This window comes from Zingiber officinale, chromosome 3B (genome assembly GCF_018446385.1).
Source record: "Zingiber officinale cultivar Zhangliang chromosome 3B, Zo_v1.1, whole genome shotgun sequence".
NCBI lineage: Eukaryota > Viridiplantae > Streptophyta > Magnoliopsida > Zingiberales > Zingiberaceae > Zingiber > Zingiber officinale.
The window spans coordinates 90,109,800-90,181,888 of NC_055991.1; the positions used below are offsets into that span (position 1 = coordinate 90,109,800).

At 40.6% G+C, this 72,089-nt stretch overlaps 1 protein-coding gene, 1 long non-coding RNA gene and 1 pseudogene across 2 annotated transcripts; 2 read left to right on the plus strand and 1 right to left on the minus strand.

Moving 5' to 3' along the window:
- Positions 1-21,936: 21,936 nt before the first annotated feature.
- On the minus strand, positions 21,937-22,889 carry LOC121968438. Its single transcript, XR_006108142.1, has 3 exons — positions 22,404-22,889; positions 22,238-22,321; positions 21,937-21,984 (listed from the first exon to the last, which is right to left on the minus strand). It is a non-coding gene; the product is annotated as an uncharacterized LOC121968438 (long non-coding RNA).
- Positions 22,890-29,773: 6,884 nt separating this feature from the next.
- On the plus strand, positions 29,774-32,883 carry LOC122056753 (annotated as a pseudogene).
- A 20-nt stretch (positions 32,884-32,903) lies between these two features.
- LOC122056754 (cytochrome P450 86A22-like) lies at positions 32,904-36,971 on the plus strand. Its single transcript, XM_042618850.1, has one exon. It carries the CDS (start codon positions 35,240-35,242, stop codon positions 36,836-36,838), a length of 1,599 nt encoding a protein of 532 aa, XP_042474784.1. The 5' UTR covers positions 32,904-35,239; the 3' UTR covers positions 36,839-36,971.
- The last annotated feature ends 35,118 nt before the right edge of the window (positions 36,972-72,089 follow it).

The window sequence follows — 72,089 nt, forward strand, 5'->3', positions numbered from 1 at the left end:
TTCTTGTAACATTGGGTAGTAATGATGTGTTGCTAGATACCGCTCATTACTTATGCTCCTAAATGGGTTTAGGGGCATTGCCAACGTTACAAGAACCTATAGAGTCACACACTAAGGACACTTAGATGGAGATTAGGTTCATATGATGAACCAAGAGGATTAGATTCATTTGATGAATCAAATTGGATTAAGAGTAATCCTAATTGGGCTAATTGAGTTACACTCAAGTTGATTCATGTGTTTAATGAGTCTAATTTAGATTATGACTCATTGAATCAATTTAATTAAATGAATTAGATTCATTATATTAAATTAGCTTGAATTAAATGGTTGGATTAGATCAACCATGAGAGAGATTAAGTCAAGTTTGACTTGACTTGAGAGGAAGATGAAGAGTCAAGTTTGACTTGACTTTATGCCACCTCATTGGTGAGTTGGCATTGATTGGGCCAATGATGATGCTCCACATCATCATGGTTGCTTAAGTAGGATGCCACCTCATGAGAGTTACCAAGAGTTGTGACTCTTGGCATTCCATGGAGGTTACACATCTCTTAATGTGGCCGGCCACATCAAGAGGAGGAAATGTTTTCATTTTGTAAGTTAATCTCATTGATTCCTCCTTCTTCTTCCTTGAGTTCTTCTTGCTCTCTCCCTCTCCTCTTCTTGTCGTGACCTATCAAGGTGCTAGCACACCTTTGTTTAGGTCTTCTCCACCTAAGTTGTCCGTGTGGATACTTCTAGAGGACCGTACGCTTGACGGTCTAGAGATCCAGCATTTTGGACGAGAGGGATACGCGAAAGGCACGCTTCAAAGGTATAAAAATGTTCCTTTGTAGATCTACTGTAGATTGAAGCTTTAAACTCGTACTCGTATTTTTGAAAGTTTTCTTCGCACGAGAGCCAGTGGCATGGGTGATTCGTGGTTTGCGCGACGCGAAAATGCGATTTTCGCGGCCCGAAAAACCCAACACCTTGATGTAACCCTATCTTTATTAGAAAGTTTCAGTTACTCCACTTAAAGTCTTTACTCTGGTCATCACATCCTCATATATATTCTTAATTAATTCAATATATGTTACGCTAATACTTCTTGTTTTTAGAATTCTCTAGATAATTTTCCTTGGGAATCTATCATAACCTTTTTCTAAGTCAATGAATATTATGTGTAGATCTTGTTTTTGCTCTCGATATTTTTTAATTAATTTTCTAAGAAGATGCATAGCTTCTATTATTGACCTTCCCGACATGAATCCAAATTAATTTTCTATCACCGAGGTCTCCTTTCTTAAACTTTTTTGTATTATTTTTTTTTCAAAATTTCATGGTATGAGTCTTTAGTTTAATATCCCTATAGTTTACACAATTTTTGTACGTCTCCCTTGTTCTTATATAAGAGAACTAGAGTATTTATCCTCTATTGATCAGATATTTTTTTTTATTTTCAATATCATGTTAAATAATTTTATAAGTCATTCAATTCCTTTTTTCCTAGGCACTTCCATATTTCTATCGGAATATCATCTAGTCCAATAACTTTTCCATTGTACATCCTATTTAAAACTTATTCTACTTTTGAAGATTGAATTCTATAATAAAAATTTAAATTTTTATGCTCATTTGACTTACTTAAATTACCTAAGTTAAGTTGGTCAGCTAAACTTTCATTAAAAAGTTAATGAAAATACCTCTTCCACCGCTCTTTTATTTCTCCATCATTTACTAGTACCCTATTACATTTATCTTTAATATATTTTATTTGGATAAGATCTCTTTTCTTCCTTTCTCTCACTTTAACTATTCTATAAATATCTCTTTCCCCTTCTTTTGTATCTAATTTTTGATATAATCATTCAAAAGTTTCATTCTTTGCTTCATTCATTACTTTCTAGCTTCTTTCTTGGTATTTTTAAAATTTTTCTCGTTCTTACAAATATATAATTCCATATAAGATATTCATTTTTTGTTCACTTTCTCTTGTACTTTCTTATTCTACCACCAAGATTCTTTACTTAGTCGTGCATGTCCCATTCACCCACTGAGTATACTCTCTGCTACTATTTTCAACTTTGATATCATCTTATCGCATGTCGTATTAGAGTCATCGTATATTTCACCAAATACTAATACTCCTACCTTCTCCTTGAATATATTTTGATTCTCATCCTTTAACTTCTACCACTTAATTTAGGAGTCGTATATATTTTCATTCTATTGATACTCTGTTTGAGACGTATATCCAACACTACTAACCTATGTTAGACAGTTAAGCTTTCTCCATAGATGACCTTGCAATCTTTATAAATCTTTCTATCATTATTCTTAACCATAAGAAAGTTAATTTATGATTTATTATTCTCACTTTTGAATGTGACTAAGTGTTCGTCTCTTTTCTTAAAAAGCGTATTAGCTAATATAAGGTTATATGTTATAATAAAATCTAATAGAGTTTTCCCTTCCTCATTTCTCATTCTAAACTCATAACCCCCATGTACACTCTCATATTCCTCATTTTTCACTTTGACATGCCACTTAGATCACCTCCTTTAAAATTATTTTACTTAGCAGAATATTTTATAATATTTCATCTAAGTCATCTTAAACTTTAATTTGATAGTTTTATCTAATCCTACTTGAGGTGTATATATGCTAATTATGTTCATAGTTTCTTTCGCCACTATTATCTTAAGGGTTATAATTCTATCCCCTTTTTTAGCTACTCCTATAACTTCATCTTTTAATGAACTATCTATAACAATACTCACTCCATTTCTTACTTTACTCTTTTCAGTATACCATACCTTAAAATTTGAGTTCTCTATCAGTTTTGCCTTCTCGCCTACGCATTTTATCTTTTGTACACACAAAATATAAAGTCTACTCCTAATCATTGTATCTATTACCTTCATTGATTTATTAGTGAGGGTTCCTATGTTCCATGTTTCAAATATTAGATTATTTATTTTCCTATTATATTTGTTTTTATTTAACTTATGGTATGAGAACTCTTGCCTATTTAATACTATACCCAATTTCTCATAGAGATGTAGCAGTCATTGCTGATATATTACAGTAAGACCCTACAACTCGAACTCTTGCATATTTATCACTGCAGGGTTCTAAAGATGTAACGGTCCTTATCGAAACGTTACAGTCGAACTCTGCAACGTGTTTCTTCCAGGGAACAACCTAGCATTAGCACAACAGTTTAATGAATCTATTCATTGAATATTTATCATTGTTTTAAAGTTGGTTGCCAACCTAATACAACCCTCCTCTATTATCTGGGCTTGGGACCGGCTATAACCAGTTCATCACGGGTGGAGTTAAATAGTGTGGTGATGGAGAAATCTAAAACAAATTGTGCTAATTATCAAAGAATAAAAAAAAAAATTGTGTTAGAACTTTCGAGCAGCAAAAACCGCTTTTTACGTTGCGGAAAGCTCGAAGCTAGCCACGGATCTGTGCGAAGATAAATAAAAACATTCATGTACATGTTTGTCTACACTAGATCTACCTTAGATCTACATGAAAAGGAAGATTACCCTTGTAGCGAAGCCCTTCGCTTATCCCGCTCGTCCAAATGATTGTTGGATCTCGTAGAGTGTCAAGTGTACACTCCTCTATACGTATCCATACGGACAAAAGGTGGAGAGAACCACTTAGAGTGTACTAGCACCCTAGAGAGGTCTCGGCAATGGAGGAGAAGGAGAGAAGAGATGAGAGGAAGAAGAAGAAGAAGCCTTGAATGAGAACACAATTGCTTCACTCATCACACTAATGTGGCCAACCACTTATTAGAGGTTTTATACCTCCATGTAATACCAAGAGTCATGGCTCTTGGTCTTCCTCATGAGGTGACACACAATGATGTAGCCTTGATGATGTGGAACATCATCATTGGTCGGCCCATGCCAAGTCACAATGAAGTGGCATTTGGTCAAGTCAAACTTGACCCTTCATCTTCCCTCTCAAGTCAAGTCAAACTTGACCTCTTATCTCCCATGGTTGATCAAATCTACCCTTTGATTCAAATCAATTTAATTTAATGAATCTCTATTCATTAGTTTAAATTGACTCAATGAATCATAATCTAAATTAGACTCATTCGACACATGAATCAAATTGAGTCCAACTCAATTAGTCTAATTTGGATTACTCTTAATCCAATTTAGTTCATCACATGAACCTAATCCTCTTGGTCCATCATATGAATATAATCTTCATCTAACTGTCCTTTGTGTGTGACCCTATAGATTCTTGTAATATTGGCAATGCTCCTAAACTTATTTAGAAACATAAGCAATGAGCGGTATCTAGCAACACATCATTACTACCCAAGTTACAAGAATGTTGAGATCCAACATCACCACTGTGACTACTAATTGTGACTCTCACAATATGTGACAATGTCCTTCTATCCTTGACATCTAAATTGATCAATTGAGGCATAGACCGTGTCATCCTCTAATCAATCTATGTCTTGAATTCCAAGTAGACTCACTCTAATCAAATGAGCTCAATATCTCATATTGACTCATTTGGGCATGGTCATGCACTTAGTGGTCTCACTCTATCAAGAATCATGATATCACTCCCGTCATATAGGAGGGATAGATCCCATCTACATCACTCACATCCCTCCGCATAATTTGTTACATACCCAGTAGTCGCCTTTATAGTCCACCCATTTACGGGTGACGTTTGATGAAGCCAAAGTATGCAACTCCTTATGTAGGGAACCATGGTGACTTCAGGTCCAAGGACTGATAGTCATACTAATAGTCACATGAGAAAGTATATGACACTCATATAACGATCCATGATATTTTCTCATGCCAGGTCATTCAGTATACATTCTCCAATGCATACCCATGTGTCAACTTGATATCTAATATCCATGACTTGTGAGATCAAGTCATCGAGTTGACCTACATGCTAGTCTCATCGCATTACCATTGTCCCTGAATGTTAATACTTGACTAGGAATGATTAAGAGTAGTGTTCTCTATATCATCTAATTATCAATTCAACTAATCGATTGATATAGATAAAAACCTTCTACTCAAGGACGCTATTATACTCAGTTATTTAGCACCAATACACGTAAGTATAATAACCATAAAGAAATACCTTTATAAATATAAGAATATGATACATCGTGTAACGACCACCCTTCTTACTACTACTACACTCTAAGGATGACCGTTACTTGACTACTAACTCTACTTAACCGGTATGATAAAAAAAATCACATGGAAACCCTACCGAAAAATTTCGGCAGAGTCTCCCCTGTACCGGTGACCATATCCGTAAATACATATAGAGTATACTCAGCCACAGGCGGCTGGAACATATATTTTCACAACCACGCAGTTTAATAAATCAAAACATGCAGGTAATGAAAAGCGGAAACATAACTTCTTACTACAAAATTTTCTTATCAACTTAATAAGAAATTAAACTAAACAAATTCTTAAACTAAGTGAGTTCTTTAGCTAAGTCCAAAGGATCTCCATAGTCCACACATCACACACCGTCACAACATCTCCTTGTCGCCTTCTTCCTTATACTTTAGCTTTTCCTTTATCTGCAGTAGGAGGAAAATAGTATCTATAAGCTAAAAGCTTAGTGAGCGCTATCCTACTCACAAAAACTCGATATGCATGTATATAAATAAAAACATGCTAAAACTGAATGCTAACATGTAAAGCTACTCATGCTCATAAATAGCAAAGAAATCAACTAACTGAAAAGCTAACATGTATAGCTACTCATGCTCATAAATAGCAAAGGAATCATGCTAACTGAAATACTAAACATGTATAGCTAATCATACTCATAAATAGCAAAGAAATCAACTAACTGAAAAGCTAACATGTATAGCTAATCATGCTCATAAATAGCAAAGAAATCAACTAACTGAAAAGCTAACATGTATAGCTAATCATAGAACTATCATGTGTATCAATAGGAAACTGAACTGATACATAAGCTGAACTAATTAATGCTAAACTGAGTCTAACTTGTATTCACATAACTAATTTGTGAAGTTTTGAAAACTATTTACATAATAGATTAAAATAATAACCATGCTGCTGATGGGCCCGGCAACTGTACTTGTTGTGTGCGCATCCCTAACTAAACTCGGGATTGCAAGTTCCGAGTCTAGTAGGGTTTACTAGGTTATCTAAACCTAGGGACGACTGTGGGAGTCCAACCCAATGGATATCTAATCTAGTACAGTGCCACTGCTGAAAATAAAATACTGATTTCATAGCTAATTTTCTTACCTTGCTTTAACTAGGTTATCTGAACCTAGAACTAGGTTATCTGAACCTAGAGGCAACTGTGGGAGCCCACCCATTGGACCGTAGTCCCATATAAGCTGAAGCAAGTCTAAATAAGTTATTTTAAATGCTTCTACTGCATTAACTGCGCTATTAAAATGCCTACTGTAGCATTATATTGAGCTAAGCATTTTATCAAGCACTTGGTGTGCACTAGAACACACCCTACGTACTAAAAATCTGTATACAAAGCTTAACATAAATCTGCATGCAAAGCTTAACAAAAATCTGCATATTAAGCCTATCAAAATCTGCATACTTTACTTATCTAAAATCTACATGCTATAAAAATAGGACTGCTCATGTTAAACTGATAGCAAAGGAAACTGTACGTCTAATAGCAATAGAAAAGAAGTCTGCTCATGCTTACAAATAGCTAAGGAAAATCTAGAAAAAGAAAACTGCTCTTCTATTAGCAATGTAAAAGAAATCTACTCATTCTAATTAATTCCAACAAAGTGGAACATAAGGAAAGGATGATTTCTGCTACAGTCAAAAGTTACCACATGATATACTAAAGCATATGTTGTTCATGTCCAGTTAATGGTATACAAACCTATTCTGCAAAGCTAACATAGAATGATATACTTAAACACATGCTATTCTCAAATCTCCAATTATCTGAATGTTGTACAGTATACTAAACTAAACCCCTAATCAACTTCAATAGCTACTAGAGAAACTGAAAGTGAGGTAGATGATTATATCAATACCAACATTCTAATTGGTACAAAGAAAGATAAATAAAAAAGAACAAACCATTTACCCCCACCATTAAAAGAACAACATTCTTTAAGCTAGCATTCAACGGAACCTACAGATTTCACCATTTAACTTCTAGAATTCAAAATTTATCTACAAGCAAACTCTAAGGTTTCATGCAAGGCTTCGGAACAAGGAAAAGAAACAAGGAATGAACTTCGGTGCTATCCCAATGCTGTATACCATGATCCAGAAGCAAAGAACATAAATTAAACCTCCTACTTTATAGAATTAGATCCCCACTGCAAGGTCAAAGTTTTCCAAAACCTAACAATTCCCCTTTTATTTCCCTAATGAAACTCACGGCATTTGTACCCTTTTGAACCTCACGGCAGAACTTCAAAAACAAAACAAGAGAAAAACTCTAAATCAATGCCACAAGGAGGATTGTTCATGCTCGGCAAAGAAATGAAGAAGGCAAAATCGCGGAACTACTCCTACTGCAGGTGAGAAGCAACTCATCGTGATTTGCTTGAACTTACAACCGACGGGAAGAACTCTAGGGTTCTGGTTTGCTCGAAGCTTCAACCTCCCTTGTGCCCACAGACCCTCCTCCACGAGGGAAACTCGGATCCGCGAGGGTTCGCCGGAGAGAAAACTTCACCGGCCGTCGGAGGGAGGAAACCCTAGGAGAGGCTGCGGTTTTCGCCCGAGCAGGAGTCGGCGTCGCCGCGTGAGAAGAGGAGAAATTTCGAGAGAAAATTTTTAGGTTTTCCTCTCCTAACTTAACCTCTTTTATAACCTAGGGTTAATCCGATTCCAACTATGCTTTAATTTATTTCTCCCCATACTTAGTTAACAAAGCCCATATAGCTCAGCTGGTTGAGCCGTGTCCGGTTGGGTCAGTCCGACCCGAGGTCGTGGGTTCGAGCTTCGGTTTTGACAAATTTTTTGTCAACTTCTTTCGTTCAGTAAAAATACCAAACGAACTCCAAAAGTTACGTAAAAATACTCTAAAAATTTCTAAAAATCTCTAGAATTTTTATAAAGCATTTCTAGATTTTTATAAGGACTTTTAGAACTCGAAATAGGGAAAATTGGGGCGTTACACATCGAGTCCATACAACAACCATCACATGATCGGCTATAGGGCTCTCACTAACAATTTGAACGCAAGATCTTGTCACTAAGGAGAACAACATTTAGTGATCAAAATCTTGATCGCTAATCAGTCGCTAAATGCACTTATAGTAATTTGTGAAAATAATATAGAACGGAAGCAATAAATTGTAAATCCCAACTTGAATCTAGAGACATTGTCATCTTGATTGTCACTAGAGCAATTTGAAAATCAAGAACAAAAGATTCAACGACTTAATCTTCTGGAGAAGTTAGGGTGACGGCTATCATTTATCACATTTTCAGATGGAATGAAAAAAAGAGTCAATCTCATAACTCTACGAGGATCACAACTCTTTATATAGTTTTAGATCCGTTTACGTTAGCAGCCCATCAATAATAACAGAAAAATGGTTAACTAGTTTTTATGCATATAATCCACATCTATTAAATCAAACCCATAATTAAAATCCACATCTATTAGATCATTTTATTGGGCTTAATCCTTAATGATAAAGATTATGTGTTTAATCCTTAATGGTTGGCTAGTTCAACAAATGGAGAAATAAAATCCAACACATAGCTCACTCTCTTTTGCGAACAAATGGTTAGTCAAAGTTCAAAATAAAGTAGAGCGGAGAAAATGACTTTCGCTCATTTTAAATGAAAATTGTGTTAGATATATGTGAATGGAGAAGAGATGGAAAGGAAAGAAGCTCCATTGTGAATGAGACTTTAGTCTCACATTAGGAGTTTTAAGACATATTGCTTGATTTATATTAGTTCATATGCATATATGCTATGAACAAATGCATGGGGAGAGACTCTCTCTCACGCGTGGGTGTGCAAGGAGGGTACAAATCCAGGGCATAGATTGCACTATACCAAGTTAACTCATGTGCGAGCAGAACTTGCGCACATTGAATGCCAGATCGGTCGAGGCGATTTACCATTTAAATATCTTTTTTCTCAAGAATATAATTGAAGCATTAGTTTGAAATTAATGGTGATTGCGTAACATCTTAACATTAATGGAGACATTAATCTCATTAATGGTGATTTTATAATGTCTCATCATTAATTATGATATTAAACCTATTAATGATGATTTAGTAACGTCTTGATATTAATGATGATATTAAACCCACTAATGATGACAATAAGCCCAACATTAAATGACCATAATTTAGTCATTCATTATAGGCAAGGTGAGAGCTCCTATATAAAGGGCTAGATCTTGAGAAAAGGAAAGAGAAGAGGAAGATAAGCAAAAGCGAAAGTGAGAGCAATAGCAAAAGAATTCATCCACCTTCGTTCCCTAATTCTTTTCTCTCAGTCGTGCATCTGCTTGACTGAATTACTCATGATAACACTCTGGTGCATTCTCAATGCATCACGAACAACTATTGCTTGATTGTGAGCATGGTTCTATCGTTGTATTATGAGAAATAGATAACCCAAGAGAAACTCAAAGCATAGCCGGAGGTGGGACAAATCTATTTCAAAGAAACTACGTTGAGCACAGACCTCTACATCTTCCTCGGCAAATTCCTTTCTCGATTCGGCTGCGTACCACATCAACTCTACGACTCTAATCACCAGAAGCTTGGCAAAACTAGCACTGCTGGCAGTCTGAGATTATCCGCTTAGGTCATCACAATAGATAAGTTAGAATTGATTTTGTGTAATTTCAATTTAGTAATTTTTCCCAAAATCTTAAGCAAATTGTTCAATAATCTTGAAACAGATTTGCTTATGTTGAGATAACCATAGAAAGTGTTGAGGTGCAACAGACTCATCATGTGAAGGCCCCCTCCACCCTAATTGGGAATGTTCTAATCAATCACAGGGAAAGGCCGGAGAAGTTCACTGGGTTAAACTTCAAGAGGTGGCAGTAGAAGCTACTCTTCTACTTAACCATGCTCAATCTTGCCCAATTTTTGACCAAGGACCCTCCCAAGAATGTTGAGGATGTTGATGTTCATATGATTAATGTAGTAGAGGCATGAGCTCATTCTGAGTTCTTTTGCCGAAATTACATCCTCAACTGATTTGCCGGCTCACTGTATGTTGTGTATAACATGAAGAGAACAACTAAAGAGTTGTGAGAGTCCTTGGACAAGAAGTACAAGATGGAGGATATAGGGGCCAAGAAATTTATTGTGTGTCGATTACTGGACTGCAAGATGGTTGACTCTAAGACTGTGATCCGCCAAGTCCGGGAGCTTCAGATGATCTTGAACGAGATCCACTCAAAAGGTATGATTTTGAGTGAAACCTTTGGGTTGCTGCTGTCATTGAGAAGTTGCCTCTTAGTTGGAAGGACTTCAAGAACTACATGAAGCATAAATGGAAGAAGATAAACATGGAATAACTCGTGGTTAGATTTCGAATTAAAGAAGACAATAAGAGTTCCAAGAGGAAATTATTCTCTCAAGCTACTGTTAAAGCCAACGTGGTCACGAAACAAAAAAACCCCCAAGACTTCCAAGATGGGACCCAGAGGAGGCATAAGCAAGAAATTCTCTAGGAAGTGCTTCAACTATGGACAAGTAGGTCACAAGTCTTCAGAGTGCAAAAAGCCAAAGAAAAAGCAAGAGGCCAACTTGAACGAGGAACCAGAAATGGATGACCTCTATGTCTTGGTCTCTGAACTGAACCTGGTGGGTTCAAATCTACGATAATATTGGATTAATACAAGTACCACCAGACACGTGTGCTACAACAAAGAGTCTCTCCACAACTTCGAAGAAGTCAATGGAGACAAATTGTTCATGGGGAACTCAGCAACCTCAGACATATGAGCCAAGGAAAAGTGATGCTAAAGCTGACCTCGGGCAAGCAGTTAACTCTCAATAATATGTTGTCTGTTCTGGAGATTCATAAAAATCTAGTGGCTGGATCATTGTTAAGTAAGGATAGCTTCCGCATTATATTTGAGTGGGATAGAGCTATTTTGTCTAAAAATGGAATGTTTTTAGGAACGGGTTTGTAACCGATGGGTTGTTTAAGCTCAGTGTAATGATGATTACACCTAAGGTTAATAAAACAACAAACTCTTATATTTATATGTTTGAGTCTTCGTGTTTGTGGCATGGTAGACTAGGACATGTTAACTATGATGTATTGGATAGATTAATTAATATGAAAAGCATACCAACATTCCACCTTGACCCGAAACATAAATGTGAAATTTGTGTTGAGAAAAAATGACAAGGTCACCCCTTTAACATGTTGAAAGAAGCAATGAACTACTCGACCTAATTCACACCGACATGTGTGACCCAAAGGTACACCAAACACATGGTGGAAATAAGTGCTTTATCACTTTTATATATGATAACACAAAATACTGTTATGTGTATCTTCTCAAAAGTAAGGATAAAGTTATAGAAAAATTCATTTTCTATAAGAATGGGGATGAAAATCAACTTAATAAGAAGATTAAGGTGATTCGAAGTGACTGAGACAGTGAATATGTATCACCATTCACTGAGTTATGTGTTGAATATGAGATCAGACACGAACCAATGGCTCCTTATTATAAGTACTCTAAGGTAGTTTTGATATGATCAACCGAGTTAAGTTAGGTCCTGTGTATATTTGATCCTTGTGTTTAAGTGTGCAGGAACTTAGGAACACAAGAAGTCGAGTGGAAGATGCAGCTAGCGAGAAGGATGACACGGGAAGGGAGTTGACGGGCTCGATACATCCGAAGGATGATATGTTACGGAAGAGTACACCGATGGTCGAGAAGGAGGTGCGCGGCAGTCCGAGAGATGAGAAGCCGAGGAGGAAGGCTACTCGAGGAGAATGTCAGAGTTGGGTTCGGGTGAGCTCAATTCCGGATGGTTGGAGCATCACCCAAGCCAGCAGAGCAAAAAAATAGTTAACAAGGGAAGTTAATCATTTTGAATGACCAGTGTCAAAGGCGCCTTTCATGAACAATACCGAAGGCGCCTTCAGAAGCTTGGAAGGCGCCTTCCATGAACAGTGCCGAGGCACTTTCAATGGCTTGGAAGGTGCCTTCAGTGAATAGTATAAGCCTCAAATGACCATTTGTTGCCATTGAGTTATGGATAAAATTTTATCCACTTGAAGGTGACTTGAACCATTTTAAAGGCACCTTCCACCCATGGATAAGATCTCCCAGGGGTTATAAAAAGACTCCTGGAGCTAGGAAATATTCAACAACTCTTGTATTCATTTTCAAGCATATTTTTGAGCGTTCAACGAATATAAGAGGCTTCTCCGCCTTCAATGAAGGAGACTTTTTAGTGCGTTCATTTGCCTTGGATTAACAACCACCTAGGTTGCAAACAAGTAATTTTCTTCCTTTTTATTTTATTAGTTCTTCATTTAATTTATTATAATTGTACTACTAATCTGAATTGAAATATCATGAAAGGATTAATTTTGTTTATATAGACAATTCACCCCCCCCCCCCCTCTTATCGGTCGCACCGGGACCAACACTTATACTTCTCGGCAAAATGATGTTGTTGAGCTGAAGAACTGCACTCTAAAGGAAATGATGAATATGTTGGACTCGTGTGGCTGGCAAGAGGGGGGGGGATTGCCTTGTTAAGAAATTTAAAACTTTCTTTTGTTTTCCCATTTTAGCAAAGACAACACAGGTTAGTTGAACAAAAATTAATTAGCATAAAAGAAAAGAAGGAGCAGGATTTACTTGGTTTATAATTAGAGGATTGCTAGTCCAAGGAAAAGAAATCTCCACTCAACAAATCTTCTTTAGACGAATACGGAGTAGCCTCTTACAACGTTGACAGTGCATAATTGTAAAGATAGTAATACAAATGAAAGCACAGAGTGTGTATTCGAGTGTTGTTCAAATGAAGAGGATCAGGACTCTATTTATAGCCTACTAGTCAAACTAGCCATTTTGTTGATGTGGCATCTCCGGACGCTTGGACCCAGACCTGGCACCCCAGCAGCACATGATCTACTCGCAATAGCTATGCAACGGTTTGAGGATAAAACTTTATCCTCACCCTGGCGCCTGGACCGGTCTGGGCACCTGGAGTGTTGCTAATGTCACGCCCCGGAGGAGTCTCTGTCCGAAGAAATTTCGGCAGCATCTCCCCTGTACGGCGGACAATCTGAAACTTTTCTACAAGCACTATACACCTCAGCCACATGCGGCTGGAATAATAACACAAATTAAAACAAACACCACGCAGTTTATAAAGATATTCAGCCTCTGGCTGTCACAACCACGCAGTTAATAATAGTAATAAATAACAATAGGACTCTGACTCGAAATCCACCCTATTCCACTACACTCGTAAAGCTCAAATCCAACGAACTCACCTCTTCTGCCGTCCAGGCAGGCACGTAGTAGAATGAAATCCAATATCATATTAAAAATCCATCAAAAGGTATCACTCCATACAATATCCATAGGAAAAATCCAAAGACAATACTAAAACAAAGTCGATATGAAAAGGCGAATAAAATCGAATAACGAACTAGTAGAGGCGGCTCTACGTGCGGATGGGGGCGGTATTTGGGCCTCGGACGACCTCGACAGAAAATATCAACAATGGAGGTGGGGTGAGTCCAACACTCGGCAGGTACAGTATATGCATAATAAAACAAATAACAGACAACCCTAATCGTGCGTACAGTCTCACGAATACGAGAAGGAATAAATCTCGAAATGAAATCGAGATAAGCTGTCTTAGGAATCAAGTCTGAAAGGTAGCGGATCGTCGATCAAGAAATCGTAATCTTGTATGCGTATCGATCAATCGTCCATACAATCGCGTATAAGTGCGTGATCACAAGCATAAAATCGATAAATCGTATGGTGACCGTGCGCTCGGACATCACTCCCGGCGGTGAGTGGGCGGAATCTTGTCGATACTCATCCTCCGTCCCCAATCATAAATGGAGGAGCTCGATGCTCTCGTCTCCGTCTGTGATGACGGGAGGATATCTCTCGTCTACCACTGAGTCTCGACCAACGGAGCCAAACAGTCCACCGTCTGCTACACTAAATACCAATGGAGCGAAGCAGGGCCAGTCACGACCAGCTGCAACACACCTGCCTGATATACCACTAATCCGTGGGTGGTGGTGGTGTGTGCGATACGTATGGCGGCGATGGGCTCAACCAGTGGAGCCGATAATCGCCAAAGATGCAGCATGATCGTGATACTAAGCGTAATCTCATGAATAGCGTAAAGATCCATACGTAAATAAAGGTGTACCACAGTCGATGTATCGGATGAAAGGTACACAAACAGATAGGGTATCATATAAACCCTAGGTCACGATGATGTATCGTATGGTTGGGTCACTAAAAGCGTGTATGGTCGGATAAATAATAACGTCGGTCGTAATAAATAAGCAAACAACGTATAGGATCGTATGGTGACCAACCGAATCAAATGGAAAACACAATTCTTGCTATATGTTAGACACTTTATCATGCATATCAAAAGACATAAGTCAAAGTACCCGCCTCCGAAAATAGGAAGGTCCAATCTGACTCCGAGATACTCGTCTCGCGTCAAGGTCCTGTATATTAAACATAAGGTCTAGTTTAGCTAATTCTATCATACAACAATTAGCCAAACTAAATTCTACTCCAATTTAAGAAGTTCTAAATTCATCCAACTAATCGATCTATACATATATATCCGGCCTAACATAATAAATTCGAATCCAATTTCATTTCCTAACCTTTAAATCTGTATACGCTACAACAAGATCAAATTCCTAAATTCCTAAAATCAATACCTCACCTGCTGGAAATTCACCTCGCTGCTCGGATCAAGAAAAGACCAACAATTCACCACTACCAGATTGAGATTCAACACTGGTTACCCCTGGTGAGCAAGAGACAAAAATGCTCAGTCACTCAACATCCATATAGAACACGAAATTAATCTAATACCTACCAAACCTTACCAAAACCAAATTCGTAAGCTCCTTTCCAACGCTACTGTGGTGATGAACCAAAGCAACGAGCAACGGCGAGAGAAGACCAACTGGTGCTGTGATCAAGTGGACCCAAAAATCCGGGCACGTGAGTTCGGCGGCTGCTGGGAGGGACTCGGGCTGCCGGCGGTGGTGCTCGTGTCAAGATTCAGCGGTAGTCTGAGGGCTCTCGGTGGCTGGCGGTTAGGGCACAGGGAGTTAGCTGGCGCTAGATCGGGCGTCGACGCTAGGGCACAGCGCACAGAAGAGGGGCTGGCGGCGCCACTGGGACCTCCACGGCGAGGGCACGGGGTGGCCGGCGGTGGCGTCGGGCTGAGGAGAGGGAGGCAGTGGGGTTTGCGGCGTCGGTTAGGGCAAGGATCGGGCGCAAGGGGGGGAAGGAAAGCGCGGGCGTGGGTTTCGGCAGGGGAGAAAAACAAACGAAGAAATAATAAAAAGAAAAAGAAACGGAAAAAGGAATTGTAAATATAAACATTTCCTCGCTTAAATGGGAAATCTAAACAGGCTTTCCCAGACCCCGTTTTTATCCCCGTTAACTCGTCCGTACGAGCTCCGAAAAATTCCTGAAAAATTTCCAAAAATTTCAGAAAATTCCCTTTATTAATATTCGCCTATTTTTTCGATATTTTACATTCTCCCCCACTAATAAAAATTTGGTCCCCAAATTTCGTTATCTACCATCAGCAAGTACTAACAATAGACAGAAGTATAATTGCTGAACAGTAAATTAAATCACATACCTCAAGTGAAAAGATGGGGATATCGAGTTCGGATCGTATCCTCGAGCTCCCAAGTATCCTCCTCATCCGAATGATGTCGTCCGACTTAACCAAATGGATAGTCTTGTTCCATGACGCTCTTTCGGTCGAGAATCAATGTGGAATCTCCTCATAAGTGACGTCGGTGAATAGGGCCGAGACATCAGCACGTGTCGGTCCCAGACGTATCTTCTCGGCGTAGAATCGTGGAATCTGGCGTGAGCGCCGCCAGGGCGATAGTGCCAACCGATAAGCTCTTGCTTGATCCTTTCGAGATGCGGAAGGTCGATGTATCGCTAGCTTACCTCAGGTCGATCTCTTCACCCTTTCGTGGGTGAAACTCATAGAAATACAGTCACGAATGGAGAACTCTAAGGGTCTCCGACTCCGGTCAAGCATAACACTTGGCGGTCTTATGCCTCGACATCCTCTGTCCGATAATATGGACCACTTTGCCTCACGTTGAGCTCATGAGGTCTCAACAATGGGTCTCTGGTTCTCGTCACGATCGGCGGTGACGACTATGGTAGCAAGAATACCGCTGCATGCGTCCGCTCCTCGATGTCTAACTCGGAGAAATCAATTAAATGCATGACCTGACTCGGTGGCGAGCTAAAGTCCCTCTGGACCTCTAGCTAAGTCATCGGCCACATTAGCTTTTCGGTGATAGCTAATGGTACAATCATAATACTTGAACTCCATCTATCTCCTCGATCGAAGATTAAGTGAACAGATATTTAAGACTCAGATGGTGGTGAAAATCTCGATGTAATATCATGCAGTCGCCGAATCTTGAGGCAAAATAATGACGACTCGGATCGTGAGCGAGTATTTTCTTCTCGGGCTCCCTCACTATCGAGAAGCGTATAAGAATACTCTCTGCACGAGCACCCATACCACGTAGAGGCAGCGTCGGTGTAGAGAACAATTAGTCCTCTTAGAAGGTAAAACCAATCAAAGCCGACACTAGTCTCCGCTTCACTGGTCTTGCGATCCTCGGTCCAAGTAAACTTCATGCCTTTCGTGGTCACGCGTGAAAGTAGCATAGCTATCTGGAAGAAACCCTCGACGAAAGGTTTGTAATATCCTGCGAGTTACAAAAGACTGCGGATCTCCTACATTGATTTCGGCTGCTAACCTCTATCTCCTGTGGAACCACGGTACACTCTACGGTGACGTGTGTTCCAGTCATAACAAAAGACAATCGAGCCGATAATCACGTATAGATGTTCTCGTGAATCATCTCTAGATCTATCGAAAGGTAGTGTCGTGACTCACCTCGGATCCGTAATAGATCACAACATCGTCCTGAAGATAATGGACACTATCCAACATCATGACGTACGGGATCATCGAGTCCCGAAAACATCTAAGGCCTGTAAGCTTTATGGCGAAAACCAATACGTAATGTCGGTATACATTCCTATCCATAAGATCTCGATAATAAATCAAAATCGATCATGATAACATAAATCACGAAGAATAAATCCTCGGGGTGAGAGCAACGCTCCGTCGAAACACCACGTATGTGGGAGCGCCTACCACAAGAAATCCTCGATATGTGGGAGCAACACTCCACCATAATAAATATGTATCTGCAAATAATATAGGAGCAATGCTCCACTACCAACAATCCGTGATATGTGGGTGCAACGCTCCACGAAACAATACCTAAGTACCCCAAGGCACCTAACTATCCGATTGTACAAGATCTCTCTACCACAATTCGCTGTGGTTAGCCTAGGATATAACAACCTAGTAACTAATCAAATCCATCATCAACTCTATCAGCATCCTAGTGGGTCATCCTCTGATAGGAAAATTAGTTGATGGGTTAATTCAACAAATGACATAATGCAGTCACTCCACATTCTACATTCAGTATAAGTAGAATCATCACATTGCTACCAATGTATACACCTAGCATACATGCTCACACAACATATGTATGATCCACAAAATCCTCCAATTATTTACACCAAACATACTCATAACTCAGGTATATTCACTATGATACCTCCAACAATACATACCGAACACGTGTGCAAAATCAATGCAGGTAAAATCAACAATACACCACAAACAACACTCACATGACATATCTTCACCTATGCCAAGAGTATAACCAACATATACTTCCAATAAAGCATACTAAACTCAGGTGCACTCACAAATCAAACATAATCAAAAAGTTACCTCAGATACTACACCAAACACATATGTACATATCACAACTCAGATTAAATCGACAAAATGCCTCCATCAAAACACCACCGATGTACTTATACTACATCTCGGATTTAATCAACAAGCTATCTTCAATAATACCTCCAGATACATACACCGAACTACATATCTATGATCCACAAGGAACCTTCAAATCATATCAGAACATGGATACATATACTACTTGCAAATGGACAGTCTACCACAGGACTCCTACAACCCAAAACAATCATGATATATATGCAAAATCAGCATATCAGCTCAATCAAAGAGACCAACCTTATGCTACCAACACTCATGGGTTATCGGTATATCTAAACAAAATTCATGCATATGTATCAAGCATGAATACATCAATCAAAAACAACCCAAAATAAAGCAGCCTAATCATCCAGTAACAACCCTGCTCTAAGTTCAAAGGAACGGGTATCAGACAAGAAAAATATACACACCGTGGTATAACATTGCCAGTCAATGTCATACACTACCAAGACTATATCCAATGGGAAAAATTTTATCATCATAAATCCAAATGTACTCTCCCAGTTTACACTAGTAACGATTGTATCCCATAAGTGTTAAGCAATTAGCTCTACACTTCCTTACATCAGCGGGGTCGCATATTCCAATGCACCCTCTAAGTTATCCCACCAGGTATATACAGTTCACGGTCAAAGTTTTCATGGAATAGGATACATCGATCCTTTATAAACTATCCAAGCTGAAAATGATTTCTGACTAAATCAATCCTTCCCACGTCAGTACAAAACATGTACTCAAAGGTGCTCTAGATACATAACTAAGCACAAATAAGCTAAAGGTTCGAACCTCTAAAAATAGATCATGGCAACCCTCTACTGATCAACCAACAAAACTAAATCATTCATCTACTAACTAATCAAGAATACCTTAATCTTCCACAAGCAACTAAGGTATATCCAACCACATAATATCATATGTATAAATGTGTACGACCCAAAAAAAAATCAGAATTTAAGAACATCAAGACACTCTCATCTTCATCCTCAAAACATCAGCCCACACTATATCAGATGAATAAATCTCTACTCCCCATGAGGGCAAGTTAGCATTCAAAACATCAATCATTATTTATCCACATAGTCCCATATCAGAGGAAGCATATATCAATTTTTTTTTTCCATCCTGTTAACTATCCATAACCAACCAGATTTATTAAAATCTCATAGGCACATTCAACCGTAAACTCTCCAGCACCCAATTTATAATCTGATCACCAACCATAATCATCAAACCTGTGAATATCATAAATGACACTCACTATGTCACCATCAATGACAACCCAAATATAAATCATCAAAATAGTTATCCACTAATAGATCATCAAAACAAATATCTAGTAATTGATCATCAGACAACCACATAACATTTACTCTCATAAATCATTAGAAATCAACATATCATAATATCTGATCTCACAATATCCCTCAACCTCAAACCATTCTCAACAATGATCAAACATGGTAACCCCCAATGATCAATTTCCATCGTACCTGGTACCCTAATATCCAAAAGATATGAGTATAAAACTCTCCTGGCTAAGTCAACAGGAATATGTAGGTATCATCCACTACCCAGCTAACAATAGCAGAGGCTAGTATGTACCTCCATCTCCTACGAGTAGTAACAGAAGCTAACACTACTGATGGTATGATAAGAAAAATCACTAGAGATTATAATCCTTTATCTCTATTAAGGTCAACCATCCTCAATGGCTAACCCATCACAAGTAATATGTGCTACAGCAACCAGACAGGTACTAAATAAAGAATGCTAATACCTGTCATAAACTATAAAATTAAACATCATACCTATATGCCGTCTGGAGATGTTCCATCGCTGTCCAGTCCCCAACTTCTGACCTCAAAATTCCGAACGAGAAAATCGCCGGAAATCCATATAAATCCAAAACGGAAATCCAAACACAATCGTAATGGAAAAATCCATGTCACTCAAACAACTACCCAGTTTGACTCGCAAACTTGGGCTAATCCAAAAATCCAGAATACCTAAAGCAGGTGTCATAACCCATTCTGATACCAATAAATTAGTATCAGTCAAATCTCAAAAATCCGTAACACGAAAATAAATCAAACAAGTATCGCCAACCTCGACGCTCTGATACCAAATAAATTGATATCAGGTTATCCCAAACATCCAACATACGAAAACAAAAAAATATCGCCAAACTTTGGCGCGCTGATACCCAATAAACTGATATCAGATTATTCAAAGTATCCATAATACGAAAACAAAGATCGTATAAATCCAGAACACACAGCAAGTATCGTATACCTGCTCTGATACCACTAAATTGTCACGCCCCGGAGGAGTCTCTGTCCGAAGAAATTTCGGCAACATCTCCCCTGTACGGCGGACAATCTGAAACTTTTCTACAAGCACTATACACCTCAGCCACATGCGGCTGGAATAATAACACAAATTAAAACAAACACCACGCAGTTTATAAAGATATTCAGCCTCTGGCTGTCACAACCACGCAATAGGACTCTGACTCGAAATCCACCCTATTCCACTACACTCGTAAAGCTCAAATCCAACGAACTCACCTCTTCTGCCGTCCAGGAAGGCACGTAGTAGAATGAAATCCAATATCATATCAAAAATCCATCAAAAGGTATCACTCCATACAATATCCATAGGAAAAATCCAAAGACAATACTAAAACAAAGTCTGATATAGAAAAAGGCCAAATAAAAACAAATAACTAGTAGAGAACTGGCTCTACGTGCAGATGGGGGCTAGCGCTCCGGACGCTTCAACTGAAAATATCAACAATGGAGGCGAGGGAGTCCAAGCGGGTAAGTACTGATATGCATAATAAAACAAATAATAGACAACACTAATCATGCGTTCTCCCGAATACGAGAAGGAATAAATGCAATCAAACGAAATCGGGAGATAAGCGTACTAACCGAATCAGTCTGAAAGGTAGCGGTCGTCGGGAAGAAATCATAATCACAGTATGCATGTCGATCAAATGCATCCATAAATGCGTATAAGTGCGAATCACAATAAAATGCATGATAAATCGTATGGTGACTCGGACATCATTGCTCTGACGCGATGGTGAGTGGACGGAATCTTGTCGAGTACTCGTCCTCGGCCCCAAATCATAAATGGAGGAGCTCGATGCTCTCGTCTCCTGTGATGGCGGGAGGAAAAATCTCTGGCCACTACCGAGTCTCGACCAACGGAGCAAACAGAGTCCACCATCCGACTACCACGCTACATTAAATGCCAACGAGCCAAACAGAAGGAATCGGGCCACTACCGAGTCACCGACCAGCGGAGCTAAATGAACCGACACACACGATATACCACTAATCCATGGGTGGTGGTGGTGTGTGCGATATGTATAGCGGCGATGGGCTCGAACCAGTGGAGCCGATAATCGACAAAGATGCAAATGACGTGATGATACTAAGCATGACAATCTCATGAATAGCATAGCAAGATCCATACATAAATAAAAGGTGTACCACAAGTCAATGTATCGGATGGAAGGTACACAAACAGATAGGGTATCATATAAACCCTAGGTCCTGAACATGATGTATCACATGGTTGGGTCACTACCGAAAGCATGTATGGTCAGATAAATAATAACATGCAGTGCATAATAAATAAACAAACAACATGTAACAGATCGTGTAGTGACCAACCGAATCAAATGGAAAACACAATTCTTGCTATATGTTAGACACTTTATCATGCATATCAAAAGACATAAATCAAAGTACCCGCCTCCGAAAATAGGAAGGTCCAATCTGACTCCGAGATACTCGTCTCGCGTCAAAGTCCTGTATATTAAACATAATGTCTAGTTTAGCTAATTCTATCATACAACAATTAGCCAAACTAAATTCTAATCCAATTAATCAATTAGGGTTAACTTCGTTACCCTTAACCCTTCTACCATTCAATTGATCAAGGTCTATACATATATATCCGGCCTAACATAATAAATTCAAATCCAAATTCATTTCCTAACCTTTAAATCTGTATACGCTACAACAAGATCAAATTCCTAAATTCCTAAAATCAATACCTCACCTGCTGGAAATTCACCTCGCTGCTCGGATCAAGAAAAGACCAACAATTCACCACTACCAGATTGAGATTCAACACTGGTTACCCCTGGTGAGCAAGAGACAAAAATGCTCAGTCACTCAACATCCATATAGAACACGAAATTAATCTAATACCTACCAAACCTTACCAAAACCAAATTCGTAAGCTCCTTTCCAACGCTACTGTGGTGATGAACCAAAGCAATGAGCAACGGCGAGAGAAGACCAACTGGTGCTGTGATCAAGTGGACCCAAAAATCTAGGGCACGTGAGTTCGGCGGCTGCTGGGAGGGACTCGGGCTGCCGCCGGTGGTGCTCGGGTCAAGAGTCGGCGGTAGTCTGAGGGCTCTCGGTGGCTGGCGGTTAGGGCACAGGGAGTTAGCCGGCGACTAGAGCTCGGGTGGCTAGCGACCGGCCGCGACGCTGTGGCGTCGGAAATGGGGCGTCGACGCTAGGGCACAGCGCACAGAAGAGGGGCTGGCGGCGCCACTGGGACCTCCACGGCGAGGGCACGGGGTGCCCGGCGGTGGCGTCGGGCTGAGGAGAGGGAGGCAGTGGGGTTTGCGGCGCCGGTTAGGGCAAGGATCGGGCGCAAGGGGGGAAGGAAAGCGCGAGCGTGGGTTTCGGCAGGGGAGAAAAACAAACGAAGAAATAATAAAAAGAAAAAGAAACGGAAAAAGGAATTGTAAATATAAACATTTCCTCGTTTAAATGGGAAATCTAAACAGGCTTTCCCAGACCCCGTTTTTATCCCCGTTAACTCGTCCGTACGAGCTCCGAAAAATTCCTGAAAAATTTTCAAAAATTCCGGAAAATTCCCTTATTAATATTCGCCTATTTTTTCGGTATTTTACAGCTAATGTGGGCATATGATGTCATCCACAACAACGGTATGTCGATGCACCCTTGCGGTGCTAGGGGACAGGCGCTTGGAGTCTGGGTACTTGGACATGGTCCAAGCACCTGGACAAGTCAACATAGTCTTGACTTGTCTAGTCTTCCACTCCGGTCGCTTAGGTGATGCTTCGACCATCTAGAGTTGAGCTCACTTGAATTAAATCCAACCTTCTCTCCTCGAGCAGTCTTCGGCTTCTCATCCTTCAGAAGCATCGCACGCGCCCATCTTGTCCGCCGATGTACTCTTCTGCATCATCTCATCCCTTGGATGCACAGAGTCCTTCGACTCACTTCTCATGACATCCTTCTCGCTAGTTACGTCTTCCGTTTGACTTCTTGTATTTTTAAGTTCCTACACACTTATACATAATGATCAAATACAACACAACCTAACTTAACCCAGTTGATCAAATCAAAACCTACTCGGATAAATACAATCTCTACATTTTGATGTGCATCAACCTCAAGTTCAGTTAGGGTAATAAAAGTAAACTAACATAAATAAATTTTGATTTTATAATTTACTACAAAAATTTTGCAATTTATAATAAGTAAGGTAAAGAAAATTTGAAAACCTCCCTCTAAACATAATCTTCTCGCCTTTTGATCACATCAAAATAATAGGGGCATATATTTAAAAAAATCTATAAATTTTTCTAAAGGATTTCTGAAATAGTGACCAGTTTGAGAAAATTTTCAAGAATAATTTTTTGAATATCGAAATTTTTAAAAATTAGAAATCAGATTTGTCTAAAACTAATTTAACAATTATTTTAATGTGTTACAAAATCTTGAAAATTTTTGTCATTTTTAAGCACAATAATTTAAAAACATGATAAAAATTTCAAGTCTAGAACATATTTATTTTGATCATAGTAAATTTTTTAAATAGATAAAATTATTCTCAAAAATAAATTTTTTAAAAATATTTTTATTCTCCTAAAAATCTGGCTAATTTTTCTAGATATGAAAAATATAACTGTAAACTCTCAAAAAAATCAGAATTTTAAAATTAATCTCTGATGGAATTTTAAATTTTAAATTATATTTTTTGATTAAAAATTCATGATAAATCAGATAATTATCAAAAAAAAATAAAAAAATTTTATACTAACTAATAATGCATTTGTGAGTTGCAGAAAAAAATTCAACAGAAAATATGAAAAGTAGGTATACAAACTAATTTATTTTGTAAGCAATATAAAAGTAATTAAAATTCAAGCATGTGTAAAGATTAATTTTAATCAAGTTAAACATGATTTAGAAATTCAAAATACATTCCTATTTATTGGATTAATAAGATATTTTTCTTGGAATATGCTTTCTTGTCACTTTTTTTATTGGGCCCTTATGAAAATTAAAATATCAATTTAGTTCTTGATAATTTCTTAAATTTAAGCTAGTAAAATTTGAACATACAAAGTTTTTAAAATTTTCTATTTTTTCTTTCAATTTTGTATTTTCATTTTTACTTTACCAAATTCTTCTAATGGACATGTTGTTGCTAAAATAATTTTTAATTCTACTTTGTCCTTTTTTAATTTGTTATTCTTAGATTTGAGTTTGCATAAAGACTCATACATTAATTTTATTTCTTCATACAGTTGATTAGGTGGAAGAAGACATACCTCACTTATCATGTTGGTTTCAAAGTTTGTCTCTCCCCCTTCATTGTTGCTTTCCTCTAAAGTGGCTTCCCCTTCATCGATGCTCTCTGTTTAGTGACTCACCGTTAATTCTAGTCGGGCGTAGGCTTCAATCTTTGATTCGAATAACGACAATTCATCTCACGTCACCTTAAGGTTCTTGTGTTTCGTTCGTGTTGATATTTTGTTCTTATCCTTCTCCTTTAGTTTTGGGCAATTGCCCTTCATGTGCCCTTCTTCATTACAGTTGTAGCATTTAATCTTTCTTTTACCTCTTGGATTTTTCTTAGCCTGCAACTCATTAGACTTACTAGATCTTTTTTTTTTTAATTTCCTTACCATATATGCTTCTTGATCTGAATCGAGTGAGAAGTCTAATTCTTATTCAATCTTCTTAGCTTTGAAAGCTAGGTTCTAAGTTGGCTCCTTTTTACTTCTTAGACCTGCACATCGAGTTTTGTGTAATTCTAAAGTTGAAAAGAAACTTTCTGAGGTACTTACCTTAAGATCCTTAAAAATGTAGAATGAATCAACTATGGATGTCCAGTCCGAAGTTCTTGGGAAGATATTTAGGGTGTACCAGAGAGAGTCCCGATTTGTCACCATTTCTCTGAGGTTGGTGATTCCATTGATCAACTCTTTGAGTTTGGCGTATAACTGAGCAATCATTTCCCCTTCTTGAAGTCAGAGATTGTTGAGTTGGTTCTAGAGTAGATCTCTTCTCGTTAGCTTCACCTCCAAGGTTCCTTCATGCAGCTCCAGAAACTTCTCCAAAAGTTCTTTGGCTGACTTGTAGGCTCTGATCCGGTTGATTTATTAGGATGGTAAAATGTTGAGCAGATGAAACTCTGCTTTATCATTGGCGACGAAGTCCTCTTGTCTTTATTAGTCCAATAGTCTTCTTCCTTTTTAGCTCCGTGTTGATCTAAGGGACTTACAAAACCATATGTCTATATGTAGATGACATACTTATCATTGGAAGTAATGATAAGATAATCAAATTCACTAAAGATATGTTAAACTCAAGATTTGACATGAAAGACATGAGCCTAACTGATGTGATTTTAGGAATTAAAATTCTTAGAACAACAGGACTTATTCTTAGTCAGTCTCATTACGTGAATAAGATTCTTAAGAAATTCACCAAGAGTGATAATGCATTGACATAAATGCTGATAGATACGAGTCAATATCTATCAAAAAATTGAAGAGAAAGTATCTCTAAAAAAGAGTACTCTCGAGTGATTGGAAGACTGATGTACCTGATGAATTATACACGACCAGACTTAGTCTATGCAGTAAGTAAGCTAAGTAGATATACAAATAATCCCAGTGTTGAGCACTAGAAAGGGATAACAAGAGTACTGAGGTACTTGAGATATACTCGTGAATATGAACTATACTATGTAAGATATCTTGCTGTAATCTAAGGATACAGTGATACAAGTTGGATATCTGACATAAAAGACTCTAGGTCTATGAGTGGATATGTATTCACTCTTGGAGATGCAACCATTTCCTAGAAATCATTTAAGCAAACTGTAATAATCAGATTCACGATGGAATCTGAGTTTGTAGCTCTTGACAAATGTGGTGAAAAGACAGAATGACTACGATAATTCTTAGACGATGTTCCAAGATGGCCAAAACTAGTGCCAACAATTTGCATACATTGCGATAGTCAATCAACAATTAGCCAGACATAGAGTCATCTGTATAATGGTAAGTCTAGACATATACATCGTAGATATAATACTATTAGATAAGTATTCTCCATGGGAGTTATCATTGTTGAACATATAATGTCAAAGGATAACTGGCAGATCTGTTAACCAAAAGGTTAAATAGAAAGTTAGTTGCAAGCTCATCGTGAGAGATAAGCTTGATGCCGATGGTAAATATTGGTGCAAAGGTAACACAATCTATGTAGACTAAGGATTCCAAGAACTAACTTCAAAGGGAGAACTTAATTATATTGACAAAGTTGTTCACTATAGGGGAACAACCGGATGGACCAATGAAGACCACCGGAAGCTTGGCAGAACCAGCCCCCTAGCAATCTAAGATTATCCGCTTAGGTCATCACAATAGATAAGTTAGAATTGATTTTATGTAATTTTAATTCAATAATTTTTCCAAAATCTCCGGTAAATTGTCTAATAAATTATCCCCTCACACCCTTGGCTGTGATTTTTTACCGGTGCCAGACACTAAAGATGAAGAAAAACTTTTTCATTATCTTGATGACCGATGAAAATTTTATGTGAGATTGAATCGGTCATCCTCAAAATTAATCAATGTAAGTTAAATATATGATACCGACTAAAAAATAGCAAAACTAACTTCGATGACAAACATGAATTAGGTTGGGCAAGCAATGATGAGCTTCATGTTTTGGAGTTCTTAGGTACATAAAGCACAAATGGTGTATTTGTTTAGTCAATGATGCAATCGAGCTACCAGTTGTCTGGTAATGAGCCAAATCAGCAGCGAGTTGGCGACTCGAATTAGGAGACCAAATTCGAGAAAAAGTTTCCCTCTTCTCTTTTCTTGATGCAGTAAGAAAGGAACTCTTCCCCCATCAGAAAACTTTTTAGATAACCTTTGAACAAACCACAAGTATAAGTTCCATCTCAATTGAGCCCAATTCATCTCGATCGAGCTAAGTTCCAACCTAATGTCGTCGACCTCGAATAGACTCGGTGCACCCTCCTTCGAATTATTCAATTTGCTAACTTCATCCTAACCAAACTCGAATTACTTCAGTCACTTTTTTCATTTGCCATTAGAACTTATTAAAATAGTGTCTGTTCACGGCATAGGCCGGCCTATGTAGGGCCTACCAAATTGGGAGCTCTTGTTTTTCTATGTTTTAATATAATTTTTATTTTTTAAAAAAAATATTCACTCTTAATTTTAGATTAATTTAAAAAACATTAATTTTAAATTTTAATTTATTATAATTTTATTTATTATTAATTTTTTAATTGTATATATTATTTTTAAAACTCAATTGATTCTTTCTTTTATGCATTAATCTCATGCATCCACACAATTTTCGATGATTTTGCATCATTTTCTTATCGCATGAGTATTCTCGTGTCTTTACTTCCTTCATCGATGATACAAAAAGGACATCATTTTTTTTCTAGTTTTTCATATAAGATCATAAAATAAAAATTTTCATTCATTTGATACAAAGCATCATGTTAACATTTTGAAACATCATTAATATTAAAAATTGAAATTTTAAACTTTTCGTTAGAATATAATTAAAAAAAATACAGAATTAATCTTATAAAAAATTAAAATTTTCATTAATGAATGGATAACTTATAAAATAGTTAATATAGTTTTATAAAAAAAAATAAAATTAAAATTAATAAATGTAAATAATAATTTAGTAATTTTATGGATTAAAAAACAAATATTATCAAAATTAGAATATAACATTTTAATTAATATTAATAAATTTAAAAAATAAAAAAATATTATTTTAAAAAATATATTAAATACTTTCTTTTACCTAGCGCCACGGGACCGTTGAGGTTTGAATAATACACTAATATTTATATCTATTGTGATTCAACCATAATAACTTTATTTAAAAAAATGCAATGTAAATTCTCGGGGAGAAATAGTTTTGATCAAAATTATTTCAATAGTAATTAATCAATTTTAATTAATTTTAACTAAATTAGAATAATTTTAATCAATATCAAAATGATTTTTTTCAATAATAAAAAGACATCAAATGAAAATTTCCCTATTGAATAATAATAATACTTAAAATAGAATGGAAGGTTTCTACTGCTTCTCTTTTCTTTCTATATGCCACAATCTTTTTTTATCGGATGATATCCTCTTAGCCCTTTTTTAATCTGCTCTTGGATCAAGGAAAAGGAGTTCAAATTCTCTGTCCTCAAATTTTTCTATCCCCGTATTTTCTTATCGATCGGACGGACCATATTACATCTCAAAAATATCTTATACATCATGAAAATACTATACACATCTTAACGATGTCATAATGTCTTGAGATGTAATTTGGTCTGTCCGATCGACAGAAAATATGAGGACAAAAAAATTTAGGGACAGAAAAATTTGAGGACAGGAAAAGACCCCATCCCCTTTTTCTCTTATAAGAAACAGGGGGAAAAATGAAACGTCGTCTGCCAATTCGTTTCATAATCATTACAAAATAAATAAATAATTAATTAATTAATGATCCCTAAAAAGATTAATAGATAGGAGATGGGAGTGGATTTATATCTAGAGATTCAACTTCTGGATTATAAATTTTTGTCCATTTATTATCTCAATTTTTGTTTCTTCGGTCATAAAAGGTGAATATGTTCACCCAGTATCCCTGTTAATTTGTCTCAGGACTAACACGAAGAAGATAAATTACGGACGACTACTAATTTTTGAAATAATGACTAACACATAAGAAAAATATTTACCTCGATTTTATCGAAATTCGAACTCCAGATCTTATGATAATAACATTTCATGCGCTAACGATTAAATCGTACCAAGGAGACCTCAAATTTTGCTTCCACTGTGGCAAAAAAGCGAGTACGCTCACCCCCAACACTTTCGCCAATTCGTCTCAGGGTCAATACAGAGGAAGTAAATCATGGACGGTTACTAGACTTTGGAATAATGATTAACATATAAAGAAAATATTTACTTCGATTTTAACGAAATTTAAAATCCAAATTTCATTATGACAATACATCATGCGCTAATCACTATTTAACGGAGATAGTCAACGATTGGTAGTTTGTAAACCCCTACATTGTCGATGCTTAAATTCCTATACCTCGAAATAACTCACTCATTCGTTATCAGTTATCCTGATTTACCTATTCCATATTATAACATATATTCGTAAGTGAAAAAGGTGAAGCACTCGTCCAAGCATCCCGGCCCGCCCGCCCCAGACAAACATAAGGAGAATAAATCATGGTTACCAAGGGAGGAGTTACGCGCTACCAGTTCGACCACTCAACCTCTCTACTTCACGCGGCAAACCTCTGTACATTCACCTCAGCTATCCCCGTGGTTCTCTTTTAACACAACAGAGGAACAGATGAGAGGAGGGAAAGAGAGGAAGGAGGAAGAGGAGGAGCAGCGGTAACCCTAAAGGTCGTGAGCCAGAGAACCGTTGCGGATCGTACGCTCGCCTCCTGGTGTGCCCACGTCCAATTTTGCAGTTGCTGTACGAGAAATCTCTGGTTTGTTTCGCAGATCTCAGGATTTCAACCATTTCTTTGTTGGTTAGTGTCCCCTCTCGAATAAGTAGGAATGTGTGTGCGGGATTGATAGTTGTGCCTTTGCATTCTTTTGATTTTGGGGGCGGAATGAAGGTTTTGTTCTGTAAATCGGATTTTTAGGAATGGAAATCGGATAAACACTTTTTTTTCCCTAATTAATGTCGTTTTGTGTGATTTTAGGTTGCTGGAGAGAAGAGTGGCGGATTGTGTGCTCAGTTTCTGATACTTGCTCTTGGTTTACAGTTTGGGGGAAGATGAGAAAATGAGATTTCGCTGTGTAATCTACTGCGTTTGGATTGTTCTTAATGGCATGATTGGATTTAAGTGATGATAAAGCTTTTCATCAAATGGATAGGATTCCTGAGTTGAAAATGACATCCAGTCAAAATTCTTTTATTCTTAAGGTTTCAGGGGTGCACGCAAACTTACTTGAATCAGAGGTAAATGGCACAATGGTTGATCAAAATGAATCTATGCCTGAGGTTGACTCCATTGAAGGAGGAAGAAGTTCTTTCAATGGAGCCAGTCATCCCCTAGAGCCAATGGATACTGATCTCGTGAAATTGGTGTATGTGGCAATTGACCAAGAGAAATCTGATGCAGGATGTTTACTGAAAGGCATCTCTACAAAAGGTCCATTACCACCAGATAAGAGCTTCCCCATTGAACTGAATGAATCAGATTCCTTATCTTCTTCATTTGCTATGCCAAGGGTGTTACAGCCAATGGAGACAACATTCTTGCCACCAGATTCTGATGGAAAGGAATGCATCTGATCTGGGATGCTTCCCTTCCCCCAAGTGGCAACGTCAGTCCGCACAATAGCATTGATAGCAATGGAGTGGTAACTGCAATGAGTATAGTTAAACTTGTACGAGTACATATAGAAGTGGGATTACTAGTGATGGTATGCTTAGCTCAGAAAGGTTATGTGATAGTGCAAAGGGTAGGTCATAGGAGACTGAGTCACTGGAGAGCATTAAAACTAGTATTAGTAGAGCAAGTGATAGCAGCGGTATCAGTGATGATAGCTGCTGGAGTTTTATTACTGGAAGTGTAAATAAGCCACACAAGGGAAATGATCCTAGATGGAAGGCTATTCTAACAGTTCGATCTCGAGATGGTATTCTAGGTATGAGCCAGTTCCGACTGCTCAAACGCGTTGGATGTGGCAATATTGGCAGTGTTTATCTCTCAGAGTTGAGTGGCACAAGGTGCTACTTTGCGATGAAAGTGATGGACAAGGCATCTCTTGCAAGTAGGAAGAAGTTGATGAGGGCTCAAACAGAGAGGGAAATTCTCCAACTCCCGGATCACCCTTTCTTGCCAACTTTGTACACATTTTGAGACTGACAGATTTTTGTGCTTGGTGATGGAATTCTGCCCTGGTGGTGATTTGCATAAGCTGACTCAACGACAGCCAGGGAAACATTTTTCTGAGTATGCAGCAAGGTAACAACCCTGTTAACTTTCATTCCATAAATTTACATATTTATCCTTTTATTTCCTGAATTGAATATGGCAAGTTCCCATTTCCTGAATTGAATTTTTGGTCCTAAGAAAATATGTGGGTAACCTAAACGGTTAGGAAATGGGATTAATAAAGTAAAAATTATGAAGCAAAAAATTTTCACTTCCCCAGTCATACCTCCAGTTAGTGTTATGTACAATCTCATCATTTCGTGTAATACATTTACTTCAAAAATACTCTGGATGTTCCTCTTCACTTAGGCCATCCTGCTCAAACTATATGAACAAGGCATTTCTCTATTTTCATTACACTAAATTATAAGTTGTTAAGACAATTTTCTACACGCACACAGATATATCTATATTTATATATTTTTTCTCATATGTAATTACATTACATTTTTTAGATCCTCGAGGTTTCAAAATACATATAATCACCCAAATTGTATTTTCTGGCAGATGATTTGTGTGTGTGTGTGTTATTGATCAGATTTTATGCTGCTGAAGTACTACCTGCCCTTGAGCATCTACACATGCTTGGAGTAGTGTACAGAGATCTGAAATCAGAAAATGTATTTGCTCGTGATGATGGGCACATAATGCTTTCTGATTTTGATCTCTCCTTGAGATGTGTTGTTTTGCCGACTGATAAAATCATCATCACTCGATTCAGATTCTTCAAAACGTACAGCTGATGCATTTTGTGTCCAACCAACATGCATTGAGCCAACTTCAGTTTGTGTTCAGCCTGCATGCTTCGTGCCAAGACTCTTTCCCCAATAGAACAAGAAAAAGACAAGAAAACCATGGGCCGAGACACCAAGGCAGCAGGTTGCCGTGCTGCCTGAACTTGTGGTCGAGCCAACAACTGCCCGATCGATGTCCTTTGTCGGAACCCATGGGTATTTAGCCCCCAAGATCATCAAAGGTGAAGAGCATGGAAGTGCTGTGGACTGGTGGATCTTTGGTATCTTCCTCCATGAACTCCTTTCTGGGAAGACACCCTTCAAGGGCTCTAGCAACATAGCGTCATTGTTCAATGTGGTAGGTCGACAGCTTAGATTATTTCCTGAAACTCCATCGGCTGAGATAAAGCAGCACCCATTTTTTGATGGTGTCAATTGGGCACTGATACAGTGCAGCACCTCTCCAGAGGTGCCAAGGCCGGTGGAGCCAGAGTTACTGCTAAATTCAGAGCAACTAATGGATTCGGGACCAGCAGCAAAAGGATTGTAGCAGCAGATGTGAAGCCTGGAGGCAAGTATTTGGACTTTGAGTTCTTTTAGCTTGTACCTCATTGTCTAATCAATCTCATTGTTATCTATTATCCTATCTTAACCCAATCATTTTTAGGTTTGCCTTGAAGGTGCATGGATCCTCCTCGAGTTAACGGTAAAGATTTTCATTCGAAGTATTCTCACTAGTTACATTGTCAAGTATGCTTTCTCCCAGTAAAAGGTAAAACCAATTTCGAAGATGCTTCAATGAAAGGTGTAACAATGCTCTTTTGGTCCATTTTGGATGATATAGTTGGACCCAAATTTAAAAGATTTGGTCCATCAAATCATTACTACTTTTTCCTAGGGATATTTTTTTCTTACAATTCTACTAATGAAGATTCATAACAATACTTCCAAAAGGGAGTGTAGTAGATGTTATACAACTCTAATATATAGTTGCTAAAAGGATACTTTTTCAACTTATTCACAGAAGTATAATACTTCTTTCTAAGATGTTTTTGACTTGACCTCGATCGATTGAACTCTTATGTCGATCTCCTTGCAAATTGATTCTAGTGCTTAGTGACCTTCTAACTCTAGATTAACTCTGATGTGATGGAGACGGTAAGGGCCACGTGGCAGGCTTAGGACTCGGTGGTCAATGTAGAACCAAGTTAGCCAACTTATGGCCTAACACAATTGGAGTCAACCTGAGTCATGTTCAAGTTAAGTCCAACTAGCTAGATCTAAAATCAGGCTCAGATTAAATTGCTCCCAAGCTCGGATGTAACAAAGCGATCATAATGGTGTCAATTACCAAAAGGTGTGCCCTTTGGTGAAGAAGAATAGGTATGTGCCCCTTGGGAATCTTGGTCATCTCTTCGCTCCTTATATAAAATATTGGTGACAACATTGAGAGGTACATTGTGGCATTGCATATTTTCTTTTTTTAACTTTGCATCATCGAGAGGTCTCACTAAGATCCATCTTAGCCTCTTTTCTCAGTAAGGATCTTTTGGTCCATAAATTATGGATCAGTGGATGACCTATTGTATGAGGACTCTTAATTTGAATGGACTCTACCTTTAAATAAATAGGGTCCATCCAAATCAAGGATCTAAAAAAATGGACCATCTCCTGATCCATAATTTGTAGACTAGAGGATCCATCCTCCTCTTTTCTAATCAATTTTCAATCCTTTTAGTTGTCCTTATCCAGTCAACGTCGGCGAAAACCTTCACCGGAGTCCTTGCATTACTTGGTCTGACAATTGCCAACCGGACAACTATCCGATCCAATTGGAGCCAATCCGACAAAAACAGACTTGAGAGGAATCGATTTGACAGACATCCAACCTCCTAAAAGAGTTCAGTTGCGATACATCAAGGAGTTAGCTCATCCCTTAATCTCAAACCTGGTTAAAGTCTTTGATCATTCTTCTCTAGATATCCACAAAGCATGACTAAGGCCTTTTTGTTGTTGTTGTAGGTTTGTGACACACTCTAGAAACTCATTTAGCTGGTTTTTTCTGGTTTGAAATTAGCCGATTACTCTTGTGTCTCACCAACTATGATCTCACACTAAATCCCCTCAGTGCCTAGTAGGTTGCCCAACTTGTGTATATAATTTTTTCCAATGTAAAGATTTTCAAAACCGCCAACACTGCTATTCTCTGTTCCAGACGTCCCTTTTCTTCCCTCCTCATGTACCTCTATTTCTGATGAAGCTGCAAATGCATCAGATTTCTTTCATTTTTTATTTTATATAACAAGGACATTTTATCTCATCAATCCTCTCTCAATTAAATAACACAGCTATCCTCTAATAAGTGTACGGCTGATTTTGATTTTTTTACAGGCCGGTTTCAAATTTAAACACTGAATTGGTTGGGTAAATTTGATTAAACAAATAATATTCACGTGGTAACAATTAACAGTTACAATTGATATTATAATAGATACAAAATTATAATATATATTACAGTAGATATAAAATCATAATTATTATAACACAGACTTTAATTGTTCACTTAATATTTATGTTATACTTACTGCAGTACCGACTTAATTGATTTAACAATATTAATATTTTAATAATTACCAAACTGTGACTAGTGTAATTTTATATCAGTTACAAAACCATAAATTACTATAATATTATAATAATTATAATTTCAGCTGAATTTAAATTTAAAATTGAATTATTAAAGACACCTGTATGATTTTAGTTGGGACCGAGTGGGGTGGGGCCGTCCCCACGACAAGAGTTTGCCCTTCGGATTTGTGCGTTTTTGCAAACCAAAAAACCAAAAAAAAAAAAAGTGACGCAGTAGCTGGAGGAGGAGAGAAAGAACAGTCTGGCCTATTAAATGTCAGTCTGCAACTTCACCTTCTCGCTATAACTCTGAAACCACTCTCTCTTTCAGCTTTCAGCTTTTAGCTTTCAGCTTCAGCCTTTAGTTTGTGTAGTGGTGATGGAATTGGTGACGGTGGTGGTTCTGTTGGGCTTCGTGGCGGCGTACGCGGTGTGGTTCGCGCGGCTGGCGTCAGGGCTGCGCGGGCCGCGTGTGTGGCCAGTGGTGGGGAGCCTTCCGGGGCTGGTGCAGCACTCGGAGCGCATGCACGAGTGGATCGCCGATAACCTTCGCGGCGCCGGAGGCACGTACCAGACCTGCATCTGCGCCGTCCCTGGGCTGGCGCGCCGTCAGGGACTCGTCACCGTGACCTGCGAGCCCCGGAACCTGGAGCACGTGCTCAGGACGCGGTTCGAGAACTACCCCAAGGGGCCCACGTGGCACGCCGTCTTCCGCGACCTCCTCGGCGACGGCATCTTCAACTCCGACGGCGAGACGTGGCTCGCGCAGCGGAAGACTGCCGCGCTCGAGTTCACCACCCGCACGCTCCGCGCCGCCATGTCGCGGTGGGTTTCGCGGTCCATCCACCGCTGCCTCATCCCTATTCTGAAGGAGGCCTCCGCCGCCTCCGCCTCGGTCGACCTGCAGGACCTCCTCCTCCGGCTCACCTTCGACAACATCTGCGGACTGGCCTTCGGGAAGGACCCCGAGACGCTGGCGCCGGAGCTACCGGAGAACTCATTCGCTGCCGCGTTCGACCGGGCCACCGAGGCCAGCCTCCGCCGGTTCATCTTACCGGAGGTGGTGTGGCGGTTCAAGAAGTGGCTCCGGGTCGGCATGGAGGCCACGCTCTCCCGCAGCGTCGCGCGAGTCGACGGGTACCTCTCGGCCATCATCAAGGCCCGCAAGCTGGAGCTCGGCGACGGCGGTGCTGGCGGCCGGAGCTACGACGATCTCCTCTCCCGGTTCATGAAGAAGGGCGAGTACGCCGATTCGTTCCTCCAGCACGTGGTGCTTAACTTCATACTCGCCGGCCGGGACACCTCCTCGGTCGCGCTATGCTGGTTCTTCTGGCTCGTCTCCGTCCACCCCGCCGTCGAGCGCCGCATCGTGGCCGAGCTCGTCGCCGTTCTGACCGAGTCCCGAGGCGGCGATCCCAGTGAGTGGCTCGCCGCCCCACTCGCCTTCGAGGAGCTCGACCGTCTCGTCTATCTCAAAGCCGCCCTATCGGAGACGCTCCGTCTCTACCCGTCGGTACCCGAAGACTCCAAGTACGTGCACTCCGACGACGTCCTCCCCGACGGTACATTCGTCCCCGCAGGCTCCTCCATCACTTACTCCATTTACTCCGCCGGAAGAATGAAATCGGTGTGGGGGGACGACTGCCTCGAGTTCCGACCCGAGCGGTGGCTATCACCGGACGGCAAGCGGTTCGAGCCGCACGACTCGTTCAAGTTCGTGGCCTTCAATGCCGGGCCGCGGATCTGCCTCGGAAAGGACCTCGCCTACCTGCAGATGAAGTCGGTAGCGGCGTCGGTGCTGCTGCGCCACCGCCTCAAGGTGGCTGCCGGCCACCGCGTGGAGCAAAAGATGTCACTCACGCTGTTCATGAAGGATGGGTTGAGGATGAACGTGTTCGACCGGGACTTGACCTGCGAGTTCGGAAGGGCGTCCCGGCCGGGGACGTCGCCGTCGGCAGTGGTTGAAACCGCAGCCTAATTTGTAGGCAACAAGCGGGAATGGCAAACATATTGTTGTCGTGTGATTGAATTGAAGAAGAAAATTAAGGATTATTTCACGTTGTGTAATAATAGATCATTTGATGTGAGAAAATTTATATTATTGGATTTTTATTTTTATTTTTATTATTATTATTATTATTATTATTATTATTATTTTATCTTGAATGTGTTCCATAGATAAAACTTTTGCTAGTAAAGAATTGGAGATATTTATTGATATGGTGATGAAAATGGATCCCACAGTAGATGGATCAAAGTAGGAAAGAACGATTGATGTAGAGGTTAAAATAAAGACAGTCGAAGCATAGGTCCCTCGATCGAGCATAGTGGGTTGAAAGGGCTACATGGCCGGTCGAATATGGCTGTTCAGATGGTCGTCTGCGGAGAGTCTATGACTCTGATAAGAGACAAGATGTAAATCCCTCGGACCATCGTCCCGACCGGACGCCATGACCAATCGGATGAAAGGTAGCCCTCCGATAACAGAAAGGTCGAATAAAGGAAGATAGCTTTGTTCAGTATGACCTAGCGGGGACGCCCTTGTCAAGCGGCCTCTGATTAGTGTCCGGTCAGCCTACAATAGGATCCACCTACGTATCTCAGCGTATTCTTTTAGAGATTGATGTCACTGACAACGAAGCATGTCCAACAACCAGACTGTACTTTAGACACTTTCATCCTGTTACATCAGGGATTTGTGCATCCTCTTAAGAAAAGGTGTCTGGACACTTTTTGACATGTTTTTTCCTAGGATGTTTTTAAAAACGTGCATACGCTTGGAAATACATGCACAAACACTACAATGACATTATAAAAAGAGGTTTCCATCTACAGGAGGAGGTATGCATTACTTTACTATTCAATACACTCACTGCCACAGCTTTCTACTATTCCCCACTGAGTACTAACTTGAACGTTGGAGGGTCAATACTAAGAACTCCTTCCCGGCTCGACACTAACACCTCTTGTGTTGTAGAACCACGTGAAGTCTTCGCCCCGTCAACCTTTGAGTCACATCCCCAACATGTCATCTTCTCCGCTTTCGGACAAAATGATATTTGGCGTCATCTGTGGGAACTTCACCTGTAGCTGAAACATGATGATGGAAGATATTAGACGACTCACCATTGTGACTCTAACTTAAGAAGATTTGAAAATGCTAATAAGCGCCTGAGCTGCAAAGATAATACAATAACAGCAAGAAGCAGCAGCTAATTGCTGAGCGCCGAATGACCTGGCAGTATCAGCAACAGGTCAACAAGCTGACCCAAGAGCTCGATCAGAAGACCCGCTGACTACAGGCCGAACAACATGCCTACTGGTGCCTTCCAAAAAGCACCGAACGCCCCAATCCCATATCATCGAGCGTTATTCCGCACGCCCTCGGGCCGAACAGAAAGAACACAAGGATCCTATTCAGAAGACGTGCCCGTCTGGGATGGGCGGAAAGGCAAGGCACCCCGACTCGACGATTCTCCCAAGCGAATCAATAAACAGTTCTCTCAAGAGATCCTGGACGACCAACTGTCACCTCACTACAGACCGCTGATGATCGGGGAGTACACGGGGGCAACCGATCCCGAACACCATCTGATCAAGTTCGACAACATGGTCACACTCCACCAGTATACCGATGGAGTCAAGTGTAAGGTATTCCTCACCACGCTCTCTGGATCAGCGCAAAGGTTGTTCAAGCGCTTGTCGATCGGATCCATATTAACTTTAAAGACTTCTGAACGGCGTTTCTCCAGCACTTTACCAGTATCCATCGCTATCAGAAAACGAACGTCAACCTGTTCGCAGTCAAACAGGGACCCAAGGAAGCATTGTGGGCTTATGTTAAGAGGTTCAACCAAGTGGCAATGGAGGTCCCGTCAGTCACTCCAGAAATCTTGGTGAGTTCTTTTTCCCCAAGGACTTATAGATGACAACTTTTTTCGTTCGCTCGTCCGGAAGCCCTAAGAGATTTTGACCACCTGCTCGGACAGGCTACTAAATGCATCAACGTCAAGAAGGCCCAGGCAGCTCGAAAGAAGGAAGTGATCCCCAAGCTGGTGGTTGCCCCGGAGCACCGAGCGACCACACCAAAGGAGCCTTGAGTGGGAATAGCTCAGCAACACCAAGAGCCTATAACCCATGCAGTCCAATATGTGGAGGCCGAGCGAGCAAAATTCATTAAGTCCCGACCTTGTACACAACTTTTCTACTGTTATCACCGCTCATCAACCCAAACACCAAAGAGTGCTATCATCTTAAACCCAAACCACGCTGACCGACTCCACCGAGATTCCACCATAGATCCCTATCTTCTGATCGCCACCATCATCGGCGATAGGGTGAACAATGTTGGTGCGGGAAGCATCCGACGATCGAACCTTATTTTTGATAATGGCAAAGAGATTCAAAGTTAAGTTTAATTGTTATCTAATGTGTATGACTGAGTATTTCAGGAAAGTCCTAACTGCGGTTAGGCAAGGAAAAACCCTAGGGGGGTGGTAACCCTAGATCATAGGGGGTGGTAACCCTGTGCGAGAAGTCTTGGCGGGTCGGCGCTTCGGGCAAAAATTGTTGGATCGAGACGCGCTAGAGGGGGGGTGAATAGCGCTCGCGGCTATTTTGTTCGACTATCGGAATCGTAAAACGTTCGTAGAGTAATTAAAGCAGCGGAATAAAGGAAACAAACACAAGAACACAGTCGTTTACTTCGTTCGGAGCCTAGGTCGACTCCTACTCGAAGGCCCGCGATCCTTGATCGCTTTCCGTGGGCAACAACTATAATTTCGTATGAATATTACAGATTAATTACAAAATGTAACTGCAATTTAAATTATACCGACAACAGTAGTAGAAAAGAAAGTTCGGAGCTCCGGGTCGTCGGTGTCTCGTAGCAGCACTTCGGAATCGTCTCGTGAGCAGCTTGTAGCAGAAAGATTGCTTGTAAAATCTTGTTCAGAGCTGCTGGTCGAGACCCCTTATAAAGAGGGTTCAAGGCGCCTTACACTGTTCATCAAGGCGCCTTGAACGAGCCGAGTCACCCGCGTGGATCAGCACTGACCCGGTCGAACTCTATCTGGTTCAAGGCGCCTTCAGCCTATCCAAGGCGCCTCCAACCTCCGGTCCAAGGCGCCTTGAACTCCATTCAAGGCGCCTCCAGTCTGCTGCGCTGGCCTTTTCCTGGCTCGCACCCGAGGCGCCTCGGACACTGTTCATCCGAGTTGTAACTTGCTCCTTTGTTCCTGCAAAATGTGTTAGTCCCAAAACACATACCTGCAAAACAAAGTTAGCACAATACATAAAATAAAGTATAGGCCTCGATCGTCTGACTTCGGGTTTCCAACCGGAAACCCTAGGTCGACTCGACGCCTTCTGTTCCCTCTACGGGGAACGCGTCCTCACCTACTCCACTCGGGAGATTTACCTATTGCCAGAGATCGACTGGACTTTTGCTCGGCACTCGATGCTTCCGGACTTTCTGCTGAACATCCACTTCACCGGCCAGTTCAGACTTTCACCTGGTTCGTGACACCAGGACTTTCCACATAGGGTTACCACCCCTAGGACTTTTGCCTGAAGCCATCGACCTGCCAAGACTTTCCGCATAGGGTTACCACCCCCTATGACCTAGGGTTACCACCCCCTAGGGTTTTACCTTGCCTAACAACAGTTAGGACTTTCCTGAAACACTCAACACAAGCTGTCAGATAACAAAGCACCTTAACTTTGAATCCTTTGCCATAATCAAAACTTAGGTTCGATCGTCGGATGCTTCCCGCACCAACAATCTCCCCCTTTTTGATTATGGCAATACGTAATTCAAAGTTAAAAAAAACATTTGTAATAACTGAATATATGTAATAACTGCATAAAGTTAACCAGGCTTAAATAAACTTCAAATGAAATAACAGTTAAGCTGAAAACTTTTTACCTTGGTAATATTAGACTCCCCCTTAATAAAAGCCCGCCTTTTATTAAATACTTTGAATTTTCCTTTAACTTTTAATTTACCTACTCTCCCCCTTTGCCATATATCAAAAATAAACCAATTTGAGAGTAGATTTGTATTTTTCTGAAGGAAAGTTTTCAAAAAAAAAAAATAAATTTTCTTTTTGACAAAACGACTTAGCTTTTTGAATTTTGGAATTTGCCAAATATGAAGGTACTTAGCTATATATTTAGCTTTGAAATGATTTGTCTTGAGAAGATATTTTGCAAAAATAGCTAAGTTTAGAGTACAGTATAACTAAGTCTAGTTAAAATAGTCTTAACATTAACTAGGTTTGAAAATAGGAGTATTTGAATTTTCAATAAAAGGAATTGTTTAGAAGTTATAAAATATGAATTGAAGTCACTTAAAAACTTTTAAACCGTTACAAAAAAATTGACTAGATTTGAAAATAATTGAATATTCACTACATAGATAAGTTTTCTAAGAAACTGTAATTAAGTTTTGAATACCCATTTTGAAGAAACTTTGATATTAAGGAAAGAGGGAGTAGCAGTAGTTTGTTTTCTAGTCCAAGTATGAGTCAAATTAAATTATTGAGTTTAATTTGATTAAGTATCAGAGCCTTTAAAATAATTAGGTAAAGTAATTTGATTAGAACCTTAAGTACTATCATGCTTGACCAAAAAATTGAAACATACTTTTCCTAATTGTCTAACCTTTAGCTTGATTTTGAAAATGATTTTTAAAATTGATTTTGAAAATGATTTTTAAAATTGATTTTGAAAATTGAGTTTTAAAATTGATTTTGAAAATGATTTTTAAAATTGATTTTGAAAATGATTTTTAAAATTGATTTTGAAAATGATTTTTAAAATTGATTTTGAAAATGATTTTTAAAATTGATTTTGAAAATGATTTTCAAATGAATGTTATTACTTAGTCATCTCACCCGATCTAAATTTTCAATCAGGGAAACCTATGATTGATGTGAGATGATTTATAATTCAATTTTAAGGTTTGGGTTAACTTTGTGTTAGATTCAGGTTTAGCTTTGGGTTCAACAAGTAAGCATTCTTTGGATAAACTTCTGGGCTATGGTGAGTCACAAGGAACTCATTAAAGTAACCATGCCTTCGAGGTTTTCCAAATAGTCCTACCCATTGAGCTTAGTACTAAACCTTGGTCTAACTAGTTAGGATCCATTTAAGGGTAGCTTCGGTCAGTTCCACTTGGCCAAATGCACCAGGTCGAAGCCATATCTTCCTAGACATGCGATGCCCAAGCTTCCCTAACGTACTATCATCCAAAAACTTCACCAGTACTGTGGTTCAAGTTAACCTTAGTCCGTTTTAATCTAACCTTAATTACCCTGCCGGGTAATCTACTCTTGTTTTACCCATTTCGGGTAGATTAGGTTCAGTTACCCTCCCGGGTAGTTTAGTTGGGGGTGCCAGCGAGTCTGGATCCCTTATCTTCATTTTGAGTTTTAATTTCTTAATTTGAATTTTGAATTTTGAATTTAATTTTAATTTTGAATTTTGAATTTTGAATTTAATTTTAATTTTGAATTTTGAATTTAATTTTTAATTTTAATTTTGAATTTAATTTTAATTTTAATTTCGAATTTAATTTTAATTTTAATTTCGAATTTTGAATTTTAAATTTTTAGGATTGTTTTTCTCTTTGCTCCCCCTGGATCATGGCCTCGATATGGTCTATCGAGGTAGTATATTTGATCCTTTGGAACCCAGTATTGGCCAAGTCCAACTTGATTAACCAAGTTAGACTTGGAGACCCATGCTTGGACTGTTTTAATACTTTGTTTGTTTATTAATGATAAATAGGATCTATATTTACTTTTGTAACCCAGCCCAGTTCTGTTGTAGATGGCTCTTTGTGTCCCAAGAATCAAGTTCAAATTCTTGGAGCCCAAAGTAAACCGTTCTAAGGTATTTTTTAAATCTTTAACCTGATTTATTAGACTTGAATTTTCTTCCTCAAGTTTTTGAACTTGAGTTGGAAATTCAGTCTGACTCTGGTCAGGTAAGGATTTGGTGTTAGCCACTTCTTTAAGGACACTAACTTCCTTTAGAAGTGATTTAACTTTCAGGTTTGATTTAGCTAATTTGCGCAATAAATAGCTAACTAAAGTGTTCAACCGGGAGATACTTACAGCGGGGTCCTTCGGAAACGGATACGGATCCGTGGCTTTGCTCGGACTCGGCCTCAGACTCGCTCTCGCATCCGTATTCAACGACTTGGTCTCGGGCCATTAATGCAAGTAGACTCGTTTGTTCGAGCTCGTCGTCGTCGTCCTCCGATGAAGATTCGTCCCATGTTGCCTTGAGGACCTTTTTCTTTCTTTGCTTTTTGATCTCCTTCATGTTAGGGCAGTTGGTTTTGATGTGCCCTTTTTGGTTACACCCGTAGCATGTAACTTCAAACTTCATCTTTGTATTTTGTGGGCCTTCCTTTGATTTTACTGCCTTCTTCAGATCTCTTTTGTCGAATCCTTTCGTCTTGTAGAGCTTCTTCACGAGGTTCACCAGCTCGGTTGTAATGTCACCTTCTTCATCGTCAGAGTCTGGTTCAGCTTCCGATGCTGGTTCGGTTCTCCGACGTGGTCTTGGTTCCCGGGTTCGGCTTGTACATGCAACCAACGCAATACCTTTCTCGGTAGGCTGTGCATTAGTTTGCTCATGAAGTTCAAATTCACTAAAAAGTTCATCTAGTTTTAAAGAGGATAAATCCTTGGAAACTTTGTAGGTATCTACCATTGATGCCCACAATGTATTCCTTGGAAACGAGTTTAAGGCATACCTTATTACGTCCCGATTTTTTATTTTCTGGCCAATTCCGTGAAGAGAGTTAAGGATGTCTTGTATTCTCGCGTGAAGAGAACTCGCCGTTTCGCCTTCCTGCATTTTTAGATTATATAATTTATTAAGTAAAAGATCTCTTTTACTTACCTTGGTGTCGTCAGTGCCTTCATGGAGTTCGATTAGCTTTTCCCAGAGCTCCTTTGCAGAGGAGAACGGACCAACTCTGTTGAGTTCTTCCTTGGTAAGACCACACTGGAGGGTGCAGGTAGCTTTGGCGTCGGCTTCAACCTTTTTTTATTAAAGAGGCGTCCCACTTCTCGCAGGGTGTAGTTTTGCCGTCGTCATCGATTGGCAGTTTTAGTCCCGTCTTTATGATCATCCATGTTTCGAATTGTATCTTTAGATACGTTTCCATTCTTCCCTTCCAGTAGCCAAAGTCCTCTCCGGAAAATAGCGGGGGACGTACAGTGCTGAAACCCTCTTGTTGGGCCATTTATAATATGTAACAAAAGAAAACAACAAAATATGTTCCAAGACTAAGTCTTGGATTAGTAGTGCTGGAATAAAGAATAATAAAGACGAACTCGAGTGGTGTTGCACCTACTTCGAGCAAAAGTCGATTCGAGGGAAACAAAAAATTAGAATATAGCTATAAGGCTAAATTCTAATTCGACTCCGAAAACAAAAAAAAACTGCGAAAAATTTGTTTTGAAAGGTGGTTGCACCAATTCAAAACGACCCCGCTCTGATACCAATTGTTGGATCGAGACGCGCTAGAGGGGGGGTGAATAGCGCTCGCGGCTATTTTGTTCGACTATCGGAATCGTAAAACGTTCGTAGAGTAATTAAAGCAGCGGAATAAAGGAAACAAACACAAGAACACAGTGGTTTACTTCGTTCGGAGCCTAGGTCGACTCCTACTCGAAGGCCCGCGATCCTTGATCGCTTTCCGTGGGCAACAACTATAATTTCGTATGAATATTACAGATTAATTACAAAATGTAACTGCAATTAAAATTATACCGACAACAGTAGTAGAAAAGAAAGTTCGGAGCTCCGGGTCGTCGGTGTCTCGTAGCAGCACTTCGGAATCGTCTCGTGAGCAGCTTGTAGCAGAAAGATTGCTTGTAAAATCTTGTTCAGAGCTGCTGGTCGAGACCCCTTATAAAGAGGGTTCAAGGCGCCTTACACTGTTCATCAAGGCGCCTTGAACGAGCCGAGTCACCCGCGTGGATCAGCACTGACCTGGTCGAACTCTATCTGGTTCAAGGCGCCTTCAGCCTATCCAAGGCGCCTCCAACCTCCGGTCCAAGGCGCCTTGAACTCCATTCAAGGCGCCTCCAGTCTGCTGCGCTGGCCTTTTCCTGGCTCGCACCCGAGGCGCCTCCAAGCTCCATGGAGGCGCCTCGGACACTGTTCATCCGAGTTGTAACTTGCTCCTTTGTTCCTGCAAAATGTGTTAGTCCCAAAACACATACCCTGCAAAACAAAGTTAGCACAGTACACATAAAATAAAGTATAGACAGTCTCCGGACTGTCCGAGTCTGACTTCGGGTTTCCAACCGGAAACCCTAGGTCGACCCGACGCCTACTGTTCCCTCTACGGGGAACGTTGTTGGGATCTCTTCGTACTCGGCTAGAGAGGGGGGTGTGAATAGCCGCCCCAAATTCTCGCGTTCTTCCTACAGTTAGGGTTAGTCGCAGCGGAAATACAAGGAAGAAACTAAGGAGAAGAAAAACAAACCGATGTAACGAGGTTCGGAGATGAACTCCTACTCCTCGGCGTGTCCGTAAGGTGGACGAAGCCTATCAATCCGTCGGTGGATGAGTCCCCGGAAAACCGGCTAATACAATATACTCCTTGTGGGTGGAGAAACCTCGCCACAAACGTTTGCAACAGCAAACAAAGAGTACAAGTACAAAGAATAAGCAAGAAATACAATAAGAATACACAAGCACTCTACCAATCTTGCTTTCTCGTCGACTGGAGTCCGGATGAAGCAGCAGCTTCAAAAACTCTAACAGCAGCAGCTGTTTCAGTCGGGGAAGCTCACGCGAAGCTTTCGGAAGGAACTCAGCAGAGCTCTTATCGCAGCCCACAAATCTTCAGCAGAAGAGAAGAAGGAAGGCGGTATCCTGTAGAAGCTCTCCCCTTTATACTGCGAAGAAGAAGCGGCGAAGAAACTAGCCGTTGCGTCAGCGGCTAGAACCGATCGATGCGTGGACCGATCAGTAACATCTGATCGATGCGCAGACCAATCGGGAAGAAGCCTATGCTTGTTCCGTCCGATCGGTCCATGGACCGATCGGAACCTCCTGATCGGCCACTGATCAATCTCTGATCGGTCTACGGACCGATCGCTTCTTCTCGGCGCCATCGATCTCCTTCGATCGGTCTCCGGACCGTCGAGATAACCATCGATAGCATCGATCGATCACCGATCGGTCACCGACCGATCGATGAGCCATATCATTGGATCGGTCCAGCCCGATCCAAACTTTTCAACCCTAAACCTAAGGCTTCCACACCAACATCCGGTCAACCTTGACTGTTGGTACATCATGCCTAGCATCCGGTCACTCCCTTGACTGCTAGCACTCCCGCTAAGTGTCCGGTCAATCCTTTGACCCACTTAGACTTTTCAACACCAGAAGTCCGATCATCCCCGATCCATCTGGATTTTCCTTGCTGGTTTCCTCACCGGACTTTCCAACCGCCTAACATCCAGTTAGGACTTTCCCACCGCCTAACATCCCGTTAGGACTTTTCAAGTTTCACTCACGGGACTTTTCCGTGCCAAGTCTCCATACTTGGACTTTTCGCGTGCCAAGCTCCTGCTTGGATTTTTCCAATGCCAAGTCTCCATACTTGGACTTTTCGATGCCAAGCTCCTGCTTGGACTTTTCGCGAATCACCGCTTGGACTTTTTCCAGATCAGGTCAACCAGGTCAACCTTGACCTAAGGTTGCACCTACAATCTCCCGAACACCTATTCTTGTCAAACATCAAGAATACAACTCTCTTTTCGTCAAACATCGTCAAACATCAAAACACAACTCGAGTCAGGTCAACTCGAGTCAGGTCAACCAAGTCAACCTTGACCTAAGATTGCACCAACAATCTCCCCCTTTTTGATGTTTGACAAAACCATAATCAAGTTAGGTTAACCCGATAACCTAACTTAGGTTTTCAATCATCTTCCAATGTCCAATGTTCTTTCCTTGAACATTCTCTGGACATTCTCCCCTTAGGTTAACCCGATAACCTAACTTGGGTTCTCCAATAATTCTCCCCCTTTTTGACATACATCAAAAAGAATTCCAATGTTCTTCCTTGAACATTCCTTGACATTCTTTCCCTAGCTTAGGTTAACCCGATAACCTAACTTGGGTTCTCCAAAAATTCTCCAATGAACACTCTCCCCTTTTTGACACAAAAGAAAAAGGAGAGTATCAAGGTCAAGAGTTTCTTCCTAATGAAAATCTCATACCTTTCATTGAAACTCTTAATTTCCCCCTTGATACTAAACTCAACAATCAACTTAGTGATAATCCCATATCACTAATCCTCAAAAGTCTTAAGGAGTACAAACTCCCCCTAAAAGTCAACTCCTCTTGACAATTAGGTAAAACTCCCCCTAAAGGTCAACTCCCCCTTGACCATTGCACCAACAATGTCTTTGAGAGTTCTAAACCTTTAGAAATCCACAAAACCCAACTTCCAGCTGAAATTTCAGACCAACAGCTGAAAATCAGAAACTGGCACGCATTGGTCCCCAGACCGATCAGAATCCCCCTGGATCGGTCCCCAGACCGATCCACGCTTCACTGATCGCACTGGATCGTCACTGATCGGTCACCAGTCCGATCAGAACTTCCCTGGATCGGTCCGGTGACCGATCCACACTCTGAAATCAGAGATTTCTGATTTCCCTTCCCGGAAATTCAGAAACTCCTAATAAATTCCAGAAAATTCCGAAAATCGTAAAATTTTGAGGATACACTCCTCATACCATATACTATCACGGAAAAATAATTTTCTATGAAAATAGTTTCCATTTTTCAATCTTGATACAAAGTTCAAAAACTTTGAAATAGTTCAAGTTTAACTCAACTTTGTATCACAATGTTCAATGATGAATGCTATCACTAGGAAGCTTCATCAAGGTTTTTCAAATCAATTTTAAAATGCTTTTAAAACCATTTGAATTTAGAACCATAATCTTAGGGCTAAATGTACATGACTTGTACACAAGCTTTCCCTATGATCCTCCATTTCTTGAATTAGGCTCATCTAGGTACAAGAACTATGCACCTTGATCCTAACTCATGATCCTAATATCTCACACACATCTAAGGTGTATCAAACCACATCCATGTCAATTTTGATGTGAGATATGGGTTTAGGTATCTTAGACTAAGGTCTCATGCATTTTCTAAACACAACTTTGATCTCAATATCAAAATGTGTTTTTCATCCTTAAATCAATTCAATTGATTATTAATGCAAGAGATGATGACATGGCATAAAATGGTATCATAAATGAAAACATGTGCCAATGTCATGATGTCATGGCATAAAGTTTGAAACTTAAATAAACATGACATAAAAACTAGCCTAAGCATTATCATGACATTTCAAATGATCATAAATTAAATATGATGTCATGACATGGCATATGGCAAACAACCATGGTAAGTTAACACAAATAAAATACCTAGATTACCTATCTAAGTATCCTTAATCACTTAGCTAACTTAAATTCTAATCCTAGATTGCCCATATATCCCTAAGAGAAAACCAAAATCCCAATTATGGTATTTCTCTAGGTTTTCTTAAATTTTGCCAAATAAGATTAAAATCGATATTTTTCAAATATGGCACAATTTACTCTTCAAGGAGTAAACGATAATTCCTTTTCATTTTCAAAGGTTCACAAAACCTTGAAAATGCTCCTTGAGTGTCAATTTCCTCAAAGTTGGGTTAACTACCCTTCTTATTGGAGTTGACACTCTCTAACCCATCTATGGGATAGAGAAGATACTCCTAGGAACCCAATATCTATGTGAGCTCATTGGGTTCACTAAATATTCACTAGGGATGACTTCCCTAGCAACCCTCCTAATGACCCTCCTAGGCTTTGAAGCCTTGGTCATTTGGGACTCATCAAGATCAACTCTAGGGGTGACTCCCCTTGTGACCTTGGTGGTGGTCTTCCTAGCCCTAGGTTTTGTTCCATAATCGAATGGAACACTATGATAAGTGGGCTTGACCACTTGGGACTTAGGTTTGTGACTCAACCCTTTCTTGTCCTTGGACTTGGGTTTTTGACTCTTAAACCCTAGAGATGACTTCTCCATGTTCTTAAGAGTCTTTTCCAAAGTATCAAGTCTTGACTTCAAGACTTGATTCTCCTTCTCTAATACCTCAATTTTTGATTTATCACTCTTCCTTGAGGTATTCCTAGGCATATGTCTAGTTGATTTAGGATTCCTACCTAGGTTATCCTTAGCCTTAGATGGGTTGATCCTAGGGTTAGCCTTTCTAGAATTATCCTTATCTAGATTCACATGTTTAGCTCCTAAGCACATGTATTGGTTCCTAAAGTTAACATGCTTATCATTATTAACAATTGCAACAAAACTACTAGCATGAGTTTTATTAGAATTGCAATAATGAACCTTAGAGATTACCTTAGGGTTTGCCTTAGCTCCCCCTATCGATGTGCTCGGTCTCTTGTCCTTGTGAGATTGCCTCCCCCTCGGACATTGGCTCCTATAGTGTCCCCTTCGCTTGCATTGGAAACACACCACGTGCTCCTTGCCCTTGCGTGTCGGGACTCCGGCTTCCTTGACTTTTGGCGCCGGTGGAGTCTTTCTAACCCTCTTTGGACACTTACTCTTGTAGTGCCCAAATTCCCTACACTCAAAACACATTATATGCAATTTACTTGAACTTAAAGTGTTTGAGTTACCTAGGGTTGAGGATGAATGGATGCTCTCTTCTTCATCCCTCCCGGAGGTAGAAGCTTCTTCTTCGTGCTCCGATCTTGAAGAAGAACTCACTTCCTCTTCTTCTTTAGATGTTGAGTAACCCTCAACTTCCAATTTGCTCCCTTCATGATGTGAGCTACTTGGCTCACTAGGCTCCTCTTCATGGCTTGAAGTGGAGCTCTCTTCATGGTACTTGGCCAAGTTATCCCATAATTCCTTGGCATTGTTGTAACCTATCTTACACAAGATGTTAGTAGGCAATGAAAATTCAATTATTTTCGTTACCTCTTCGTTGATTTCGGATTTGTGAATTTGTTCTCTTGTCCACTCCTTCTTCTCAAGTGGTTTTCCTTCCTTATCCACCGGAGGAGTAAATCCTTCTTGTACACAAAACCAATTCATTATGTTAGTCATAAGAAAATACTTCATCCTTACCTTCCAATACGCGAAGTCGCCGCATTCGTAGAAGGGTGGAATGGTGACGTCTTCTCCATAGAGATCCATTCTCTAGCTTTGCTCCCACGGGTGTTGATCCGTCGAAGAGCGGCCTTGCTCTGATACCACTTGTTGGGATCTCTTCGTACTCGGCTAGAGAGGGGGGTGTGAATAGCCGCCCCAAATTCTCGCGTTCTTCCTACAGTTAGGGTTAGTCGCAGCGGAAATACAAGGAAGAAACTAAGGAGAAGAAAAACAAACCGATGTAACGAGGTTCGGAGATGAACTCCTACTCCTCGGCGTGTCCGTAAGGTGGACGAAGCCTATCAATCCGTCGGTGGATGAGTCCCCGGAAAACCGGCTAATACAATATACTCCTTGTGGGTGGAGAAACCTCGCCACAAACGTTTGCAACAGCAAACAAAGAGTACAAGTACAAAGAATAAGCAAGAAATACAATAAGAATACACAAGCACTCTACCAATCTTGCTTTCTCGTCGACTGGAGTCCGGATGAAGCAGCAGCTTCAAAAACTCTAACAGCAGCAGCTGTTTCAGTCGGGGAAGCTCACGCGAAGCTTTCGGAAGGAACTCAACAGAGCTCTTATCGCAGCCCACAAATCTTCAGCAGAAGAGAAGAAGGAAGGCAGAAGTATCCCTGTAGAAGCTCTCAGCCCCTTTATACCTGCGAAGAAGAAACAGCGAAGAAACTAGCCGTTGCGTCGCAGCTAGAACCTGATCGATGCGTGGACCGATCGAGTAACATCTGATCGGTGCGGACCAATCGGGAAAAGCCTATGTTTGTCCGATCGGTCCATGGACCGATCAGAAACCCCTGATCGGTCACAACGGCTAGAACTCTGATCGGTCTACGGACCGATCGGGCTTCTTCTCCGCCGCCATCGATCTCGCCGATCGGTCTCGGACCGATCGAGATAACCATCGATAGCATCTTGATCGATCGCGATCGGTCACCGCCGTCGGATGAGCCATGTATCATTGGATCGGTCCGCAGCCCGATCCAAACTTTTCAGCCCTAAACCTAAGGCTTCCACACCAACATCCGGTCAACCTTGACCTGTTGGTACATCATGCCTAGCATCCGGTCACTCCCTTGACCTGCTAGCACTCCCCGCTAAGTGTCCGGTCAATCCCTTTGACCCACTTAGACTTTTCAACACCAGAAGTCCGATCATCCCTGATCCATCTGGATTTTCCCTTGCCTGGTTTCACTCACCAGGACTTTCCAACTGCCTAACATCCCAGTTAGGACTTTCCCACTGCCTAACATCCCAGTTAGGACTTTTCAACTGCCTGGTTTCACTCACCAGGACTTTTCCCGTGCCAAGTCTCCATACTTGGACTTTTCGCGTGCCAAGCTCCCTGCTTGGATTTTTCCAATGCCAAGTCTCCATACTTGGACTTTTCCAATGCCAAGCTCCCTGCTTGGACTTTTCGCGTGCCAAGCTCCCTGCTTGGACTTTTCCCGAATCAGGTCAACCAGGTCAACCTTGACCTAAGGTTGCACCTACAATCTCCCGAACACCTATTCTTGTCAAACATCAAGAATACAACTCTCTTTTCGTCAAACATCGTCAAACATCAAAACACAACTCGAGTCAGGTCAACTCGAGTCAGGTCAACCAAGTCAACCTTGACCTAAGATTGCACCAACAAACGTGTCCTCACCTACTCCACTCAGGAGATTTACCTGTTGCCAGTACGATCCTCCAGATCGACTGGACTTTTGCTCAGCACTCGATGCTTCCGGACTTTCTGCTGAACATCCGCTTCACCGGCCAGTTCAGACTTTCACCTGGTTCGCGACATCAGGACTTTCCACCTAGGGTTACCACCCCCTAGGACTTTTGCCTGAAGCCATCGACCTGCCAAGACTTTCCGCATAGGGTTACCACCCCCTATGACCTAGGGTTACCACCCCCTAGGGTTTTACCTTGCCTAACAACAGTTAGGACTTTCCTGAAACACTCAACACAAGCTGTCAGATAACAAAGCACCTTAACTTTGAATCCTTTGCCATAATCAAAACTTAGGTTCGATCGTCGGATGCTTCCCGCACCAACAAAAATCCTAGGGGGTGGTAACCCTAGGTTAAAATCCTGGTGTCGCGAACCGAGTAGAAGTCTTGATGGGTCGAGGACCGGACATCCAGCATGAAGACCGGAAGCATCGGACGCTGAGCAAAAGTCCAGTCGATCTGGAGGATCGTACTGGCAACAGGTAAATCTCCTGAGAGGAGTAGGTGAGGACGCGTTCCCCGGAAGAGGGAACAGTAGGCGTCGGGTCGACCTAGGGTTTCCGGTAGGAAACTCGAAGTCAGACCCGGACAGTCCGAAGGTTGTCAATTCATTTGTTCACATATTATCTATTGTGTTCTAACTCTGTTTTGTAGGAGACTAACCTTTTTGTGCAGAGTTAGAAGTGACCGGGATCGGTCGACCGAACCTTGGGATCGGTCGACCGAACCCCTATACTAGCAGATCAGATCTCCAGAGGTTGGACCGGGCTCGACCAAGGGATCGGTCGACCGAACCTTGGGATCGGTCGACCGAACCTGGGTTAGGTGTCGACTGGATCAGGCTGACTGGGCTGAGTCAGAAGAGCTTATCGGTCGACCGAACCTCGGATAGAGTTTGACCAGATAGAAGCGGAGCGAGAGGATCGGGCGGATCGGATGGGAGAAGATCGCCTGATCGGTCGACCGAACAGGGGATCGGTCGATCGATCCACGTCGGGTCAAACTTGATCCCGAAGCTTGGGGATCTGATCAAACTTTGCAGAGCTATAAAAGGAGGCCTCGAGGTGCAGCTCAGATCATCAATTTCGAACAGAAAACTGCGCTCTTCCGTGTGTTACTGCTAACGCCTCAACAACGCTCTGCTACTCCAACGAATCACTACAAAGTTCTCTGTTCTCTTTTCGTTGGTATAATTCCTTTATTGCACTTAATTGTACTCCAAATTGTAATCATCTTTTCGACATATAGTTGTTGCCCACCGAAAGCGGTCAACGACCGCGGGCCTTCGAGTAGGAGTCGAGATAGGCTCCGAACGAAGTAACCTCTTGGAGTCTTCTGTGTGTTTGTTATTTTATCATTTTCGCTACGTTACTTTCAAATGATTTCCGAAAACGAATAGTGAAAGCCACGAGCGCTATTCACCTCCCCTAGTGCTTTCGATTCAACAATTGGTATCAGAGCGGGGTCGTTTTGAATCGGTACAACCACCATTCAAAATAATTTTTCGTGGTATTTTTAGATTTTTCGGAGTCAATTAGAATTTAGCTTTATAGCTATATTCTAATTCTTTTCTCGAATCGGTTTTTGCTCGAAGTTGGTGCAACACCACTCGAGTCTGTTTTCTTTTAAATACTTTCCGCACTACTAATCCAGAACTAAGTCCTGGAATTTTCTTGTTGTTTATTTTCTTCATAGTTGATCTAAAATGGCCCAACAAGAGGGTTATAGCACTGTCCGTCCCCCGCTCTTCACCGGAGAAGACTTTGGTTACTGGAAGGGCAGAATGGAGAACTTCCTGAAGATCCAGTTCGAGACATGGATGATCGTCAAGACTGGTTTGGATCTGCCAACGGATAAAGACGGCAATCCTACACCCTGTGAGGACTAGGAACCTGCATTAATCAAGAAGGTGGAGGCAAATGCCAGAGCAACTTGTACCCTCCAGTGCAGACTAACAAAGGAGGAGCTAAACCGCGTCGGTCCATTCTCAAGCCCCAAGGAGCTATGGGAGAAGCTGATCGAGCTTCACGAAGGGACCGCCGATACCAAAGTAAGTAAGCGTGATTTATTATTCAATAAATTGTATAACTTAAAAATGCAGGAAAATGAGATTGCAAGTCAGTTTCACCCGCGCATTCAGGACCTCCTAAACGGCCTTCACGCAATCGGCCAAAGAATAGAAAACCGCGACATAATAAGGTACGCACTTAGCACTTTTCCAAGGAACACCTTGTGGGCATCCATGGTTGATGCTTACAAGGTTTCTAAGGACCTCTCTTCAATCAAATTAGACGAACTTTTTTCGGAATTAGAATTGCATGAACAAACTAATGCACGCCCGGTCGAGAAAGGTGTTGCTTTGGTTGCAGGTACCAGCAGAATGCGTGAATCAATGTCGAGGCGCAAAACTAAGCCCAAGTCCAAAGATGAATCAAATGCAGAGGACGATGACGAAGTTGTTTCTGAATTGATAAAGCTCGTACGGAAGATATGCAAGTCGAAAAAGGCGAATCAATCAAACACGAAAGACAAATCTGAAGTCACCTATTACGGTTGTAACCAGAAGGGGCACTACAAGCCAGATTGTCCAAACAAGAAGAAAAGAAGGAAGGTATCAAAGGCGACCTGGTTCGAGTCATCAGATGAATCCAATTCCGACGTAGAAGAACCGACAAGCTTCCTCGCGTTGCCAGTACAAGTAAATATTGACGAAACCGAGTCTGAATTCGAGTCCGAAACCGAGAGCGAGTCGGAAACTGAGTCCGAGTGAAGCCACGGATACGCATCCGTTTCCGAAGGACCGAACCCCATTGTAAGTGTCTTACTTGTAGAAACTCAATTAGATGATTTGCAAAAGTTAATTCCTTACTTACTTAAGAAGTTGGCTAAATCCAACATCCGGGTTAAGTCGCTCCAAAAGGAGGTAACAACCCTTAAGGAAGCGACTGACTCGAGTTCTTTAACTGAGTCAGTTCAAATTGGAAGTTCAACTCAAGTCCAACAATTTGAGGAAGAAAATTTCAATTTGAAAACTCAAATTAAAGAACTCAAGGACACGTTGGAACGGTTCACCTTGGGTTTCAAGAATCTGGATCTGATTCTTGGAAAACAGCGAGTCGTTTACAACAAATCCGGACTTGGATTTAAGACGAAAACAAAGTTTAAATCATACTTGTCGTTAGTAAATAGAAATAATAGAAAAATAATTCAAGCATGGGTCCCCAAGTCGAACTTGGTTAATTAAGTTGGACCTGGTCACTATTGGGTCCCCAAAGATCATATCTATTTCCTTGATAGACCATATCGAGGCTATGATCCAGGGGGGGCAAATAGAAAAACTATCTCAATAAATAGATAAAATTGATTGATGCTTGTTTATTTATTTTCCTTGCAATATACATGCTTAGACTAGGATAGCTTAAGGATCTAGGCATAAGTTACACTTGCTAGTTAAATCTAGGAGTTTCAAAAAGAAAATTAAATATATATTTCTTTGAGCGATTCTGTCTAGGAAGGGGTGGATGATCTCATACCCAAGAAGGCCTAGAGCCTCGCCCTGACCTGGGAATCAATCATGGAAAGACATATTTAATTGACTAATTGGAAAACCTAAGTTTAACTCAAATATAAATTAATCCTTAGAAATAACCTAAATTAAAGAAATTCATCTCACAACAAAAATTATAGGATTCTCAATTGAAAATTTAGATCGGGTGAGATGACTAAGGAATAAAGATTAATTCAAACTCACAAGTTAATTCAAATTTAAAATTTAAACTTACAATTTAAATTAATAATTAAAAATCAAATTTCAAAATTATTTGAAAAATCCTTTGAAAATTAATTTCAAAATTATTTGAAAAATCCTTCAAAAATTAATTTCAAAAATTTATTTGAAAAATCATTTGAAAATTAATTTCAAAATTTTATTTGTAAATTTTATTTGAAAAATGCTTTGAAAATTAATTTTAAAAATTTATTTGAAAAATTCTTTGAAAATTAACTTCAAAAATTAATTTCAAAATCATTTGAAAAATCCTTCAAAAATTAATTTCAAAACTAATTTGAAAAATCCTTTGAAAATTAATTTCAAAAATTATTTGAAAAATCCTTTGAAAATTAATTTCAATTTCAAAAATTATTTGAAAAATCCTTCAAAAATTAATTTCAAAATTTATTTGAAAAATCCTTTAAAAATTATTTTCAAAAATTATTTGAAAAATCCTTTAAAAATTAATTTCAAATCTAATTTGAAAAATCCTTTGAAAATTAATTTAAAAAATTATTAGAAAAATCCTTCAAAAATTAATTTCAAAATTATTTGAAAAATCCTTTGAAAATTAATTTCAAAAATTATTTGAAAAATCCTTTGAAAATTAATTTCAAAATTATTTGAAAAATCTTTTAAAAAGCATTGAAAAAATACTTTGAAAATTATTTCAAAATAATTTAAAATTATTTATTAAACTTAGAGTTTAGAAGAAATTTTTTAAATTTTTAAAGAAATACTTAGACTTTAATGTTTACAAGAAAAGTAATTTGAAAAGCTAAGTGTTTTACTTCAGTACTCATTTTTGTTCTGTCTCCTTTTTTTGATATATGGCAAAGGGGGAGAGTATAAGGAAATTCAAATTAAATTCAAAGGAAACTAAAATTCAAAATTTCAAAATTAAACTAAAATTTAAAAATTGAAAATTAAAAGAAATCAGTTTAAGGGGGAGCTCCCATTAAGGGGGAGAAAAAGTATAAGGAAATTCAAATTAAATTCAAAGGAAACTAAAATTCAAAAATTCAAAATTAAACTAAAATTCAATAATTCAAAATTAAAAGAAATCAGTTTAAGGGGGAGCTCCCATTAAGGGGGAGCTTTATATTTACCTTTATTATATTTTTTTTCTTAACTTTGAATTTCGGTTGCCATAATAAAAAAGGGGGAGATTGTTGGTGCGGGAAGCATCCGACGATCGAACCTTAGTTTTGATAATGGCAAAGGGATTCAAAGTTAAGTTTAATTGTTATCTAATGTGTATGACTGAGTGTTTCAGGAAAGTCCTAGCTGCGGTTAGACAAGGGAAAACCCTAGGGGGTGGTAACCCTATGTCATAGGGGGTGATAACCCTGTGCGAGAAGTCTTGGCGGGTCGGCGCTTCGGGCAAAAATCCTAGGGGGTGGTAACCCTAGGTTAAAATCCTGGTGTCGCGAACCAGGTAGAAGTCTGGATGGGTCGAGGACCGGACATCCAGCATGAAAACCGGAAGCATCGGACGCTGAGCAAAAGTCCAATCGATCTGGAAGATCGTACTGGCAATAGGTAAATCTCCTGAGAGGAGTAGGTGAGGACGTGTTCCCCGGAAGAGGGAACAGTAGGCGTCGGGTCGACCTAGGGTTTCCGATAGGAAACTCGAAGTCAGACCCGGACAATCCGAAGGCTGTCAATTCATTTGTTCACATATTATCTATTGTGTTCTAACTCTATTTTGCAGGAAACTAACCTTTTTGTGCAAAGTTAGAAGTGACCGGGATCGGTCGACCGAACCTTGGGATCGGTCGACCGAACCCACATACTAGCAGATCAGATCTCCAGAGGTTGGACTGGGCTCGACCAAGGGATCGGTCGACCGAACCTGGGTTAGGTGTCGACTGGATCAGGCTGACTAGGCTGAGTCAAAAGAGCTTATCGGTCGACCGGACCGTTTATCGGTCGACCGAACCTCGGATGGAGTTTGACCAGATAGAAGCGGAGCGAGAGGATCGGCCGGATCGAATGGGAGAAGATCGGCTAATCGGTCGACCGAATAGGGGATCGGTCGATCGATCTGCGTCGGGTAAAACTTGATCCCGAAGCTTGGGGATCTGGATCAGACTTTGCAGAGCTATAAAAGGAGGCCTCGAGGTGCAGCTCAGATCATCAATTTCGAACAGAAAACTGCGCTCTTCCGTGTGCTGCTGCTAACGCCTCAACAACGCTCGGCTACTCCAACGAATCACTCCAAAGTTCTCTGTTCTCTTTTCGTTGGTATAATTCCTTTATTGCACTTAATTGTACTCCGAATTGTAATCATCTTTTCGACATATAGTTGTTGCCCACCAAAAGCGGTCAACGACCGCAGGCATTCGAGTAGGAGTCGAGATAGGCTCCGAACAAAGTAACATCTTGGAGTCTTCTGTGTGTTTGTTATTTTATCATTTCCGCTGCGTTACTTTCGAACGATTTCTGAAGACGAATAGTGAAAGCCACGAGCGCTATTCACCCCCCCCTCTAGCGCTTTCGATTCAACAAATAACACGAGGAAGGCAGACCGGCCATGGAACAAGACCAATCACAACCCCAGCGGAGAGATTATCAAAGGCTTGTTGAGGCATCTGCCGAGCGGTCACGCCCGTCAGCTCAGGAGGAAGAGAACCAAAGTAATGTCACTCGGGGTGATATTGGCATGATTGCAGAGGCCCGACCGATGGTGATTCCAATAAGGCTCGGAAATACATGCTCGACGATTGGAAATTCACGCTGTCGAGTGCAGTAAGGAAAGAGCAGAGGGACCGGAGATCAGTTTTGGCCTGTAAGATCTAAAGGGAGTAGAAGTCTCTCATGATGACGTCTTGATCATCTAAGCAATAATTGTTAACTATAATGTTCACCACACTTTTGTAAATACAGGCAGCTCAGTGAACATTATATTCAAGAAGACGTTTGATCAGCTACAAATCGATTGGAGTAAGCTACAGCCAATGACAATACCCCTATATGGATTCACTGGCAATGAAGTATTGTCGATCAGACAGGCTCCGCTAGCCATCTCATTCGGAGAGGTGCTGCTCAAGAGGATGAGAACAACGAACTTTATTGTGGTGGACGCTCCGTCCGCTTGCAATGTCATATTAGGTCGACCAACACTGAATGAGTTACGAGTGATCGTCTCTACGTTATGCTAGAAAATCGAGTTTCCTGTGGATGACTTGGTCGGCGAAGTTAGGGGCAATCAGCTAGCAGCTTGCTGGTGCTATATAGAGATAGTAAAAATTAAGTTGCAACCTCTCAGAAGACCCAACGGCTGGAGGTAAATGCGATTCTAGAAGAGCCTCCCATGCTGGTCTATGAAAAAAAAATTGAGTGCATCCCACCTGACCAGAGGCCACCACCTTTATCGCGATCGATCTGAGGGAGGAGAAGAAAGTCGAGCTGGTTGTTTGTTTAAGGCAAAATAATGATGTGTTTATATGGACAACTCACGAGCTCCCAGGTATCTCGCTAACCATAGCGCAATATGAACTGCACATTCGACCAGACCCTAGGCTAATGAAGCAAAAGAAAAGATATTTCAGCTCAGAGTAGAATCAGATCATTCAAGTAGAGGTGGAGAAGCTACTGGAGGTCGGGCACATCCGTGAAATATAATTCCCGAGCTGGCTAGCTAACGTGATGCTGGTCTCCAAACCAGATAATAAATGGTGGGTCTGTATTGACTTTCGAGATTTGAACAAAGCCTGCCCAAAGGACTACTACCCTTTGCCATACATCAATCAGATGGTGGACTCAACGACAGGTTGCAAGCTGATCTGTATGCTGGATACGTACCAGGGATACCATCAAGTTCTGCTCGCTAAGGAAGATCAAGAAAATATCAGTTTCATCATAGCCAATGGAACCTTCTGCTACAACGTGATGTCGTTCGGGCTAAAGAACACTGGAGTCACCTACCAGAGGTTGATGAATAAGGTGTTCCGGCACCAGATCGGTCGAAATATAAAGGCATACGTCGACGACATATTGATAAAATCATTCTGAGTTTCTTACTTATGTGTAAATATAGAGACCTACCGAACCCTGAGGAAGTATGAAGTTAAGCTCAACCCCAGCAAGTGCTTGTTCGGAGCCAGGAGCGAGCACTTCCTTGTCTTGGTACAATTTGCACTAATGATCTAACTTAGGTTTTGATGAATAATAAGTGGTTTAACATTAAGTATTTTATGGTCTAATTAATTTACCAAGTGTGTAGGAGTTGACGGATCTATAGGACTTGACACTAGGTTGAAATCCAGCTAGGTCTGTAGGACCTGATAGCTGGTGCAAAGTCTAGATAGGTCTGTGAGACCCGATATCTAGTGGGAAGTCTGGTTGAGTCCGTGGAACCTGATAACCGGCCAAAGTCAAGTTGGGTCCGCGAGACCTAACAACTAGTGGGAAGACCTGGTGGGTCAAATGCAAGTCAAGTAACTGCAGTTGGTAAATGGAGGTAAGCAACCGGAGGAGAGATCCAGTGAAGACGCATTCCCAGTTGAGGAAACTGTATGCGTCGATCCAACTTAAGTTCATTTGGGAAACCTAAGTTGACACCTTGACTAGATCCTGGTATTGGGGAGACAAGATCTAATTACTACTTCTATCTTGTGAATGTTATGCTAACTCTATTTTACAGAATAAATATATTTTTATTTTCCTGGAATAACTCTTTTTTGCAAGAAGGAGAAGTGCGAAAAAGAGGGATTTGGGCACCTGGACCAGCTCGCCCGGGTTGGTGTCTGGGCAGGCAATCGGGCGGTCCGGGCACCTGAAATTGGTCCATGCGCCCGAGCCAGAAAAGTTATCTAGGAGCTAAGTTCAAGCGTGTCGATTGGCCGAGCCCACATCAACCGTCTAGGTGCCCGGAGGGGGTCTGGGCGTCCAGAGGGGGTCTGGGCGCCCGGAGGGGGTGTGGGCGCCCGGAGGGAGTATGGGCGCCTGGAAGTGGATAAAACTTTGCAAATGAAGTTTCTACGAGATGTCACCACATCAACATGGTCCAAGCACCTAGAATAGGCCCATATAAGGGTCTTCAACCAGTAGTCTTAGGATATCATCTACTACGACTTTCCTTCTTGTGCACTACTTCAAAAAGGCTCTAACGACGTTATAACGCTCCACCGACAATCGGACATCAAGCTTTACTTAATTTTCTTTGTTGTTGATAATCTTTCATATATAGTTCTTGTACTTTATTATTGTATCTTTTCAAACTATTAATGTATTGCCCAATAAAAGCACTAGACGAGTGCGAGACTTGGGGTAGGAGTCGTCAAAGGCTCTGAACTAAGTAAAAAATTACATGTGTTAGCGCGTGCTTGTCTTCTCCCTTCTAATTTTCTTTTTTTTTATTTCATTACGTAATTAATTTTAACTCTCGATTTTTGAAAAATGTTATTCACCCCCCCCATCTCTAGCATATTTATGTTCCTATAAGTGATATCAGAATGGGTATCGCTCTCAATTAGTGTTGTTGAGATGTATACTAAAAGTCTAACTTTTGTATAAACATAAGAATCACATTGGTCAAATATCTGTATTTATGTTAAATGCAGTTGCTCATTTAATATATATTGTAGATAACATGGTGTGTAGTGCCACACAGAAGATCATGTTATCAGTTCCTTATAAATTATAAATAGTAGCTCACAACCAAGATGGAATGAGACAAACCATTGTAGTGGTTGTAGTGTAATTTGGTATTAGTTTATCTTGACTATAAAATTACACTAGTACACTGTGTATGTATTGAACATGACCATTTGAGGTAGTTTCTTTTTATACTGACTACATAAAAGAACAAAATCTCTGTTATTATGGATGTGCGTACTCTTAATCCCGATATAATAACAAGCACGTATACTTAGTATTTATTTCTTTGATTTATCAATGGGTGAGATTTAGTTCGTTAAATCAATAGACCCGATAAGTTGGGAAATGATATCATTTATATGGTGTATTGTTGATTATAGAAGGAAATTGTGTCCTAGTAATCTAGGTTAATGATGTCCCCTTGAGGAGCTCATAAGGATTGTCATGTAAATCCTGCAGGTGGACCTAGTCCGGCATGACAATGAAGTTGAGTGGTACTACTCTTGGAGCTAAATAGTAATTAAGTGAGTTGTCAGTAACTCATTTAATTAATGGACATTCGATATCATAAACACAGGGAGATTAATGCACTCATAATAAGAAGGAGCTCATAATGTAATTTGAGATTGATGCGGTAGTTCAATAATAACTCTTTAGTGGTATGAGTTATTATTGATGAACTTGAGTTGGGTGTTCGGGGCAAACACAGGAAGCTCAAGCTCATCGGAAGACCAAAACTAATTTCTCCTCTCGGCCCCTGATGTAGCCTCTACAAATCCTTGTTTCCATAAAGTCCACTTCTTACTCAAATAATGGGTCAGCCACATCCTTGCTTGGTGCAAGGGGGTCAACCAAGCATGGGCTTGGAAGCCAAGAGGTGGCCGGCCAAGTTTGGTGCCCAAGGTAGGGGTCGACCACTAGAAAAGGAAAAAGAAGGTTTATTTTAAAACAAAATTTTGTTAAAATCTTTCCTTATTTATAGTTATCTATAATGATTAAAATAGAGATTTTATTTTATTAAAATCTTTCCTTTTTTTGTAGTTATCTACAATGGTTAAAAGAAAGTTTTTAATTTCCTTTTATAGCCATCCTCATGGTTTTAAAAGAGAGTTTTAAAATTTTAAAATCTTAAAATCTTTCATTTTATAGCTATCTACAAAAGATTAAAGAGAGATTTTAATTTTGTTAAAATCTTTCCTTATTTGTAGTTATCTATAATGTTTAAAAGAGAGATTTTAATTTTTGATAAAACTTTCCTTTTTTGTAACCATGATTTAAAAAGAGAAGTTTTAATTAATCTTTCCTTTTTTTGTAGTTGTCTACATATTTTAAAAGAGAGATTAATTTTAAAACTTTCCTTTATTGCCATGTACAATAGGAAATTTAGAAAAGAGATATTTTAATTGTTGTTAAAATTTTCTTTTTTAAGGGGAGGCCACAAATAAGGAAGTTTTAATTATGTTTAAAACTTTCCTTTTTTTGTCATGACCAAGGATTATAAAAGAGAGGGAGAGGGTGCCTCATGAGCACACATAACCTTAAACCTTCTCTCTTTTCCTTGGTGTGGTCGGCCACTTCCCTTCTCCCTTTCTCTTAGGCTGGCACCCCACTTATCTCCTCTTTTGCTTCCTTAGGGCCGGTGGTATCAAAGATTGAAAAGTCCTTGTGGTCGGTTGCTTGGAGAGGAAGAAGAAGAAGGAAGAAGCGCTTGGTGGCCGGTTGCTGGGAGGAGAAGAAGAGGATGAAAGTTTCCTATTTTGGCATCCCTTGGTGGCTTGAGAGTCTTAGAGGAGAAGTGGTTCGGGTGGATTCCATCTTGATAGATCATTGCCCACACAACGTACAAAAGGAGGAGAGGAATACAACAGAAGATCAAGAAGACTTTAGCTACAAAGAAAGGTATAACTAATTAATGGTTTTCGCTTCGAATTAATTAATTAGTTTTCTTTGCATGGATTCTGAAACACCAACACAAGAGGCTAGCGATTTTATGTTTCGATTTTGTACTATCGATTTTGTGTTTCGATTTTGCGTTTCGATGTTGTGCTTCTATTGAGGTCTCTGTAGTTAAACCTAGGGTTACTGTAAAAAGTTAAATATCTAATTTCTTTGAAAGACTTTGTCTAGGAAGTGGTGGATGATCCCATAACCAAGAAGGTCTAGTGCCTCGCCATGTTTAACCTGGAAGTCAATCTTTGAATTAGATATTTAATTAACTTTTGTAATATGATTTAACTTAGGAAGATCACATCAGTTAAACTTGGAGTAAAAATGTTAAGTATCGTTTCTAATCCAAGTTTAACTTCTGAAAAGCAAATTGGATTAATAATATTAAGCATCGTTTGCAATCTAAGTTTAACTTCAGTAAAGCACATGGGTAGCTAGGTTAAGTTCTGTGCTTGTACAAAATTTTTGTACAGGGAAACAAAACGAAATCCAGGTGTAGCAACCAACAATTGGTATCAGAGCGAGGTTTTTGCCTCTGTGTGTTTTGTTTTCAGTTAATTATGTACTTTTCGTACATAAGTTTAGGCAGGATAATAGTAGGATGTGCAAATAGATTAACTCTATGGTTGCAGGCTCCAACTATTATGGCCTATTGTGATTGTGTGATTGGACCCTCGGACATGTCGAGGGCATTTTATATGTGTGCATGATTGTAATTATTAAATACAGCAGGAGCTGTATTAGTTTTAGGATTTTACATTCTGTTCGATCTAGATTACATGTAGATTCCTTCGTTGAATATAGGATCGATAAATGTAAAATTTTATTTTTTTATCGCGGATCGTAACCTTGCGAGGCGTGGTGCTATTTGAGGGCCAGAGGCACAGCGGAAAAAAAAAGCATGATAGACACGACGACGTAAACCCTTTGGCAACGACTAGGGTTGGTGGCATACGGAGGATAGCATTGGATGATGTCATAATAGTTGGAAAATTATTTTTCTTATTTATTGCCTTTTATGCAGTGTGTTCTTGTGTTTGTGTGCTAGTGTGCATGTTAAAATTCCTCGTCTCTAAATAACTAAGTGGGAGAGGAATTTTATTTAAATTCCACGATCTCCATTACTGGTTTGTAAGTGATGCTTTCAAACTTGCGTGTCGGCTCTGAGTGCCTTCCTCCACAACGGATGAGTTTGTTTGCAGATCACTAGATCAAACTGATCTTCTCCAACTGAAGGGGCACAATCCTATTTAATGGACTAAGTATCAAGTAATTGTTGGTGCAACCTTAGGTCAAAGTTGACCTGGTTGACCCGACTCGAGGTGACTTGACTCGAGTTGTATTTTGATGTTTGACTTGGGAAGATTGTCGGTGCAACCTTAGGTCAGGGTTGACCTAGTTGAGTTGCATGTTGATGTTTGACACTCGTGAGAGAGTTCTATTCTTGATGTGAGACAAGAATAGATGGTTGAGAGATTATTGGTGCAACCCTAGGTCAAGGATTGACCTAGTTGACCTGAAAAGTCCAAGTATGGAGACTTGGCACTGGAAAAGTCCAAGCAGGGAGCTTGGCACGCGAAAAGTCCAAGTATGGAGACTTGGCACTGGAAAATCAGGGAGCTTGGCACGCGAAAAGTCCAAGTATGGAGACTTGGAGAGAAGTCAAGCAGGGAGCTTGGCAGGAAAAGTCAGCGGGGAGCTTGGCAGTGGGAAAGTCCTAAGCGGGATGTTAGGCGTGTGGAAAGCCACAGTGAGTGAAGCGAGGCGTGGGAAAGTCCTAACGGGATGTTAGGCGGTGGAAAGTCTGGTGAGTGAAGCCGGGCGGTGGGAAAGTCCTAAGCGGGATGTTGGCGGTGGAAAGACACGGTGAGTGAAGCGAGACGGTGGGAAAGTCCTAACTAGGATGTTAGGCGGTTGGAAAGTCCTGGTGAGTGAAGTCAGGCGGTGAGAAAGTCCTAACTGGGATGTTAGGCGGTGTGAAAACCCTAGTGAGTGAAGCTAGGTGAAAGTCCCGGTGAGTGAAGCCGGGCAGGAAAATCCAGATGGATCAAGGGTGATCGGACATCGGTGATGGGAAGTCAAGTAGGTCATGGGGTGGCCGGATACTTGCACGAAGAGGAAAGTCCAAGTGGGTCAGGGATTGACGGACACGGTGGGAGTCTTAGCGGTCAAGGGTGGCCGGATGCTAAGCATAATGTACCAATAGGTCAAGGTTGACGGATATTGGTTTGGAAGGTTTGGGATTTGGTTTGGGCAAAACCAAGCTCAGGATCGATCTGCGACCGATCGGTGTCGTTGTGTATCGATCGATCGGTGACCGATCGGATGACAAACGAAGGTGATCATCGGTTACGTGAGCTTGCGGTCGGGAGGATCGATCGGCGCAAGCTGATCGGTCTCCACGGCCGTCGGAGACGCCGAAGAAGAGGTGGGATCGATGCGTGGACCGATCCATGTCTTTGATCGGTCCGCAGACCGATCGAAAACAGAAAGTTGGACAACTTTCTGTGAAGCATTCTGATCGGTCTAGGGACCGATCAGCCCAGAGCCTGATCGGTCCCCGAGACCGATCAGAAGGGTCCTGGACCGATCAGGGTGGAGCCTGATCGGTCCACGATTCGACCGTTGAGTCACAACGGTCGCTCCGTCTTCTCCGCTGGCTTCTGTCTTCGCTGTGCAGGTTCGCAGGTTATAAACGGAGATCAAGGCTTTGGTGCAAATACTTCTTCTTCCTGATTACGGCGATTAGAGCTTTGCTGAGCTCTCATTGTGCTGAAGCTCTGTGTGAGTTTCCTGCTGGTTTTCTAGCTGAGTTTGGATCCTAGAAGCTGCTGTTTCATCTGGGTTCCAATCGACAACAAGAGGCAAGCAAGTGTTTTTACATTCCTGTTGTTCTTGTGTTCTTGTTCGTCTTGTACTCCTTATTGCTGTTGCAAAGATTGTGGTGAGGTTTCTCCACTCCGAAGGAGTTTATATTAGCCGGTTCTCCGGAGACTCATCCACCGACGGATTGATAGGGCTCGTCCACCTTACGGACACGCCGAGGAGTAGGAGCATCATCTCCGAACCTCGTACATCGCTGTGTTAAGGTTTGATATTCTTCCTTTCGTTTCTAGTTTATTTTTCCGCTGCGCTAACGAATTGTAGGAAGAAACGAGTGATTTGGGGCGGCTATTCACACCCCCCCCTCTCTAGCCGTACGAAGAGATCCTAACAAGTGGTATCAGAGCAAAGGTTTGCTCTTCATCGGATTAACACCCGGGGAGCACGAGCTAGAGGATGGATCTACTCGGAGAAGATGTCACCATTCCACCCTTCTACGAATGCGGTGACTTCGCGTATTGGAAGGTAAGGATGAAGTACTTTCTTATGACTAACATAATGAATTGGTTTTGTGTACAAGAAGGTTTTATTCCTCCGGTGGATAAGGAAGGAAAACCACTTGAGAAGAAGGAGTGGACAAGAGAACAAATTCACAAATCCGAAATCAACGAAGAGGTAACGAGAATAATTGAATTTTCATTGCCTACTAACATCTTGTGTAAGATAGGTTACAACAATGCCAAGGAATTATGGGATAACTGGCCAAGTACCATGAGGAGAGCTCCACTTCAAGCCATGAAGAGGAGCCTAGTGAGCCAAGTAGCTCACATCATGGAGGGAGCGAATTGGGAGTTGAGGGCTACTCAACATCCAAGGAAGAAGAGGAGGAGAGTTCCTCTTGTTCAAGATCGGAGCAAGAAGAAGATTCTACCTCCGGAAGGGATGAAGAAGAAAGCTCATCTCCACCCTCAACCCTAGGTAACTCAAGCAATTTAAGTTCAATTAAATTACACATTATGTGCTTTGAGTGTTGGGAACATGGACATTACAAGAGTAAGTGTCCGAAGAGGGTAAGAAAGACTCCACCGGCGCCAAAGGTCAAGGAAGCCGGAGTCCCGAAACGCAAGGGCAAGGAGCACATCGTGTGCTTCCAATGCAAGCAAAGGGGACACTATAGGAGCCATTGTCCGAGGGGGAGGCAACCTCACAAGGGCAAGAGACCGGGCACATCGATAGGGGGAGCTAAGGCAAACCCTAAGGTAACCTCTAAGGTTCATTTTTGCAATTCTAATAAAATGCATGCTCGGAATTTTATTGCACTTGTCGATAATAACAAGCATGATAACCTTAGAAATCAATACATGTGCTTAGGAGCTAAACATGTGAGTCTAGATAAGGATAATTCTAGAAAGGCTAACCCTAGGATCAACCCATCTAAGTCTAAGGATAACCTAGGTAGGAATCCTAAATCAACTAGACATATGCCTAAGAATACCTCAAGAAAGAGTGATAAATCAAAAATTGAGGTATTAGAAAAGGAGAATCAAGTCTTGAGGTCAAGACTTGATACTTTGGAAAAGGCTCTTAAGAACTTGGAGAAGTCATCTCTAGGGTTTAAGGGTCAAAAATCCAAGTCCAAGGACAAGAAAGGTTTGGGTCACAAACCTAAGTCCCAAACGATCAAGCCCACTTATCACAATGTTCCATTTGATTATGGAACAAAACCTAGGGCTAGGAAGACCATTACCAAGGTCACAAGGGAAGTCACCCCTATGGTTGACCTTGATGAGACCCAAATGACCAAGGCTTTAAAGCCTAAGAGGGTCATTAGGAGGGTTGCTAGGGAAGTCATCCCTAGTGAATATTTAGTGAACCCAATGAGCTCACATAGATATTGGGTTCCTAGGAGCATCTTCTCTATCCCATAGATGGGTTAGAGAGTGTCAACTCCAATTAAAAGGGTAGTTAACCCAACTTTGAGGAAATTGACACTCAAGGAGCATTTTCAAGGTTTTGATAACCTTTGAAAATGAAAAAGAATTATTATTTACTCCTTGAAGAGTAAATTGTGCCATATTTGAAAAATATCGATTTTAATCTTATTTGGCACAATTTAAGAAAACCTAGAGAAATACCATAATTGGGATTTTGGTTTTCTCTTAGGGATATATGGACAATCTAGGGTTAGATTTTAAGTTAGCTAAGGCTAAGGATACTTAGATAGGGAATTTAGGTATTTTATTTGTGCTAACTTGCCATGATTGGTTGCCATATGTCATGCCATGACATCATATTTAGTTTATTATCATTTGAAATGTCATGATAATGCTTAGGCTAGTTTATATGTCATGTTTTATTTAAGTTTTCAAACTTTATGCCATGACATCATGACATTGGCACATGTTTTTACTTATGATATCATAATATGCCATGTCATCATCTCTTGCATTATAATCAATGAAATTGATTTAAGGACAAACATATAATTTGATATTGAGATCAAATTGGTGTTTAGAAAATGCATGAGAACTTAGCCTAAGTTGACCTTAATCCATATCCCACATCAAATTGACTTGAATGTGGTTTTATACACCTTAGATGTGTGTGAGATATTAGGATCATGAGTTAGGATCAAGGTGCATAGTCCTTGTACCTAGATGACCCTAATTCAAAAAATTAAAGATCATAGGGAAAGCTTGTGTACAAGTCATGTACATCTAGCCCTAAGATTATTGTCCTAAATTCAAATGGTTTTAAAAGCATTTTAAAATTGATTTGAAAAACCTTGATGAAGCTTTCCTAGTGATAGTATTCATCATTGAACATTGTGATACAAAGTTGAGTTAAACTTGAACTATTTCAAAGTTTTTGAACTTTGTATCAAGGTTTGAAAATGGAAGTTATTTTCATCGAAAATTATTTTTCCATGATAATGTATGTTATGAGGAATGTATCCTCAAAATTTTGCAATTTTTGAAATTTTCTGTGATTTTCTAGAGGTTTCTGAATTTCGGGAGAAGAAATCAGAAATCTGATATCAGACTTGTGGACCGATCAGGAGGTGGCCTGATCGGTCCAGGGGATGTTATCGGGTTAACCTAAGGGAAGAATGAGTTAGGTTATCGGGTTAACCTAAGGGGAGAATGTCCAGAGAATGTTCAAGGAAAGAACATTGGACATTGGAAGATGGCACTGGAAAACCTAAGTTAGGTTATCGGGTTAACCAACTTGATTATGGGTTTTGTCAAACATCAAAAAGGGGGAGATTGTTGGTGCAACCTTAGGTCAAGGTTGACCTGGTTGACCCGACTCGAGGTGACTTGACTCGAGTTGTATTTTGATGTTTGACTTGGGAAGATTGTCGGTGCAACCTTAGGTCAGGGTTGACCTAGTTGAGTTGCATGTTGATGTTTGACACTCGTGAGAGAGTTCTATTCTTGATGTGAGACAAGAATAGATGGTTGGGAGATTATTGGTGCAACCCTAGGTCAAGGATTGACCTAGTTGACCTGAAAAGTCCAAGTATGGAGACTTGGCACTGGAAAAGTCCAAGCAGGGAGTTTGGCACGCGAAAAGTCCAAGTATGGAGACTTGGCACTGGAAAAGTCCAAGCAGGGAGCTTGGCACGCGAAAAGTCCAAGTATGGAGACTTGGCACTGGAGAAGTCCAAGCAGGGAGCTTGGCACGGGAAAAGTCCAAGCAAGGAGCTTGGCAAGTGGGAAAGTCCTAACTGGGATGTTAGGCAGTGTGGAAAGCCCTGGTGAGTGAAGCCAGGCAGTGGGAAAGTCCTAACTGGGATGTTAGGCAGGTGGAAAGTCCTGGTGAGTGAAGCCAGGCAGTGGGAAAGTCCTAACTGGGATGTTAGGCAGCGTGGAAAGACCTGGTGAGTGAAGCCAGGCAGTGGGAAAGTCCTAACTGGGATGTTAGGCAGTTGGAAAGTCCTGGTGAGTGAAGCCAGGCAGTGAGAAAGTCCTAACTGGGATGTTAGGCAGTGTGAAAACCCTAGTGAGTGAAGCTAGGTGAAAGTCCTGGTGAGTGAAGCCGGGCAAGGGAAAATCCAGATGGATCAAGGGTGATCGGACATCTGGTGATGGGAAGTCCAAGTAGGTCATAGGAGTGACCGGATACTTGGCACGAAGAGGAAAGTCCAAGTGGGTCAAAGGGATTGACCGGACACTTGGTGGGGAGTCTTAGCAGGTCAAGGGAGTGACCGGATGCTAAGCATAATGTACCAATAGGTTAAGGTTGACCGGATATTGGTTTGGAAGGTTTGGGATTTGGTTTGGGCAAAAACCAAGCTCTGGATCGGTCTGCATCGATCGTTGTGTATCTCGATCGATCGGTGACCGATCGGATGACAAATGAAGGTGATCATCGGTTACGTGAGCTTCGATCGGTCGGGGACCGATCGGCATAACTGATCGGTCTCCACGGCCGTCGAGAGAGCAGAGAGGTGGGATCGATGCGTGGACCGATCCGGTTGTCTCGATCGGTCCCACGCATCGATCGAGCGATGAAAGTTGGGCAACTTCGTGAAGCATTCTGATCGGTCTAGGGACCGATCAGCCCAGAGCCTGATCGGTCCCCGAGACCGATCAGAAGGGTCCTGGACCGATCAGGGTGGAGCCTGATCGGTCCACGATTCGACCGTTGAGTCACAACGGGTCGCTCCGTCTTCTCCGCTGGCTTCTGTCTTCGCTGTGCAGGTTCGCAGGTTATAAAAGGAGATCAAGGCTTTGGTGCAACTTCTTCTTCTTCCTGATTACTGCGATTAGAGCTTTGCTGAGCTCTCATTGTGCTGAAGCTCTGTGTGAGTTTCCTGCTGGTTTTCTAGCTGAGTTTGGATCCTAGAAGCTGCTGTTTCATCTGGGTTCCAATCGACAACAAGAGGCAAGCAAGTGTTTTTACATTCCTGTTGTTCTTGTGTTCTTGTTCGTCTTGTACTCCTTATTGCTGTTGCAAAGATTGTGGTGAGGTTTCTCCACCCCGAAGGAGTTTATATTAGCCGGTTCTCCGGGGACTCATCCACCGACGGATTGATAGGGCTCGTCCACCTTACGGGCACGCCGAGGAGTAGGAGCATCATCTCCGAACCTCGTACATCGCTGTGTTAAGGTTTGATATTCTTCCTTTCGTTTCTAGTTTATTTTTCCGCTGCGCTAACCAATTGTAGGAAGAAACGAGTGATTTGGGGCGGCTATTCACACCCCCCCTCTCTAGCCGTACGAAGAGATCCTAACAGTAATGATATACACTTAGGCACATTTAATAGTATCCTCTCCATCGGAGTCACTGCTATTATTTGTGTGACCGAAGAAAAACCAACTATTAATTTATCATAAAGTTAGGTTAACAAGATAATAAAATTAATGGGTAAAACTCCCCTTTTACAAATGTTTGAATTTGTATACGTCCACACTAACATGACATACAAAATTCACGGTGTTTAAGGTAATTTTATTCGACATAAAGTTAGGATGACAAGATAATTAATGGGTAAAACCCTCCTCTTACAAATATTTGATTTTTGTATACGTCCACACTAACGTGGCATACAAAATTTACGGTGTTTGAGGTGTTGGAGAATTTAAATGATATTGTCTGAGGAATTAATATTATTTTAAATTCTAAAGTCTTGACTAAATGTTTTGTGATTCTTAGGATGACCTTCAATCCCCTTGCTGTTATATTGAAAGAGAACAAACTTATTGGTCCCAATTACATTGATTGGAAACGAAACCTGGGCATTGTCTTAACTATTGAAGGCTATAAGTTTGTACTTTTTGAGATCTGTCCAAGCTTGCCTAATACTGATTCTAGTGAAGAGGAGATTGAGTGTCATAAGAAATGGGTCAGGGCAGATGAGATGGCGCGGTGTTACATTTTGGCTTCTATGTGCTGCAACATCAGCATCAGGTCATGCCTACTGTTTATGACATGATGCGTAATCTCAAGGAACTCTTCAGACACTAGAATCGGGCTGCTAGGCAGGAGGTTATGAGAAACTTGATGACGACCACCATGACTGAGGGAACACCCGTGAGGGATCATATCCTCAAGATGATGGATCTTTTGAATGAGATAGAAATCATTGGAGCAGAAATCGATGGGGAAACCCAGGTCGATATCA

Coding starts and splice junctions, on each gene's coding strand:
- LOC122056754 (XM_042618850.1), top strand. CDS start 35,240: ATGGAATTGGTGACGGTGGTGGTTCTGTTGGGCTTCGTGGCGGCGTAC.